The following is a 72,089-nucleotide window of genomic DNA, read 5'->3' on the forward strand; positions in this document are numbered from 1 at the left end:
TTAAACGATTTTCTTTATCTCTTAAATGTTATATGAGTTATCAATGTGTTTTGATAGTGATAGTTGTGATGTTGTGTGAGAAGACATAAGCTACATTATATTTCTTTTACTGCTACGAAGAGTTCTTTAAGAAATGAATTATTATGGCATAAGCTTAAACAATTCAAATAGTGCGTTCATATCTTAGTAGAAATAACAAGTTGATTATCTCCATCAAAACCCAACCTTGGTAATTGGATTGTTAATTTATCATTTTAAGAGGCAACTAAGCAATGAATTAACGAAGACTATGAAGACTCATATGCAATTCTTCCTTAAACCATTAGATACTTACGGTTAACTACAAATCTGAACCAATAACTAAGAAGTGTACTGAAAAGGTTGAAGGGAAAAGATAATAACAAAAAGATTAAAAAAAGTATAAGTAACAATGAAAGATTCAAGCTTTATTATTATTATCATGTACAGTTAGTTGAAATCTATAGAAATAGGTGCTAGTTGACAGATGCAATATGGGATAAAGCAAGAAAGAAACACAAGAAAATAAGTTGTTATTTGTTTGAAACAGATTAGGAATGTTGGTTTCATCTTTGCCTTAGATGTAGTGTTTGCAAAGAAACATGAATCCGATATAATTTTATTCTATAGTTTCATTATAATCTTTTACAACTGTTGTAAGTGAAATAGAGATTGTGGTAAGGAAAAAGAAAAGTTAAACACACTGTTACATTTACTTTTTAGATAAAGAGTGTTTTAAGCTTTTTTGGATTAGTCGGCTTATTTTATGCTAAGTCAGTAATTTATTTCTTAAGAAATTAATATTTAAAAAATTACAATGGCACGTCAATAAAATCAACCTGATTTTAGAATGAAATTTACCGGAATGTTAAAATAGAAAAAATTATCATAGTGTAAGACTAAAAATTTCAAAATTTCAAAAGAATTAAATAAAACTGAAAGAAAGTTTAAGTTCAAAATTAAATAGGTAATTAAGCATATTTTATAGTTAATAAACAATTCATTTTGTGCTATTTCTACATAATTTATTTATATTTATATTTTATATCAAATAATTAAAGTGTTAGTTTATTAAAAATTAACAAAGTCTTGACTATTTCCTTAATGACTCATCTATAATAAAATCATATAAAACTATAGTTATTTATAAAAAAAAAAACATACTTATAAAATAGTACAAATTGAAATATAAATTATAAAAGTACATTCTAAACTGTTTGTGAATTATTTCGTTTAATTTAGACATACACATTATAATTCATGTAAGATTCTTCTTATATAGTATTTAGTAATATATATATATATATATATATATATATATATATATATATATATATATATATATATATTTAAAATTCCATGAGTCACTTTTCTTTATTATTTTTATTATAATATCTTATATTAAAAATAATATATTAATGTTATATCTTTTATAGGGATTTATACAAATTTACTTAAAAAACATCTAGATTCAAGCAATATTTTTCTAGATGCAAATAAAAAAAATTAATAAACATATTTTAATTCTCATCAAAATATAAGAGTTATACAAAGTAAATTTCTCATAAGATAAGTCTCTGTTATTAAGAAAAGATGTTAATAAGTTAAAAACTTAAGTCGAGGGAAATATGCACTGGGAATGGACCAGAAGAGTCCCTATAAATCATTCACTATGAAAATAAAAACTTCTAAGAAATTGAAAAGAATTTTTGAGAGGTTTTTATACACCACACAAAGAAAAATATGAAAAGATAACCACTAAACCTGATTGGCTTATGATGATTATCAAAGTTATTTATTAACTTACTGAACAATAATCAGATTTATGCAATAAAATATAAGTTATATATGCTAAAATTTAAGAAATTGCACATTCAGAGTTTATTTTTATGAATTATATATAGCTTTAGTTGAGATTAATGGTGGATATGAGGATTATTTAGAAATGGTTATCTACGGTTTAGATTTTAGTAGTAACAATAAGGATTTCATTTATGATAAAATAGACTACCTCTATTTCAATGCATAAAATAGAGTAGAAGAATTATTAGGCATTAAGCTTATATTTAATATTGTAATCAAATTTTTATTATTATTACTAACTTTGGGTCTTGAATTCACATTAATCTATATAATATTTAGGTGAATATAAAGTTTTTATTTTTTTATTTTATTATACCTAATTTTACTTTTTTAGTTTTTAATCAATAAAATTTATAATTTTCCTTTTCCAAATTAAAATTTATAATTGATATATTTTCTCAAGTGAATTTTAATAATTAATATATGTGAATTTCAATATTTAAACTCGATATTATTGACATAATGAAAGAAATAATAATTAAACTCAAAATTTTTTAACACTTTACTATTATAAAATATTATAATGTTTAAAATAGAATTAGTTTCCTTACATGTTTTTAGATATGCAAACACGTTTGTAGTTCAAAGCTGATTGAACATAATCTTAATTCAAATTGGAATATAACTCATAAAATGTAATGATGTATATGGTATTTTAGTCAAATTATCCTAATTTAAGTGGAAGTAAAAAATACTCATAAATGAGTTTTAGCCATATAAAACTAATTGAAATACTTATATCATGTAGAAACTTTGATTCAATATCAATCTTATTGAATTACTCAATTATAATGACTTTTATAGATTCTTTTACAAGACTTCTTTTACAATACAAACTTAGGAAGAAAAATAAATATTCTTAAAAGATAAAAACATATATATAAAGAGATAAATATAAGAGATATATAAATATATATATATATATATATATATATATATTTATATTGTTTAGAAGATAAATAAAAGATTAAATTTTCTATACTCCCTCTCAAGTTGGTGCATAGAAATTTTGCATGCGCAACTTGTCTAATACTCGGTGAAATTTTCTAACTAGTATTGCTTTGGTAAAAAATATCGGTGAGTTGATCTTCGATTACCTTGGCTTCTAAATGTTCCTTAACAAAATGTATATCTATCTCCATATATTTTGTTCGATCGTGATGAACTGGATTATGAGCTATATCACATACAACTTTGCCATCACAATATAGTTTTCATGGACTAATATGTGTGACTCAAAGTTCATGCAACAAATTCTTGATTCAAAGTAACTCACAAACACCTTTAACCATCCTTTTTGTATTTGGTTTCTAGACTTGACCGAGCTACAACACTTTACTTCTTATTCCTTCATGTAACAAGATTTCCTCCAACAAAGATTAAGTAAATTGGTGTTGATCGCCTATCACCAATATGACCATCCCAATCTGCATCATTATAGCCTTTAACATATAAAATTGTCTCTATGGTGAACATGGTGCCTTTCTCTGGAGAGAATTTTAAGTACTATAAGACACGAAGAACAACTTTCATATGTTCTTTACTTGGAGAGTGCATGTATTAGCTCACTATACTAAGCGAGTATGCCAAATTTGGTCTATTATGTGCAAGATATATTAATAGACCTACTAATCTCTGATATCTTCCTTTATTTGTTGGAACTTGATAAGGAAACATGCCGAGTTTAGTATGTTCACTAGCAGGGGTATCTACTGATTTGCATGCTAGCGCACCATTTTCCTTTAGCAAGTCCAAAGTATACTTCCATTCAGACAAGAATTTACCTTGCCTAAATTTTAGTACCTTAATCCCTAAGAAATACTTAAGATCACCAAGGTCTTTTATTTCAAACTTTTAGAAATATAATTTTGTAAGACTATCCTCTCATCTATATTATCTCCTGTTACAATCATATCATCCACATTTATTGTAAGAATAGTTATTTTTCCTTGTGCTTTATAAAGAGATATGATCGAAACTACTTTGTTTATAACTAAAGGTCTCCATTGAACTTATAAATCTTCCAAACCAAGCTCTCAAAGATTGTTCTAGTCCATACAAGGACTTCTTTAGCTTACAAACTTTTTGACTTCCTACAACCTAAAGTCTACATCTTGGAGGCAGCTCCATGTATATTTTAGAGATCGCCATGAAGAAAAATATTTCTTACATCAAATTGATCCAGAGACCATTTTAAATTTACAACTAAGGACATGACAATCTTGATAGTGTTTATCTTGGCCACTAGTGCAAACGTCGCTGCATATTCCACCCTATACATTTGACTATATCCTTTTGCAATTAGCTGAGCTTTGTATCTCCCCACACTTTTATCTGCCTTGTATATAATGGTATAGATCCACCTACATCCAACAATAATTTATTCAGTACCAAATATATTTTAAGCCATTAGATTTGTTGGATTTAATCACAACTGTTGAATGAAAATCTCAATAAGATAATAGATTACTTTTTTAATGATTACATGCAATATAAGTGTAAAATTCAGTAATATTTATATTTTGTTCTATCGATTATACAAGTTTTTAAGAAAAAGTTAATAATTTTAATTTTATTAAAGGTAAAATCTTTATGATATCGGTGTCATGTGACACCAAATAATAACCCAACATAGTAAATCTACAACCTTCCAAGTTCCATTTTTTTAAAGAGACTTCATTTCTTCGTCCATTGCTTCTTTCTACCTCAGGCTTTTTTATGGCGTCCTACACACTGTTAGGTAAATATATATAAGATAATTGATTTGAAAATAATTCACATACATTTGACAACCTATAGTAAAACACATAGTTATTTATTGGATATTTAGGTCCAAAGTTCATCATGGGTTCATAACTTGATTTAAAAATTCCTCGGATAGTTTTGTTAGGGAGTATTCTAAGAGAGAGGTTCATGATTTACCTAAGGTTCAGTTCGAGATGAGTCATCAAGTAAATGTTACATTAATTGTGGTGCTTCCAGCTTAGCTTTATTACCTTGACCCTGAATATCAAGCTAATAATGCTCGATTGATTTAAGATCAGGAGAATAATGCTCGGGTTATTCTTGTTGATTTTGTTTGAATAGGTTAGGATTTTCCATTGCAAGGTCAAGTTGTGGTTCAATTGGAAGGTCATGTTGTGTTTGCTCAGGATTAGGATTAGAATAATGGCTAAGGTCGGGATGTGGTTGTGTTTGAAGGTCGAGTTGTAGAGTCTGCAAGTTAATATTTCTCTCCTCCTAACTTGTAGTGGGTATAGTAGGAAAACACATATGATGTTCTTAGAATTGGACATCCATACTGATATACATTTGTTGAGTTAGAGGGTGATAACACTTATATCCTTTCTGATGAAGACCATAACCAATAAAGATACGCTGAATAGCACGAGGTTAAAGTTTATGGCGAGTATGGTAAGGTAGCTAAAAAAAGGCAGTACATCCATAAACTTTGGGAGGTAAGTTTGGTAGTGACGATGAGGTCAGACTTTTATTTAATGTATCGATTGTGGTAGTCTAAAGTACAAGATGAAATATGGTTTATGAGGTAAGAGGCTGAGGATAAAAGTTTTTTCCAATATTTGAGTGGCATATTGGCTTCAAATAGTATAGCTCGGATCATTTTCAAGAGATGACGATTTTTTCTTTCTATAATCCTATTTGTTAAGGAGAATAAGGACTTGTAGTTTGATGGATTATATTATGTAGTTGGAGGAACTATGTAAGTTTATAATTAATGAATTCGCCTCCATAATCTGTCTGAAGTTCTTAAACTGAAGTTTTAAACTGAATTTGCACCATTAAATAAAATTTCTTGAATAATGAGCAAACATTCTACTTACTTTTCATCAAGCATATCCATGTCATACAATTATAATCATCAATAAAAGACATAAATCACTGAGCTTCATTTAAGGTCGGCAACTTTGTAGGTCCCAAACATCATAATATATAATTATAAATGGTGCTGAACTCTTAAGCTTATTGGAAAAGACACGATGGCTTTTTACCAGTTCACAAATTTCATATTTCAAATTCAAAGTAGATATTTTTGAAAAAAAATAATTTAAATATCCAAATGATGTATGTTTAAGGCACTTATTACCATAATCAAATATTATTTTCTATACTCGAAGATATCAAACTACTATTGCCTGACCTTGACTCAATCAAGGCACTTAAGCTAGATGGTGCAAGGCCAAGATAATAGAGCTTCCCTTTTCTAGTACCAAAACCAATCATCCTTTTTATCTTGATGTCCTTAAAAATACAATAGTTAGGCCAATAAGTAACTACATAATTCAAAAAAGAGGTTAGTTGAGATACAAACACTAAATTGAAATTTAGAGGTGGAACAATAAGGATAGATTCTAAATTTAGGTTATTAAGAGAAAATGAACCTTTACCAATAAGACTAGCTTTTGTACTATTGGCCGTAGAGACAACATATTGTTTGGATAGTTTTAGCTCAATAAGATTTTTAAAAGAGTATGATTAGTTGATCTAGAATCAATAATCTATGTTAATGACCTAACAATAGCAGAATTGCAAAAAATCTACCTGGTGGTTTTGAAGATATATGTAAGATAGCAACATCTAGCGAGGAAGTTTGTTCGACTACAACTGTTGATATTGATGCAATTTTAGACTTTCTTTTCAAAGCTTTAAAAGGATCCCACCATTCAGAATATCTAATGCAGTCATAACATCGGTTTTGAGTGTCTTGTTGCACCACAATAGTATGTTGTTTTGTTGAATTGGTTTGTTTATTACGAATATCAAAGCTCTGAGTTATTTCTTTTGGCGAGCAATGCAGTTGCCTCTGAGGAAATTTGTTCGCCAATTAAGAGTTTTTTTTTTCTAATTTGCTTCTTGGCAAACATATGCATATGTTCGTTCAAGATCTAAACTCGGATCCATATGAAAATTTTTCCTTCACACTACTTGTTCAAACTCCGCATCAAGTCCATTAAAAGATATGTGAATTCTCAATTTTCCACAGCTATTTTATACATAGTAACATCATCAGGATCTTTTATTTTTACTTTATCCCAATGATCAAGTTCTTGGAATATTTCAATCAACTCATCATAATAAGTCGAAAGAGATCTGCCAGACTGTCGACTTAGGAAAGCTCAACAAAGATTTGGATTTCATCTCATCCATTATAGAATCCTTTTGCAAGAGCATTCCAGATTTCACAGGCTGTTCGAACATAAAGATATCTTCTCCTGATCTCTAGTGTCATTGATGTAAGCAATTGGCTTTTAACTTTTTAATTTTCAACAATACCATTTAGAATAAGAAGGTTCGGTTGATTCGGTTTGAGGAGAATCTCTAATAATATAATACAATTTTTTATGCCTAATGATATGCATCTCCATAACTTGATATCAGGTGTCATATAATTAGTTTCGATAAAGGTTATTCCAGCTTTAAAGCCATAATCTTCAGAGGAAACATAGATACTTTGTAATGATGGTACAATGTTTGATTTGGTGCAAGTTTTGGATGAAAAAGAAGATATATTTTTACAATGAAAGAATTTATGCAATCCGCTGTGCTACCATGTAAAAAACTTAGTTCAATATTCAATTTTATTGAATTACTCAATTACAAAGACTTATATAGACTCCTTTGTAAGACTCATTTTATAATACAAATTATAAAAAAAAAATTTAAATAGAATTATTGATCCATTTCTATATAATTATATTTTTATATCACTTATATTATTTTCATTACTCATAATTTATTATACTAATTCTTTTTTCCTCTTATTCTCTTTTAAACACACATAAAATCTAAAAAGAATCGTTATATAAAATAAAAATTGTAGAAAAAAAAAACAAAATTCTTTCCAGCTAATACACCGGCACATATCAAGAGCGGATGAATATGAAGGCAGATTTTAAAGATAAGGTGAACGGTCAGTGCAGCGAAGAAGCGGCCATAAAGCTAAGAATATTGGGGGACAGATCAAGTCATATTCCACCGCCTGAACCATTATGAAGCAGAGATGAGAGGCCTCTTCTTCTTAATTACAATTCTGATATTATTTTCTTATTATTAGACTCTCCTGACGTCCTGCGTATATGAAGGCAAGTCTGTTTATTACATAGATCCATAAATCAAGCTGATGCTCTTCCCTTACTTTTTAATTGTTTTGTGGTTTTTCAAATGAAGATACTGCGGTTAGTGGACTTGATCTTTGGCTTCCTTAATTGCTATCTGTTTGTCACCAAGTGCGTAGACCCAATGACTTTTAGTTAATGCTCGTCTGCTTCTTCTGATGCACTACTCAGTTATCCATCCAGGAAAAAGGTAGAAGAATTTTGAAGAAGTGCCCAGTTTACTATCAAGTTGAAACACTTTATTATTATTATTATTATTATTATTCCATGACAAAAAAAAGAGGCACCATTTTAATAAATTTTAATGAGTTAATTGGTTACGATGACTCGTTTACACTACAAAATAAAAAAAAATAAAAATATTATCTGCATAATTTGACCATAAATCGTGGAGATTTCATAAATTAAATACCAAGATTTATTTTGAAACCTTAAGTTATGGTAATTATTAAAATTATGCTAACAAACATAATAAAATATAGACCATCTGGGGGCCTCCTTCGGGATTATTCTGGAAAATGGATCAATGGTGAATGTGCCTTAGCTGGATTGTTATATAATGTAATCGGAAACATAAAAACTATTTAAGATTAAAGTTTAAAGTACGCGTGTATTGTTAGAAATAAAATTTGATAATGTATTTTAATAAATTATGAAATTAGACTTTACTTGGTTATACATCAATTGATATTTTATATTATTAAATGACCAATAAATAAAAAAATAAATAAAAATTAACATTACAAATTTAAATATATTATAAAATAGATAAAGCAATATATTATAAATATTATTTGTCATGTCTTATTTCTTAATTTTATATTATATTATTATTAAAGTAATTTATTATATCTTTTATTTTAATTTTTAAAATTTACTGTATTTTATATTACTATTTTACTATAACTCTAAATTTATTTTTTAAGATTGTATTAATACTTTTATAAGAAAAATATTATATATTAAAATAATAAAAATTTAATGAACGTAATTAAGAGTAAACATGAAAAGAATAATTTTATGTTTCTAAAAGAATAAAAATTATTTACATATTTTTTTCTCAAGACATCAATATTATGATTTATATAAAATGACAGTAGATTCATATATTGTAAGTTATAGATTCATCACATGTATATCCGAGGTTTATAATTACAGCCTAAAAATTATAAATTAAAAATCAGACTCATATGTTAAGAATAAATCTATCAGTAAAAATTAATGAATATTACACTAATAATAGATGAATGTACAATTTATAAGTAATGAATCTAAAACTTGATATTAATAATATATCAATATACAATTTATAAATAATGAACCTAAAGTTTATATTTAATGAATCTGACACTAATAATAAATGAATATACATTTTATAAGTAATAAATAACAGATTCATAAGTAAACGTTAATAAATATATACTTCATATTTAATAAGCTTAATACTAATAATAAATGAATATACACTTTAAAAGTAATAAATATACTGTTTGTGTATAAAAAAATTAATATTCATAGATTAAAAAATTAACAGGTTCATTAAATATACTATACATATTAATATTTATAAAAGAGTCATTTAATCTCAATTAGCTATTTGTTCCCTATAATTAAGCTTATTAAATATTTTCTTAACCTAAATAAAATACTAAAAAGAACATTAATTAGTATAAATATACATTTTATACGCAATGAATCTAAAATTCATATTTATTGAATTTGACATTAATAATAAATGAATATACACTTTATAAGTAATGAATATATATACATAAAACAAATCAATATTCATAAATTAAAAAGTAATAGGTTCATTATCTATAAAATACAAGTTCAACAAATATACACTTAAGATTCATTTAATATAGTATACGTATTAATATATACAGAAGAGTCATTTAGTCTTAATTAGCTATTTATTTCTTATAATTAAACTTATTAAATACTTTCCTAATCTAAATAAAATACTAAAAAAAGTTAATTAAAATGGAATCAAGAGAGTAACTATTAATAATATTTTAAATAAAAAGATATTAAATATGTAATAAGAATAAAATTATTTTTAAAATTTAATACCTAATAAAATTATTAATTTACTAAATATCAAATATAAATATGAATTTTATAATCAATTAATTTGTAACATAACTATGTTATTATCTAAAAAGTTAAAAAGAAAGGAAAAGAAAAGAAATTATATACGGTTAAAGAAATAATCAAATAAAGTCTTTAAAAATAAATATTATGCACTTAAAATGACTCAGATTTACATACTGCGTGAGCTTGGATCCGTGATTCAATTTACAGCCTTAGTTGAGCTTTTGGGGCTTTATCAGAGGTTGATTCTCACTAAGAGAATGGGGTATTGACAGGTGGTTAGTTGAGATTGACCCTCAATTGGTGGATGAGTGGGTCTCAAAGAGTAACAGATGTCGAGGCACTTACGCTAATCTTGATGGTAGTTTGGAGTGTTCAGGTATATGTTACGTGCACTAGAAAAAACCAGAGCTGCAGATATTCTTAGTAACCTGGCCTTGAAGTATGACAGAGGTGTGCATTACTCTAATCATCCTCCTGCTGCTGTGTGTCGTGTTTCCAGGAAGAGTAGTTAGTGGGGATCTCTTGGGTGAGGAGAATTCCTACTTAGTTCCTGGGCGTGGCTCTCCTTGGTACCATAAAAAAACAAAAAGCAAAAAAAAGAAAAGGAAAAACCAAGTTGGAAGTGGAAATAAATTCTAACCTTTTACATCCCTCCTAATTGGAAGTGAAGATAATTCTCAAACCATTTCATCCCTCAACCATTATGGCTACCTTGGATATCATTTTCTACATTCTAAATTTCAGTAAACAACTATTGTTATACAGCTTTATGAAGTGGGGTTCAGTCCCACACCCATGGATAGCTCAAATTGTGCAATCATGACATGCACGAATAACTGTAATGTTTTCTGAGCGGAGGAGAAAGAGCAAATACAAGAGTAAAATACCTGTAACTCTAGCTTCATAATAAAGCATATTGCTACGTATTGCTTATTGACAAAATAAGCAAATATATAGTGCTTTTACAATGACTAAACTAAAGTAACTAACACAAATTAGCCTACTAAACAAAGCAATCTAGCATACTGAACAAGATAGTGTTACACATGCATTGGCTTAACCTAAACCACACATGCTTATCCTAGTCATACTCTTAACCAAAAATAAGTTATTTCATTAGAACAAGTAATCTTCATGCACCGTATGGGACAATGCACATAAGAAACAAGAGTAAACTCTCATTTTTGTGACAGTCCAAGTGCCATTACACACTTAAAAATAACACTAAGCATATAATTAGTACTGTTGATAGCTCAATTTTATTTCTCACAGAAGAATTTTTATGCTTGATACAACAGACTGGTGCTTGCAAATCTATGCATGAACCGTTACAGCATTTGTAGTATCAACTGATGACGTTGAAGGGTTGCTTGAATCGAAAGGGAAGAAAAATGGGTAGAGCTCGTACCGAACGTAACAGTTAGTATATATTGCCCGGCAACCTTTCCTGTTGCTGCAGTATTTTGGGAAATTGCCAACTGCGATGGCTACACACTGAGCACAATCTATTGCAGCAAGATCCCTTGTGCATTGCGCCAAAGCATAAAGTGTAGTAAATGGGGACAGTTTAGTTTCACCTTTGCCAAGTCCTTGATTCTTTGGAACAACAGCTTCTGATCTAATCTTATCTATCAAAGCACCTAGTTTTCTGTTGAAATCTTCAGGACGTGGGTCTGTAACATTCTCAACATTGAAGTAGACAATCGCATAAGAAGTGTCAAGCTTTCCAATGAAATTCTCCTTGTTATACCTTAACAAACAAAAGTCATACCAAATTCTTGCATCAACTTTGGCAGGACAGCGTCGGCGGGTTTCTTTGGCCGCGTTTTCCAGGCAATCGGAGCAGTCTCTGCTGCTCACATCACCCCTGCATTGTGCCAGGCCATACACTTTATCCCTGCCATTGCCGAAGGAGGTAGCACTGTAACCTGAAGTGGAAGCTTCTGAAACTAAGTCTGAGAGTAAGTAATCGATATTGACTGATACAGCTCTGCTGCTGCTAGCTCCTCCATTGCATAGGTTGCCTAAAGGGTCAGCAGCATCGCAAGTGTACAGAAATGATACAAGAAGAAGAATAGTGAAGTAGACTGGTGCCATAGTTTGGTTTCTAATTACAACTCCATTGCTGAAACCTGAAGGTTCTTAATTATTATCCTTGGTGTAGAATTATTCATAGCTGATATTGCTGACTTATTGGCTTAATAAAGAAAATCAAAGGTAGCAAGTGGAAGAAATTAATACTTCATGCTTCTAGAAAGTCTTTGTTTTCTTTCGGTGGTGGAATGTTTATATATTCCAATGTTGAATTACATAATTCTCTTAAAATTAAATTATCCTCATTCAATACTATTAATTTTTAGAATATTATTGTTGTTGTTATTATTATTCAAATCCCATTAGACATAAAGCGTCTTTCTAATGCTAAAACAAAAACAGATAAATTATAAGCGTAATATTTAATTTTTTTATATTATTTCAAAATGAATTATTATTTTTTATTTAATTGAATGTCTGAATTGGTTGATTTATATTTAACATAATATGTTTTATAAATTTTATAAATTAAAGTAAGGATAATTACTATTTGTTGTCTGTAATCTTTTCATATTATACTAGTTATTCAATATTTAATTTTTATACAAAAATTAATTTTAAATATTTCTATAAAAATAATTAACTAGTATTTTTTAATTACTCTAATTTATAACATAATTAAATTATTGTAAAATATAAATATTTTAAAAATTATATTTTTATCTTTCTATTTTATTATTTTATACCAAAAACTCATTACGTCAAATAATTGTTAACTATGTTTAGTTTTATACTATTTTCTTTATAACTTTTAGTGTAATATATAAATTATTTTTTATAGTTTGTCTATTATACTAGAATCTTTTTGTCTAATTCCTTTACAAAACTTAATTTTAGTATATGTACAAAAATAATTAACTAGTATTCTTTAATTATCCTAATTTATAGCACAATTAAATCCCATTAAAATATTATATTTATCAAAAGATTAAAAATTCATATAATTTAATATTAAATTATTTTTTATTATTAATTTTGTTAGGCTAGAATTGTATCTCGATAAGAAGTTTGAGGATTAAATGATATTTTTTTATTAATTTAATTCTTTAATTGTATTGATTTTAAAATTGCAAGAGAATTTTAGTACAATAAATAAATATAAAGGGATAATTTTTATATATTATACAAAAATTCAGAGAGCAAATAGTATAAAACTAAACTTAGCTAACGAGTTTAACCGAAACTTTGATAAAATAAAATTTTCAATATAAAATTATAAAATAGATAAATGAAAAATATAAATTTTAAATGTTAAAGGGTAAATGATGTAATATAAGAAATACACAGGAATTATAGAAATTATCTCTTGAAATAGTAATATAAACTCATTTTATATATTGAAAAGACTTAAATATTATTATTCTTTTTCTATTCATTTTATTATTTATTTTTGTTTTCTAGTACATTTTTAAGGACTAGAAGAAAAATGTTGGATTATTTTTTCATTTTAATTTTTTAATAAAGAAAAATTACTTGATATCTTTGTTAGATTTAAAAAAATCATTATCTTTGAAAAAATATCTTTAAAAAAATAAAAACATTATCTTTAGAAAACAATAACTAACATATCTTTCTCTGTTTCTCTTCTTATTATTTTGAGGTGAAATAGCAAAATCTTTTTATTTCTTCTTTAACGATGAATGCAAGGGTAATGAAAGAATTACATGATATAGTATATTTTAAGTGAAAAAATTTTAGTTTTTGTAATGTCTTAAGAAACAAATAAAAACTAGAAATATAGTAAATAAAAAAGGATAAAAAAGGAAAGAAAAAAAAAGGAAATTTAAGATTATATATAAAAGAAAAGGAAAAGGTGCATTTTTATCCTAAAGTTTGGTGCAAGGTATACATTTCTCCTTAAACTATTATAAGGCACAAATATACTCAAAACAAATGTATTTTACTACTTCTAGCCCTTCTTTCAACCCAACATTTAATAGGTACTAACTCTGTTTATAACTAAACATTAAAACTCTTTGTACCAAAAAAAATATAAAAAAAAATTCTTAAAATGATGATTTGTGTCATTTTGTAATTAAAAATGAAATACTCTCTATTTTAATCTCATCTCATATTTTAAAACCTATAGCTATATATACAACCATTGTCACCGGCTATTACCACAGCACCACCATATTAACGGTGGCACATCTAGTCTGCATCACTGACCTACCTTATAGTCACGTACAGAAATAGTAAAGGCCTTACTCCTTCAATATTAAAGAAAAAAAGGTTTTGAACCCTTCTCTACCATTACATTACATAAATAGTAAAAGATTTAGAATTCTATTACAAGTCATTTTTATTTGTATTCATATTATAAGTATGAACCATTGTATTGGTCATGGTAAGATATTGAGTTAAGAAAACATCGAATGGTAGTTGATGTTGTTCTTCTCTAGATTTTTATTTTATTTTTGTCAAAGAAGGAAGTGAAGAGAAAAAAAAAGAGAGACGTATATGGTGTGAATGGTTGACTTGCAGTTGGTTTAATAGTACTACAAGCTATTGGTATCTCAATGAGAAGTTTTATTCTTGATACTTATAGGGATGGAATAAGGTGATTATATTTTAGTCCTAACTTGTTTCTTTTTCCTTTTTTAAATACTATTAAGGTTGCTCCTAATCTATAAATGTTGATTAACTAACCAATGTAATTTGTATGAGCCATTCAGTTCCTTTTTATTTCTTCTTGTTAATTTACCATCATGAGCAATATGAAGGCATATCAAAATTTCAATTAAAAAAAGTCAAGTAATAATGACCTATTTAAGTTAGTTTTAATAATTATTAATTTTCATTCTTTTTCATACATTTAGAGTAATGTCATATAACTTTTTATTAGTTATAAAATGTGCAAATGTTGTTGTTTATGTTTAAGGAAGAATAGGAAGAAAGGGTAGGAGAGCAAAGAACATGCGAAGGGTGAGAAAAAAGACAATGTTATATTTTCTTTTTCTCCTAACACACGTTATGTTTCTTCTTTTATATATGAATGAAAAAGGCGAAAAGAAAGAATATTATTGTTATATAAACTCATTACTAAAGCCACATCACCAATTTTAAATAGACATTTACTTTATTTAATGAATCAAATATAAATAGGGACTAATTGTAATAAAGTACATTGGTTTTGAGTAGTTTGTGGGGTAAATTGCCCAGCTGGTACCAAACCTTTGAACAGTATATCAAATTGATACCAAGACTTTAATTTAAATCAAATTGGTACCAAAATTATAGGAAAGTATATCAATTTAGGGCATATATCAAATTTCCAGCCAAAGGATGCTGACGTGGCAATCTGATGAGGTATATTTCGTTTGATTCTCTCTTCAGCGTGTGCCACGTCAATAAAAATAGCTTACTCAGGCAGCGGGTCCTATTCCCTAAATTCTCCCAAATTAAATCCTAGTTTCCCCTAATTGAACCTTAAAATCCCCAAATTGAACTTTCCTATTGAAGTTAAAGCATCGTTGCACTTTGTTACCCTTAATCTCTCTTTCTCACCTTGTCTTTTCTTCGAAAAACTGAATATCTGTCCTTGAATTTACTTGTTATCGATCATTACCTATGATTTGAGTTGCACATTGTTGACAAGTTATCACACCATATTTCTTGAATGGAGGCAAAGAGAAGAAAGCGATAGGCAGACATTAGGGGAAAAAATGTAGTTATGGCCGTCTTTAGAAATTTCTGCAAGTTTATCCATTATTTTCTGGTACATTTGCACATAACTAGCCCTAACAGCTCTCTAAACTAACTCTTTTAGACCTAATATATTAAACTTTTTTTTGAAATTATTGTGGACATGTCTAACACAAAATCAGTATTCTGCATTGGGAAATACTCTTCAATTGCAGGAATTAAACCCTAATTAAGCATAAAAAAGAATAAACCACCATGAACAATTCAAACATACAGTAGTTCACATAAATGGTAAACTAAATTAAAAAAAGGATTAGAAGCTTGTATCTTATGTCTGTCACTCACAAAGGTCCAGTAGTGACTGTTGTTGAGTTCCAAGTCAACTCCAAGTAAGTCTAGGAACCATTTCTAGTTATCCTTGTTCTCCTTTTAGACAACTGCCCATGCAACTGGATATATACAGTTGTTGGCATCAATTATCACAGCTGTTAGTAGCTGCCCACCATAAATTCCCTTCAACCAGCAACCATCAATTGAGATTAAAGGTCTGTAATACTTGAACCCATCCTTTAGGGTAGCAAAACATACATATAAACCCTTGAACACCTGTTCCTCCAAATGAAGCACAATTTTGGACCCAGGATTACTCCTTAGTAACTGAAGTTTGTAATTATGCAGTTTACCAAATTGCTCTCTTTCATCACCATCTATGAACTTCAGAGCAATGTTCCTATCTCTCTAAGCCTTTAGCCTAGACATATTAACTGCCATATCCTCCTTAACGGTTTGAATAATACCTTGAATTGTCCAACTTGGGTCTCCACATACTTCATGGCAATGTAGTTAGCATTAAAATATCTGTTATAGTGCTCTTTAATGCAACTGTGATCAAACTTTGCAGACTTGATTTGCACAGTGTTTCTATCATCTGTCTTTAAGTAAGCCCAAATAAAAAATCCGCAACCCTTTTTGCACTTTGCTTTATATTTTATTTTGTATTTGGACCAAAAATGACTTAGTTCTTACTCCTTATTGAGCAGTTCTTCACTGCATTTTTTAAACTGCCTAAAAGTACTAAAGAGTATACCAATCTTCAAATTAGGATTGGCCACATTTGTCTCCTCATTGAAAATTGGCCACTTTCTCTTTCTTGAATCAATATTACTGTTATCGGATGAGGAGCATGATCTAAACTCATCATTTGGTGCATAAACAGTCTCATCTGAACCCTTATCACCAACAAATTCTTCATTAACCCTTGTTCTATCCCTTTCTAACTTCATATCAACAAATTTTTGAAATAATTCATCTTCATCTTCATCATGCAAGTCATAATCAGAATCAACAAATTCATTATCTTCATCATCAGCCTCACTTTTAGACTCCTCACTATCATTATCACCATTACCATCCTGTTCAATCTGTACCTCTTCTAAGTTAGTGTCATCACTATTTAGCATTCTCACTTCTTGAGATGATTCAATAACATTATTAATATTATCATCATATGCACAACATTCTCAGTATTTTCATCTTGTTGCATGTTTATCTTATCCCTAGTATAAATATGATCAGTCTTGACTCATCAACACTTAAAGACATCTCAATACTATCATTGTCCTTATCTAAATTTCTCAAACCATCTGTGTCGCTTTTCTTTGGATGCTTCTAAAACATACAAAATGATGTAGGTACCAGACCCAATTCTCTAGCCATTGCATCCATCTCTAATCTTGACATCATATCAGCAGAACAAAAATCTATGCTTCCAAAATCCCTAAGTTTTGGCCTACCTTAGCATCTATTCCAAAACAATGCCATTCAATACTGAAGTACTCTGTATGAGGCACTGCATATATTAAAATGGATAAAACAAATCAATTTTCTATATATTACAGATTTTATAAAATACTTCTACCAATCACTTAATGCAAACACTAAGTTATATTATATATAGAAAATCATTAAGGAAAAGGGTTTCAAAACACCAAACACCAGAAGAAAACACAGAATAGAAGAATGTCCTTTACAAGTTATCAAAAACCAAACAAAACCATCAATATGCAACATATAGAAAAGAAGAATAAAATGCAAGTTGCCAATATTTTAACCGAAGCTAAACTGCTATATAAAATGCAAGTTATATGACTTACAGTACATGGATTGCCTTTCGCTTTCTTCTTTTCGCCTCCATTCAAGAGACATGGTGTGATACCTTATCAACAATATGCAACTCAAATCATAGGTAACAATCGATAACAAGTAAGTTCAATGATAGATATTCAGTTTTTTGAAGAAAAGATGAGGTGAGAATGAGAGATTGAGGGTAACAGTGGGGGTGGCAGTCGTGCAACGACACTTTAGCTTTAATAGGAAAGTTTAATTTGGGGATTTTAGGGTTCAATTAGGATTCAATTTGGGAGAAGTTAGGGAATGGAACCTGCTGGCTGAGTAAGCTATTTTTATTGATGTGGCACACTCTGAGGGGAGAATCAAACGAAATATACCTCCTCAGATTGCTATATTAGCATCCTTTGGCCCGAAATTGGACATCTGCCCTAAATTGATATACTTTCCTGTAGTTTTGGTACCAATTTGATTTAAATTAAAGTTTTGGTATTAATTTGATATACTGGTTTGGTACCAATTGGGCAATTTACCTGTAGTTTGTGCTTAAAAATAGTTTAAGGGTAAATGTGTACCTCACACTAGACATTAGGGGAAAAATGCACATTCTCCTTAAAAAAGAGGGTATTTAAGTCAATACACTGTAAGAAAATCACATAACATAAGCACTTTAATATGTAAAGCCAATTAGAACATCATATTGTATATTTTTTAAGTTATATTTTTAATAATTATAAAATGTATTTATAACTTCTAAGTTGTCTTTACAATATTTTTTTTAAGATTTTGCGAATAGCTATACAATTTTTAAGTTATATAAAGTTAATCTCAGATATTGACACTAGGTGATATTTCATATGCTATATCTCAAATATATTGCTATACATTATTTTTTTATCTTTTCTAAAATTATATATATAATATCAATTACTATTATAATAATAAAAAAATTTATCTTTTCATATTATTCATTCAGTTATGCATGTTTATAAGAGAAATAATTGAAATTATCAATAAACTATTGGATATTTGCCTTATATCCATATATTCATTGTATAACAGAGTAAAATGGTATAAAATATTTGATAATTAAGGGTAAAATGTATAAATGGTACTATAATTATTTTATTGCATGCATTTGGTACCTCAACTCAATAATAATAAAAAAATAGTACCTCAACTAACTAACAATGAATAAATTTATACTTTTTGGTTATTATATATATGATAGCCAAATTCTCTCATTAATTACTATACACCTCTTATTTGAATACAATTAATCCTAGTGAGATGTTGACATTCTTTTAGTTCATCTATCTTAAACTCATACCTTACACTTGCTTTTAAGGGATTGAGATTTTTGGGTTACTGGAATTAATTAAGTACATGCTGGTGGTAATGTGGAAGCTAGAAAAAGAATCTGGCTACTACATTAATATAACATATCTAGAAAGAATAAAGGTACCATCGCCTAATTCATTAATGATGACTTATGGTACTATTTTTGTGATTATTAAGTTGAGGTACCAAATAGATATAAAAAACATAGTTATGGTATAATTTATGTTTTTTTACCAAATAATTGATATTTTGTGGAAGATATTTGAGCTTCTATTAAAATAATTTTTTTTGTATTCAAAATTAAATTTATTATTATATGTTCTTAAATAAAATTTAAGTTAGGAAGAATAAGATTTAAAGAATTACTATTAATTTGTTTAAATTGATATCTGAACCGACCAATTATTTAAGCTTACTCTTGAAGCTAGTCGAATACATATAATATTCAGTTGATTATTTATAGAAACTTGATCGGCTGGTTAGAACATTTAGTTGAGCAATGTTATATACCACCCAAATTTTTTTATCTATTAACAATTTATTTCTTCTCATTTCTTAATTAAGTTATATGATGAAGTTTTATGACTACCAAGAAGGAGAGGAGATGAGAAAAATGAGCTGGTTATTCACAAAAAAAATAATTTAAACTTAAAATTTTTAAGTTATGTTTGGTATGATGTAATGAAATATAACATAATCAATTATATAACGCAATGAAAATTATAATACAATATAATATAATAATCATTTGATTACCGATGATTGATAAAGGCCATTTTATTAGTTGCCTACGGTTTGCTTGCTTGGTTTTGATCTTGATGATTTGGTGTTTTAGATCCAATATAAGGTTATCCTCTTATTTTATCTATATTATTTTATTTAAATTGATGTTAATTTGAAAATGTCAAGGTGCTACCTCTTGTGATTTTGAGCGAATTTTAAAATTCATTTTGGTTTGTATAAATCCTCTTTGGTGGGATTGGTTAAGACTCAAATTAGTGGTGATGTTGTTAACTGTATATATAGAAGAATTAGCTATGATAATTGAATTCATATAGAACCCTTAGACTTTAATGGTGGTGTATGGTTGTTCTGGAAGGCAAATATAGATGATACTACTATTAAAACTCATTCGTAGTTTATCTTATATCGAATTAATTCTCGGATTGATGGTTCTTCGTTGCTTAGTGCAGTGTATATGAGTCCTAATGTTGCTCTATGCAAGTTCCTTTAGAGTCATTTGTCTTGTAAAAAAGCTCACACTTTATCTTTCTTTGTTGGTAGTTGGTGCTTTAATGCGGTGTTGGAGGTTTCAGAAGTTAATAATGCAACTAGCTTCTCTGGTAACACGAGCGCTAAGTTTACAAAGTGGATGTTCTAGGAAAATTAATTGATTTGGGGTTTGCAGGATCTAAATTTACTTAGTGAGAGGTTCTTTAGGCAACCATTTTCAAAGCGCTCGTGTGGATAAAGTTGTTTGTAACATTGGATGAGAAATTTTATTTAGGCAATGGTCATTTATTTACCTCATAAGAACTTTAATCATAGTTCGATTTTGATTTGCTTAAGGCTAGGGACCAGGCTCCTTCTAATCGTCCTTTTTTAGAATAGAGGTGGCTTATTCACTCAAGTGAATTTTGAGAAAGTTATAGAGGCTAATTGGACAAGTGACAAACCAATTGAGCAAGGTGTTATGGATATGGTAGCTAGGGTTGTCCATGAATTGGGTTTGATTTAGTTAAATTTTATATGAATCTAACCCAACCCAACTTTTGGTTGAAAAATAAATCCAACTCAATTACAATAGACAATATCAAAATTAATTATCAAATCAATCCAACCCATATCCATATAAATAAGACGAGTTAGGTCAATTATTGGATTTGGTTGGTTTTAATTTGAATATTTCTTATTGAGTTTTACATTATTTGGGTTATTAACATTAACTCAATGTTTTTACTTATACTTTTATTCTTTAAATAAAAATAGCACATATATGTATATATCAAATTTATATATACATACTTTTCAATAATTTTCCTTATGAATTTCTTTTTTCCTTTTTAATTTGCAAAATATCTAGATTAAACATTGCAATATATTAATATTATCCATTACTAAGAAAATTATAAATCACCATAATATCCAAATTGATATAAACTGCATATCATCAAATACACTTCCTATCATAGTTTGCATTATTAATTTTTTTCTTTAAATACCAAAAATATCGTATTCAAAATAAAACATAACAAAGTACTAAAATCATTCAAAAAGAAAAAATTAATATTTTCTTTAGAAATTAAAAAATGGTAAGATAATATTGATTTCTAAAGATGATATATATATACACTATACTTTTTGGAAAGAAACTGTAACAAATTCATTCAACTAAGCTAGAACCAAGTAATTCTACTATACAGAAAAATATAATTTTTGTTGTAACAATCGAAGTATCATTCACTACAAATCCCTTAGTCACATAGATCAATCAAAACCATTAAACTTGAATATTTCCAAGAAAAATCTAACTTATTGAACCATTGGCTAACTACACAAAAAAACTCAGTAGAAGTAAAGAACAATATATATATATATATATATATATATATTAAGCCAATTAAGACTTAAGTTATTAGTAAGAGTTTCTCAATGAACTGAACTCATTAATTAGTTCTTACATAAATTACATCAGTTAAATAATTTTAGCAATATATTACTAAATAGAATATAGAGAAACTTATATCAGATATGTTCTGAAATTTGATGTTATTCCCTCGTTGCTAGTAAACATAAGCTTTAGAATTCTGAAAAGAAAAGAATATATAAATAATTACAAATATGTAAAAGTTATAAACAATATTTATAATTAACATTCACTTGAGTCAAGTTCTGCAAATGCTTTTACATGATCCATAGCTTTTCGAAGGTCAATGGGATTGCATATGGATCTTAACCAATTTTAGGAGCAAATAAGAACCTCTACTATCAAAGGTGATAAATAGCTCTTAAATGGACTAAGTATATGTCCACTTATGCCCTATGCTAAATGTTGATTGTGATGCAATATGAAAATAGAAATAACTAACAAAAATTTAACTACTTGAGAAAGAATAGGATACCTAGATGAAATATATTTCCACTAACCTAAAACATCAAATTTACCACCAATTTCTTTATAAGTTTTCTTATAAGTACCTTGTTACCTCTTATTCACTCTTCAATCTTTGGGCCCCTTTCTGATGTAGTGGAAGCTTTAATGAAAAAGATATCATGGAAAATCGAAGTTCAACCTTCTATTAGTTTGTTGATTCACAAATGAATACCAAATAAATAGGCATCAAAATTCATTGATTTAAAAAAATACCAAAAATTAGAAAATAAAGCGAAATATATCTCTTAAACAATTTTTATTAATCTCAATAATAATTTGCTATACTAGTTTTACTTACATATATATTTATAAGACTTGTAAAGTAACTTTACCATTTAAAGGTAATAAATAAAAGTAAAACTTATAAACTAAATAACATTAGGGTTGATTATCTCAATAATCTCCATCGGGCCAATCTTCTTTGCCGACAACTTGTTATAATCTCCAGCTAGGAAGCAACCCTTGGTTAGAAATGCCCACACAAAATCACCCACCTTAAACTTCATATGCCTGCATTTTTTATCTACATGTTGATTATACTCAGAATTAGCTAAGGATAAATTCTCGTACACCGCCTTATGAATACCCTGCAAACTATCCACAAAATCTGCGGCTTTGCCATGAATCTTTGTTTTGCTCAGTAAAGCTATTAACTGAAGTGGTCCTCTAGGCTGCATCAAATAAACCACCTGAAAAGGACTGAAACTTATACTGCGGTTAACAACTTGATTATGAGCAAACTTTGCCTCATATAGTTTTTTTTATCCCAACTCTTGACATGTTCTCCAGCTAAATAACGCAATAAGTTGTTATGAGACTTGTTAACAACCTCAGTCTGCCCATCCGTTTGAGGATGATATGCACTACTGAAATTCAACTGTATATTGACCATTTTTCACAAGCTGCGCCAAAAGTGACTAAGAAACCTGGTGTCTTTATAAAAAATAATAGATGTAGGCAAACCATGTAGACAATGCACCTCACGGAAGAGTAATTATGCTACATTAACAACATCTGTAGTTTTCTTACAAGGAATAAAATGGACCATCTTAGAGAAACGATCAATCATAACAAATATGGAATCATTACCTTACTATGTATGTGGTAATCTCAGCACAAAATCCATATTGACATCTACTCAAGGCTGAGAAGGGACTGGTAAAGGCATGTACGGTCCTGTATTAGTAGTTGCCACTTTAGATACTTAGCAAATTCTACATCTCTACATATATTTTTCTACCTCCTTGCGAATACTAGGCCAAAAGTAAGAAGCTTGAACTAGCTACAAGATTCTGTCTTTCCTAAGATGTCATTCACCATGCACCTCTCTAATTATTTGCAAATGCAATCTACAATTTGGAACACAAAGTTGATTCCCTCTAAAAAGATATCCATCATTGCAATAAGAAAGTTGTTTTCTTCTTAGCTCGTATGTCTTGTAAAACTACAGAGAAAGAAGGGTCAATAGCAATGAAAAGAGTCAAACCTAGGTACTTTAACTCTCATTTTAACCAGTAAGCTGCTTTTGCGACTTAAAACATCTGTAACTCTATTAGTGACCCCTACCTTATGTTTTACCACATAAATAAACCTCTCCAAATAAGCAACCCATCATGCATGCCTAGAAGACACCTTATTTTGCCTATGTAAATGCCTCAAAGAATTATGGTCAATATACAAGATGAACTCCCTATGAAATAGATAATGACATCAATGCTTTACAACCTGCACTATTGCATAAGCTCAACATGATAGGTACTATATTTGAGCTTAGTACATGATAGTTTCTCATTGAAAAAGGCCACGGGTCTACTGCATTAACTTAACACTGTCCCAATTCCCACCTTTGAAGCATCTGTATGCAACTCAATGGCTATGAAAAATTCGACAATGCTAAAATTGGCGCAATGGTTAAGCATTCTTTAATTAACTGAAAAGCTGATTCTGCCTCATCTGTCCACTCAAACTTGCTACCCTTCATACAGATAGTGATAGGTGCCATAATACTGTTGAAATAAGGGATGAATCGTCTATAAAAAGATGAAAGACCATAGAAAATCCTCACCTTAATAAAGGTGTTTGGTTTAAGCCACTGCTTCACTACTTCAATTTTAGTTTCATCAACCTGCAATCCTTCTCTAAAAACCATTTACCCTAAAAACAACACTTTAAGAGTCATGAACACACACTTCATTATTGCTACATAAAATTTCTCCTTACAGAGCACACTTAAAACCTTCCTCATATGCTGAAGATGCTCTTCAGGGTTAGCACTATAGATTAAAAATATCATCAAAGTAAACTAAAACAAAGTTGCCAATGAAAGGCCTTAGTAATTGATTCATCACACACATAAATGCACTAGGGTATTAGGTAACCTAAAAGGCATCAGTAACCATTCATACAACCTTTCACATGTTTTAAAAGTTATTTTCCACTCATCTCTAGGCCTAACATGAATTTGATAATACCCACTCTTAAAATCTAGTTTAGTAAACACAGTTGCTTTACTAATCTGATCAAGTAAATCATCCAAGCGGGGAATAGAAAATCTGTACCTAACAGTAATTTTGCTGACAGCTCTGCTATCTACACACATACGCCAAAAGCCATCTTTTTGGTGTTAAGAGAGCTAGTACAACACATGGGCTCATACTTTCTTTGATATGCCCCTTAGCGAGCAGCTCCTCAACTTTGCTATGCAATTCCTCATGCTCTTTAAGACTCATTCTATAATGTGGCCTGTTAGATAAAGCTGCACCTGGTTTCAAATCTATATGATGTTGTATGTCATGCAGAGCTGGTAAACCATATGGTATCTTATAAGGAAATACATCATTAAATTCTATAATCAAGTGAGCTATTGCATCTGGAACTGTTGTAAACTCTGCAAGCTCTTTTCCAATCAACATATAGATTGTCCCAAACTCCTACAAGTCCTTATCAAACTGAGCTAAAAGTAATAGATTAGTGCTAGTCCTTACAGGTGTAGGCTTTTCTATTGGTTTGCTAGGTATTAACACAATTTTGACACCATCAAACATAAAATTGTAAGTATTGGCTCACCCATCATAAACTACTTTTCTTTTATACTGCCACGGTTTTCCTAACAACAAATGGCATGCATCTATAGCCACCATATCACACCAAACAACATCTTTATATTACATACCAATAGAAAATGAAATGAGAGCACGTTTTGAAATTGTTACATCACCATCCTTCTTAAGCCAAGCTAGCTTGTAAGGCTTAGTATGCTTCTCTATCTTAATGTTTAGTTTTTGCGCTATGTCCTCTAAAACTAAATTCTCATAGTTACCTGCATCAATCATAAAATGATAGACCTTACCCAGGATGGTACATGTAGATTGAAAAATATTACTCCTCAACTAGTCATCTTCATCAGTAACTTTTGGTGTCAAGCAGGATCTTTTATCAACTAATATAGTCCCAATATCTCCCTCTATGACCTCTTCGTCAACTACTTCTTCACCATTAAGAATTGGTTGGCTAATAATTATTACATCCTCCTTATCACCATCATATGTGTCAGCAAATAAAACTCTCTTACCAACCTTCTTACATTCAAATTGCATATGTCTAATCTTACCGCACGTAAAGCCTTTTATGGTGCTACCGCTACTGCTAGCCTTTTTATTCAACTGATTTCCAATTGCTTCACGTGTAACACACATGGATTAAATACTAATATTTTAAAAGTTAAAATTTAAGCTGGAGAGATTTATTTTTCTCTTTATCTTGTTGCTATAGAAAAATAAAAAATTAGGGGTTAGCGCAGTTTAGGAGAATTCAGAAATTTAAAAATCTCTACAACCATACTAAATTCTAAAAATTTTGATCGAATTTATCATACCATAGTATAAAAATTCTAGTACTGAACCATACCAATTTTTTAGGATGGTTTAATATGGAAATTTGAGTCTAATAGACGAGACGGTACGGTAACAATGAAAATTCAAAAATGCTCTATTCTTAAATAATTAAAAATATTCTTTTTAGCTTAAATCAATTGGATTGAAGTTAATCTAATATATATATATATATATATATATATATATATATATATATATATATATAATTACATTATACTTATATTCAACAACTACGTAATAGAGAACTTTGTTTCCAATTCACTAAGTTAATAAAAAAGTTATATATTAAACACATTTATGTATTTAATAATTCCAATCCACCAAGTTGAATATTTGCAATACTTCATTATCCAACTAATAAATACATTTCATTTGACCCTTTTAATGCAACATAGTGTTGTTCTATTAAAAGACACATTAATAGTAAGAATTATTTTATAAACATGACTAATATCATATTAGCACTATATACCAAAATAATTTTTTCATTATTAAGATTTAAAAAGGTTTTAGGTTGTACTATATTTTTTAGTAAAATGAATGATGATGATGTAAACTTAGAATTTTGCTATAAAATCGTGATAAAATTAAAAAATAATTAATATTGTAATAAAATATAAACTGAATATCTATTATAGATTTGAGTCCATGAGTTTATATTTTTTAGATTTGTATTTGGTAAGGCATTTTATATTAAATTTCAAGTTTAAGCTTAAGATTTGAATTTATTTATTATAAAAATAAATTTATATTTTTAAATATGTAAATAAAATTTTAAATTAGTTTTAGTTTCAGTTTAGAGAACTTATAAAATCTAGAACCGAATTAAAAAAGAATTTTATATGGTCCAATTCAAAAAAAGTCAAATAGTAAATAGACATCTTGAGTTTTGAATATTTTCGATTTAATTTTTATTAAAGAATTTCAAATTAAATAATTCTTAATTTTATTTTGAATATGCATTTTAAAAGCAATTTACATATTTTTTAATCGAAAATGATGAATTGTTATTATTTTTTAAAGGACTTAGAGTGTAATAATTCTTAACTAAGTTTTAGTTTATTTCATAAAAATCAGAATATTTGATATTTATTAGTTAAAAACAATTAAGTTTTTTTCTTTTTCCTAAAAGAAAATTTTCTTATCAAAATTGTTATCACATAATTGGTTAGTCTACAGCAGAAATGGTACGCTGTCATTATACAGTAATCACTCCAAAACATTTCCTAATTTTTCTTTTTCTTCTGCAACCTCCAAAAAGAACCCCAAAGCCAACTTGACGAACACAAACATTTCTTTCATTCTTAATTTTTTTTCTGAAAATAAAAATGTCGTGGTTAAGATCCGCCGTGAACAAGGCAGTGGAGGTCGGAAACAAGAACAATCTGACACGCGCCGTCAAGAACTATGCCGACTCCGTCGTTCATCAAGCCGGTCAAGCTGTTGCTGAAGGAGCTAAAATATTGCAAGATCGCATTGTAATTTTCTGTATTATCACGTATTTGTTTTAAAAAATTTCAACTTCAACTTAGTGATTAAATTTCCTTATTTATTGTGTTATTTAATTTATTTAGGTGTTAATAATCTATTGCAGTTTTTGCTTTGCTGCGTGGTCTATTTATAGAAAGAAATGGTCTTCGGTCAAAATTAGGGCTTTTTAATTCTATAGAAACTCAAAAAGAAAGTTGTGTCGTGTTGCATTATTTCGTTAAGTAAGCAATTGTCAGCTCCTAGCAGCTATTTACGGTTATTGCACTCTTCAGAGAATTAGCATTGCCTAGTATGTGTAGTGAAATTTGTTTTGACATTTTGTGAGTTGAATGTTTATTATTTTGTAGGGGAACCGGAACTATAAAAGTGTTAAGCAAACGATTAAGAGACTTGAGGAGGCTGCTGTTACTTGTAGAGGACCTGAGAGGGTTATGTTATTAAAAAGATGGTTGCTTGTGCTTAATGAAGTTGAAAAGTTATCAGTGGCAGCAGCAGCAGCTTCATCTGACTATAAACAAAGGACCCTTGAGCAACACCTTTTTCCTGAAGATGGAAAGGAAAGCCCAAGAAGACAGTCTATGGTGAGCGGATATCTCATTTTTTCGTTTCTTTTGTATGCGAATTTGGGGTTTACTTTATTTGGCTGTCTAAATGTTGAATGCTATGTATTTAATTGTAAAGCATTATGCTAAAATTTGTTTTTTGTGAAAATGTTTTATTTATCTGAGGTAAGTTTTCCAAACAGGTTCTTGTATTTTAAATTCTGGTACCATTTAAGCCATTGCAAGTTAGACTTTGAGGTGCTTGTGTGAAATGATTTGTAATGTGAATTAACTATGTTCAAATTCGTGGTCTGATTTTTCCTATGATTAAATAGGTACTGTATTATGATTCTGATATTGGGGGCGAGCCAATGAATTTCTGTGATGTTTTTCTCCAAAGTCAGGCTTTGGAGGGAATAACATTGTCCATGGTATGTTTATGTTTCAGTCTTCTGTTTTAACTTGCTTAGACATTTCTTTAATATTTAGAATCAGTAGAAGATGAGAATATTTGGCCAACACAAAATGTAATTACTTTTGGGATTATGGATTAAATTTATTTGATAAAAAATGGCAAGCACATGCTTTTTAAATAGGCTCTGCTTTGTTTGATAGAAACCATTTCCTTTGAAATATTTTTTTCATCCTCTTATATCCAGGGTGCATAGCAAAATTGATCAACCAAAATGTTTTCGTGATCAAATGCTTTTTATGAACTTGGAAGCCATATGAAAACCACATTTCCACAGGCCAAGTTTTGTTGTCGCCACCTGTCAGTGAATTACTGTTTGCTGCCACTGATTGTGGGGGACTTGCTAAAATTTATCCCCTTTTTTGTGTCATATAATCTCCTATTGTAGCAAATTAATACCAATTGAAAATAATATGAAAATCCTTTTTAATCCAAATATTCTCTCTAAATGCCAGAAATAATTTGTAATTGACAGAAAATACTTTTTGTAAAAAAAGTTATAGGCAGATGGAGTAATAGAAATTCTTTTCAGGTGTGCATATGCTTGTTGAATGTTTACTTAATCAACATAGGGTAGGGCGCATTGATATATGCTTTATGAATTTAATGTTTTCTTCACAAATAAAACATTATTATATTTTATAATTTTGGATGTGCTAACAACGATTTTATATGTGTTGATCATAGAGGTTAACGGCAGGTTAACTCTTTTCTATGACTCAGATTCTTGAGCCACCTAACGATGAAGAGATTTCTTTGCTCCTGGTGATATTTGGGTGAGTTGACTGGCTATTATAATAATGATTAATGCCCACATGAGGATCTAAAGTGCCATTGTATATTAGGATCCCAATTACATTATTTTCCCCATTTTTTAGATGACATTTTAGAAGAATTTCTAATAGGTAATGCAAATAAACATAATGCTCTTGGTCCCATAGAATTCTAATCTCGCATTTCTAACATTAGTTGGAAATGTTTCTGATTTATCAGAGTTCATTAGTTTCTTCTAGGATATTTAATCTATGGGATAAGCATAGTGCAAGTTTTGAATATTTTGAGCCTAAATTTCTCCTGAAGCCTCTTAAAAATTTGGTTATTTCAGGATCTGTCTAACTGGAGGAAAAGAAGTTCATAATGCAATTGTGAGCAGCATTCAGGATCTGGCTACAGCTTTCCGTAGCTACCAAGATGAAGTGTTGGTAAAGACATGAACAATACTGACCTCACTCAGATTACACAAACTAGTCCAAAAGTATAAGAATCTGATGAAGTTTAACAGCATAATATGGAATCTTGTTTAGCATGTTCAATTGTGTGTGATCATGCAGTGTTTGACCAATGCTTATATGAATTGTTAAATTATGTAAATGCTAAAATGAAACAGCCTATATCCTATCATTTGTTTAACTCTTGTTCTTAATGATTTTTCTTTCCTTTGATGTCAAAGGAATTTCATAGAAGGAAACATGCAGAAGCAAAAAAGGGAATTACTTTTGAAAATCGAAGGAAAAATATAAAAATAATTGTTTTTTTAAGAAAAAATTTATGCGATAAGAAACCTGTTGACCACTTGAAGGGGTATTTTATTTAGCTAAATTTAGGTAAACCAAGTGAAATGTCTTAGAATTTCTTACTTGTTTCAGCTTGATTTTTTTCTCCTTTTTCTGGATTATTTATAGGTGAAGCGGGAGGAATTGCTTCAATTTGCACAGGGTGCTGTTACAGGGTTGAAAATTAGTGCTGATCTTGGCAGGTGCAAATTATTTTTTCAAAAGAAGCTATAATCCTTAGTTTATGCACTTGTTTTTGTTTTTCAAGTATTTGATTGAGCTTTTATGTGCTTGTTTGTGGATGATAGTGAAATTTTCATTTACCCTTTGTTTGGTGCACTAGTTGTGGAAGGGAAAAAAAAGAAATTAAAAGAGGGAAATGAAAAGTAAAGAAATGAAATTTATTTGTTATGATGTTTATTTTGAAGAAGGAAAAGAAAGGAAGTATTAAACATTTTTGTCCTTAAACTGTGGTTCTTATGTTTATAGAATAAAGGGCAGAAAGGGAACTTAAAAAGTTATACGTTTAGGGTGTTTTACTTGTACAAAAAGTTCTTTGTTTTCCATTTTCAGTTTTCTTTAGAAATGGTAATCTTTATTTTCTGTGAAAACTTGGAAAATATGTTCATTTGTTAAGATGAGAGAACTATTTTCTAACTTAGAAAATCAAAAAACATGTTTGCATGAAAATTATTTTCTATAGTTAGAGAATCAAAGTGTGGTCTCTCTGTTATGAATTTAATGTTTAAGATAATCTTTTAATTATATAAAAGACTTAAGAATTTAAAAAAGAACTGTTGTGAAACAGTTATATGAAAGACTTAAGAAGTTAAAAAAGAACTGTTGTAAAACATATGATATGTTTAAACGATATAAAAAGTAATAAATGTTAAAGCATGAATGAATAAATAAAATCAGTAGACAAATAAATTAAGAGAACATAGAGAGAATGACTGGGACTTACTTTAAGAAAATGATAATAGAAAAATGTAAGACAAAAAAAAATAAAAGAACACTGGTATTAGGATCTAGTTCAGAAACCAATACAAATTTGAGGGAATAAGATAATAATAACCAGTGCAATAATGGTTACAAATAATAAATGCGAAAAAATAAACAAAAAAGATGGCTGACGTTAAAGTTGGGATTTTAACCAAGTTTTAGGGCCAAAATTGTGTAACAACTTAAGCTTTAAGGCTTAAATTGGACATTAAATGGAAAATTCTGTGGTTTTCAACCAGAAATAACACATTTTCTATAAAGGAAAAACGCTAGAAAACATATTCAACTTGTGTTTTTCAAAGGTTAGTATAATTTAGAAAACACAGAGAACTAGTTTTCTATTTTCTATTTGGAAAATTAGATCAATTGCACATAAATTCCGTTTTCTAGTATGCTTGGAAAATGTTCCAGAAAACTAGCTTACTTTTCTTTATGTAAACACCCTTTTTTTTAACTTATCTCATCTCCCTCCGTTTCCTTTTTCTTTTTTGGAAGGAAATTTTAAGCGACCGTTTTCCTTTATTTCCACCATTTTTTTTTCTCCTTTTCCATTACTCCTTTGAACACCCAAACAAAGGAAATTAAAAAAAAACCTGTTCTTTTCTTTTCCTTTCTCTTTAGTTCCACCATATCAAATAAAAGTAGTGTTTAAACCCTTTTATTCATTAATTTGTTTATTTTGTATCTTCTTAACATTGTCATCAAAATGGTGATTTACTGGATAAATGCAAGGTTCCGGGTACCCACCTTCAAAAACTTGAATGAGGTGTAATAATGTTCACCTCATCAGGTGTGCCTATTTTGCATATCTGTTGGATAAAAAAAACTGTGGTAGCTAGTATATTTTATGACTACCTGTCCTACAATCAAATGCTGCCCAAGTGATATTCAAAGTCAGTCGATGATCGTAGAATTGTAATGAAGAAAAGAAATATTGTCTTGTGACATTCATGTATATGCATGCAAGGTGTGCCCTCTTTATTCAAATTCATTGACGAATTTTTCTGCTTGGTTCTATTATAGCTCAGCTTGCCCTGCCAGCCCATAATCTTAAAATGTTGTAAAATACTAAAAACCTCTAGGGTCAGATCTTGGTCAAATTGGATTTTGAGACCTGGTCATACGTGTAGAATCCTTTGCTGGGGTTGGATTTCGTGTTGTCACTAGCCAATTACTTTCAGAATTCAGACATATAGTTCACTAATTTGATGCATATGTGGCTTGTTGCATATGATTGATGATTTATTTAGTGTTTTTAAATATGTTTTTGGTATGTCTGGTGGTTGCAGAATAAATGCTGAAGCCACTGATCTGAAGAACAAACTTGAAGCAATAATTAGTTCTAAGAAGCCATCAAGTGAAGTGCCTGATGGAACAGCTAAAGCAAATATAGAGGTGAGTTTGAGTATTGTGATTACCTTGCTATGCTGCAAATTATTTTTGTCTGAATGTAAACAATGTTTATTCATGTGCCTTAATTTATGTGTATTTGATTTTCATTAGGACAAGCTATTTTGATATTGCTGGTCCCGCACATGTTAGCCTTTACACTTCTGTCTGAATTATGAAATGAGATTGAAAATGTTGAAATTAATTATTTTATCCTTTTCTTCTTACTGGCAAGTTTTAAATTGTACATCTGCAATTATTTGTTATGTTTGATGGCTTGTATTCAAGGATTTCAATAAGAATGAGAATGAATATACTGTCTAAGAGTCATGGTTGGTCTTTACTCTTGTCAGAAAAGAGAAGTTATAGTTTCTATTTAATTGTGTGTAAATAATAGAAAAAAGGATCTTAATTAATGTGATAAAATCACATTAGGATGTTGAGGCCACATTAACTAACAACATCGATAGATTTGCATTGGCATTGTTACATAGATCAAGCTTGCAAAAACTTCTCAACTGCTCTTTGAGTGCGATACTAAGACAGGTAGATCTAACCCCTGTACTTGCAGGTTCTGAAAGAAGCTCTGGCTCAGATTCGTATTTGTTCCAGATTGCAAGGGCTTTTATTAAAAAAGAAGAATTTAAGTTTTGGGGACTCTCCGGAGGTTCATGCTCAAAAGGTATGCTATTGCACTGTTATTGGATTGTACTCCTCTTAAATATTGGCTTCATCTTGCAGTTATTTAGCTTTTATCATCTGTTTCTACTGCATGTCTTTCTTGAATTTTGTTCTTCCATGTTGTTTGATCTAACTGTTGGGGATTGTTAAGTCACCAGAGAATATTCCGCTCAGATATGGACTATTCCAGGAGTGATATTAGACTATTTATGTTAATTTATTGATTCTGATTTTGGTCAAATTCTGTTAACTTCCTATCTGTTCGATTGTGTGCGATTTAAGTGGTGACAGATGATGCATGCTCTAATACTTTTGGAGTTTGATATTTATGCTTTTGAATTGAGTTTGATATATTTGGTCTTGAATTTTGTGCGAAGTCATCTCTTTTTCTATTGCTTGTATTAATTGGAAGCTGGTCGATTCCCTTAAAAGCTGTGCCAATAGTATTTTGCTCATGTCTCATGTGACCAGGTTGACAAGTTGAAGGTCTTATCAGAATCCCTTGCTAGCTCCGCATCAAAAGCTGAAAAGCGCATCTTAGATCACAGGTATACGATTTCTTTGAAGAACTATCTGTAAACGCTTTCATCTTTGCATTTTAGCTCAACTTATAGTTCCTCTTAGAGTTTCTTGATTTTAAAACTTTTTAGCATTGATACTTATAGTCCTCTTTTCCTATTATTCAGAAAATGATCATGTCCTTGAGTTGCACCTCATCGAGTATCCTAAAGGATTCTCCTTGCATTAAGGAAAGGCTGTTGCAATGCCTTGATTTTCATTCTTTCCACAAACTAATGAGTAATCATGGCTTCTTTACAAATATGTTTTGGGTATGGGGTATTAACATAATTGAGCTTGTTACCTTAGGTAGGTCTTACTCCTAACAAAAGATTTCTTTTCCGGGCTTGGGGAGTTGTCTGAAAATGAGTATCGGAGATATTGAAACTATAGAGTCAGGGTGTACCCGCCTCAAGGCAAAGAAACAAGATTTCAAGAACTTAAACCACCTTTTAATCCAGTATTACAGAACAAACATTACTGAACCAGCCAAGCTGTCGTTATATTCATAGCTGATTCCTGATTCTGTTTCTGTTTCCTCCCTGCTGTTAATTAGCAGAATTCAAAAAGAAGAAGCTTTGAAAGTTCGTGTTGCTAAAGCTGATGAAGCTAATGAAAAAGAGAAGGTAATGTGCTTCTAAAACAAAGCTTTGTCTCATTAGTTCTTTTTAGACTGTACAGTACAAGGCAAGAGAACTGCATAGGGAAAATTAGCCTGGCATCTTCTCTTTCACTGTATTGGTTGTTCAGAGGTCTGCTATAGATTTAATAAACTTCTTAAAAAAATTTCTTTATGGACTTGCCTTTTCAAGAGTAATGTTTTAGTTAGTTATGCAATATTTGAAACATTTAGAAGTCTGCTATTAATGTCACAAACATGGATCTTTTTCTCAATAGAACCAGTTTTATCTTGAGTAAACTTGTTTAATAATAGTATTGCTAAGATGTGTTCAAAAGAGGCATTCACCCTATTAGTTGAAACTTGGTTTTTCTTGTAAGCACTGGACAGCTCTGCTCAATTGGCTTATGAATAAGCGATGTTAGCTTCAGCTTTCATCCATCAATGATCATTTATCAGTTTGTTTTTGATATTTGAAGGATTACTGCATAAGATGTGTTTTCTTATGGCTCATGATATGAGACTTGTGTCATGTATCTGAGACTCTGAAGATATGTATGCTACAATCAGCCAGTTCTTACTTTACTTGGATTGAATTGGAAATTGTTTTTCTTGTTTTTCCAGGAAATATCAGCTGAGATTGTTGTACTTGAAAAGCAAAGAGATGAACTTGAAGCTCAACTGAAAAAGGTTTCTCTTTCCTCATCCCTCCTCTTCCACTCTCTCGCCCCCTCCTTTCTTTTTGTTTTTAGTAAGTGGTTCTAGACATTATCATTCTCCTTTTTTTTTTTTTGCCCCTTCTTTTCTGTATTCTAAACTACTATGTTAATAGTTTTGCTGCAACATAAGACCTTTAACCAGGGGACTTCTTTGTATGGTTCTGACTAATCTAACATTATACCTATTAACATTGAGCAATAATATCATGGATATTGACATTATGAAATAGATACTCATATGTAGGGTCTATATTGCGTGTCTATAGCCTAAGGGACTGGATATTAATCAGTGCTGCTTAATTAATTTACAGATAGATTGAAATAGTTGTGGTTTTAAATGCACCTTAATTAAGTTCTCATCTAATGTCTGAAAGATGCCACAAATCGGATTCTGTAACCTACTACCCTCGGGTTACTTTCCTTAATCCCGTTCGCTCCTATACTTTCCAGTATAGCTACTTTCGTTCCTTCTAGCCTACCACTGCTTGCTGCGTACGAAAAAGCTTTCAAAGCAAAGAGCTTCTCTTTCTTTGATAAGAATCAATACGATCTTTATAAGGTTCCTCTTCTGAACGAAATTCAATTTTATTAACTTAGTGAACTAAATAATGAACTGAATACAGACTAGCAAAACTAAAATTGTGTCCAGATTCCTCAATCTTATAGTTCTTCAATCCAAATTCAGCAGGGGAGTTTATCCATAACTGTGCGAATGAGATGGCTGAAATGTTCTAGATTTATTTGGATTTATTTTTGAGATCTCATATATCTAGTCAAATTGTCTGAATCATAGATCGGTCAGTATCTTATATTCGAGTTTCATGTTTCTTTTATAGTTGCCCATCTACTCATCCTATGTTGAATGCAAAAAGTTAAAGATTGGTCAATGATGTGTAGGTTAATATCTCCTTGGCTGCTGCAAATGCACGGCTTCACAATGCTAGAGAAGAGAGGGACCAATTTGATGAAGCTAACAATCAGATAATTGAGCATTTGAAGACAAAGGTGCAGTTCCCTTCTTGTTTCCAAGTCTTTTTGAAAATGTTTTTTTATCCCATTAGTCTTTCGACATCCTCATTATTTCAGATGTCTGATATACCCTTCAAATATGCTAATAGGAAGATGAGCTGTCAAAATCTATTGCTGCATGCAAGGTAGAAGCAGATGTTATCAGTACCTGGATTAATTTTCTAGAAGATACTTGGGTTCTCCAGCGTTCATATACAGAAATGAAGGAGAAGCAGGTCAAGTATGTATTTCAATATTTTGAACAAGTATGCCCTTTTGGTTTTGGGTTAGCAAAATTTGTTACGTGTTTGCTTTCTAGTATGGGAGAACATATTCCCTGTTTTCTTCTGCATCTTATACGTCAGTCTGAATATACCTGATTTTATTTTAGAACTTATTACTTATTTTCATTTCTCAAGTGATGAGCTAGAGAGACATGAGGACTATTTCATGAACTTGGCAATTCGTCTCCTCTCTGATTACAAGGTACTGTATGATCATTAGTCAGTATCTTCTCCTTCCTCCCTCCTTACATCATGCATGAATGCATGCACAATCCTGTCTTGACACCAACTGTTTTCTTTGTGCAGAAAGAATTGGGGCCTGCTATCAGCCGCATTGGGAAATTTGTGGAAAATTTAAAGAAATTGAGTGAAGGGTGATGTGCCTTTTTGCATTTTGATGTTCTGAAATCCTTTAGATTGATCCAGTTTTCTGAGTTTCTTACTTGACAACACAGGTCAGAGATGGGATCCAGTGTGGATCATGATGACTCTAAAGCATTAAATCCAAGGAAAAATCTCGAGGAAGAATATTTGGAGTACGAAGTTAAGGTACAAAATGTGGTGGTTTTTTCATGCTCGCTAGCTAAAATATATATACATGATATAGTTGAATGTTTTATTGTGCTTTACCGAAGGGAAAATGCTCCTTGTTAGATTTCCTGCTGAATGATTTTGTTTGAATTTTGAAATATTTACAAGCCTAATAGAGCTATGGTTAATGGTAAAACTGCTAATGTTGAAATGTTTCCCTTTATTTTTCATTTATGTACACTTGGAAAAGAGTTTATCTCAGTTCTAGTTCTCTTCAATTCTTCGATAAATATTTTTGCAGTACAGATTTTGCACCAGGTTGCACTTGTCATGTTGACAACCCCTTCCCACCTTTCTAGTATAAAATTTTTTCACAGATACACTGAAAATAACATCATGCTAATTTTATGTTATCTTTCAAATTGGCCGTGTCCTCATTTGTTTACATGTTCCAGTATACACATGCGCTTATAAAGAAATCATAAAAATAAACTTGTATGTTAATTCTTTTGTGTTTCAGATTATAACTACCTTCAGTGTGGTGGATAACATGAGGGAGCAGCTTTATGGTCAACAGGGGGCCATTTATAGGTGGGATTATGGTTGAGTCTTCGATTGTTTTTTTCTCATTTATTTATTTATTTTTGCAAGATTTGTAGTTTTTAAATATTTAAATGAGGTCTTCTCTTATATTTTCTGTGGCTGGTTAGATTCACGAACAGAGATTAGATTTATGAATGTGGATTGAGATTTGTTTAAATTTGAATTTTATTGTGTAGCATAATTATAGAGTGTCAGATATTTCGAGGTAGATCTGATTGAATTTTTTCTCTCCACAGGTTGAAATCTTTATTCCATACTATTTCTCTACAACAGATGCTCAAATTCTTAATATTCTTGTTTGGGCGCTTTCTGATACAGGAAAGATGAAACGATGACTAAAGAGCTATTTGATGATATTGAGAAGCTGAGAAAGGAATTTGAATCTATTGAGAGACCAATTCTAGAAGTGGAGACTCCACCAACCCCGAAGGCAGAAACTGTGTCTGAGGAGCCACTAGGAAGTCCAACCCATAAATTGATTCCAGAGTCCTCCAGTACACCAAAATCGGAGATAGATGGGCAACCCAAGGCACCTGCAGTTGAGGAGCAGCTGGTGCTTGATCCTGCAGCTGAACTAGCAAAGCTGGAGTCGGAGTTTGGGAAGGATGCTAGAGATTACTCAGGAGAAGAGATTGGTGATTGGGAATTTGACGAGCTCGAAAGGGAGCTGAGATCTGGTGATACAACAATAAGCAAGTGACCAACAGGCCTTCCGAGAAAATGAAAATCCACTGAACAAGCAAGCTATGCACAAATCTGTACTCCTTCCCCAAAGCTGAAATCTTTTTTATATCCTGAGCTTTTTGGTGTAACTTATTTGTAACATCGAATGGAGTTCCAACTTACAATTTGTTCATTCTTCTGTAAATTGTCAAAAGTTGTATGTTGTAAGGTGGAAATTGATGAAACAAAAAGAATAAAAACTATGAATGTAAATGTTTTTAGCTGCAATATTATGGGACAAATGCCTTGGCTATTCCAATGTGCATGAGGTGGCTATGGGCTTGCCACTATCTAGAGACTGGCTTGATGTGCCTTATATTCTATTCGTTCTCTTTTATATATATATATATATTTTTCTTGCTGCCTGTTCCTGGGGAAAGAATAGATATCCTGAGGTATCCGTGCCTCTTTTCTGCTAGCCATAGAGTTGGAGTCTTAAAGCACGCCAGCCTCAGGAGTTCCATTCCATAGTGGTAAGCCTTTAAATTCCATCTCTTGACACTTCTATTTCTATTACATCCATTTTTAGCTCTCTGCCAGCCCGTGCCAGGTGAGAGCACTAACGAAGGCAAGTGAGACGTAAGCTGAGATCAAATGGTGCAAACAGACCTCTTCACTCGTAAGTGGGTGAAACCGTATGATTTTGAATGCGACCCTTCATGCTTCATTACAAAGCAAACTTAGGAGCCAAGATAGAAATTGTTGGGGGATTTTATTGTCTTTATTTATGTAATTTTATTGAGGACTCGGAAAAAGATTTTGGGTGTGTCGTCATCATAAAGTTTCCTTATCTGGAAGTTGGAATTTGTCTTATCTTTTGTACTGCACCATCATTATATAGGTCTGGTTACAAGGGTACATAAGATAGTGGGATTATTAGCCCACCCCACCCCAAGATCTCTTAGAAAGGCAGTCACTAAAAATGACTACCAAAAAGGGTTTGCTGCTGTAAACTGTTTAGAGCTTCTGCAATTTTCTACTTTCGCATGGTGCTGGCAGGATACCCGGCAACTGGAACCCATTTCCAATCGGAACAGAGTGGTTCTACTTGTCTATTATCAAGCACTGAAAGAGACCCTGGCATCCTGATTTTGGGGGGAGTGGTGGGTCATTCGGATAGGCACATTTATGGCTTTCCCTTAGCCGAGGTCGAAGGGCTACATCATAGTTACTTAAGGTGTATTTAGATACTTCTATATATATTGCTTTCTCAAAAAAAAAAAAAAAAAAAGAAAAAAAACATCAATTTACCTGTTTTTCTTTTAAAAGTAATTTTCATAAATTTAATAATAAGATAAAATAAAACTTTGAAAGTTTGAGTGCCAAATCACATACTTTTTGCATTCCAAGTTTCTTCTTTAAACTTACTGATATTCAGATTTCTTTTATTGTTAGGATACAATAAATTAGAAAAATCAAGTTTCTAAATGTAAATTATTTCAATAATTACGAAGAAGTACTTATTACAACCTATCAATTGAAGTTCACCCTACCAAGGATCTAAACTACACAAGAATGAATAATACAAGACAAGTACTGTTCAAGAGAATACTACTGCTTTTTCTAAAATATTTGAAGAATTAGTTCCCTGACAAGTCTAGTACATGTGATTGAGTTGTTTTTATCAACTTTTATGAATGAGACTTTTCAGGAGATTGCATAAAAATAGCATAAACTCTTGGAAATTATTAAATTATTTTGAAAAATCTTTTGACAACTTAAATAATAAAAAAGTCTTTACAAAAGGGACTGAGATCTGCTCATATTCAAATGTTATGTTTTCTTCTTCCTTAGATCCTAATCAAAAGGTTAAGATTTTACTAAAAAGTAAAATTTTAATTTCATCTACTGTATAGTTATTTATTGAATAAAAAAATTATAAGCACTAAATTTGAATTTAATAATAATTTATTATGTTAAATGACGCATGAGAGAATCTCTAATTACAATTTCATCACCGGCTTCTAGAGATTACTATTATTCTAAAAAAAAAGTATAAAACCGTGTAGAAATAAATAATTTGCAATTAGTATATAAATAATTTAATGATAAATATCAATTAAAGCCTTTGAAAATTATTATTATTATAAAAAAATAATATCCATTATTTAAAAATCTTATGTGATGATTTATACAAAATCTATCAGATTTTATATCATGTAAATAGGAAAATATTAATGCAACTTTAATTAAAGTCGCTTCTAAGACTTTAATGTTAAATTCAATCAACATATAAAAAAAAAATTAAAGTCATCAAAAAACTAAATAAAGATATTATCAATTAGATTCTTTAATTAATATTAACTGATGGCAAAGTTTAACAAAAAAATAATTATTTTTTCCTTTTCTAAGTTACAGTTTTAACGTACCATTTTTCAGAGAGGGAACCAACTAAAATTTAACTATAATGTGCTATGTTTGAGGTAACTATGGGTTATAATATATGATGAACTGATGGGTCCAGATTGTATATAAATATTTAAATATATTTTAGAGTTTTAATGATGTATTTCTATATATAATATGGTGAAAATATGTGTTTTTACTTTTCTGCAGAAATTTGTATAGTTCATCATCTTCTACATCTAGTTAGCTTTTGTTGCACAATTCTTCCAAGAATCAAATAAACTTTTTAAAGACGTGGAGAGAGAGGATCAATTTTTTTTCATTTCTTGAAGGGCCTTCGAACTTTGAGAAAGTTTTAATTTTCTGTTTTATGTATCTTATGTCTTTCTATTTAGTTATAATGATAATTGGATTAAGTATGTTAAGTTAAGTTTCATAAGTGTTTAGTTTGGCTTTTATATTTATGTATGAATCTTATAATATTATAAATTTAATGAATGATTTCTTTACCTTCATATATGCATTAGTTTCATCTATTATTATTGATTGACCATCATATCAATTTAATAGTAATATTTGTTATAAAAATATTTAGGTTAAAAGTATTAGAAACATCATCTTTACTTTAATCTATGTTGGTATAAGAAACCTAAGTTGCATCATTAGCTTGAGTGACTTAAGGAAAAAGGCACATCACCATCTCATTTATTAGATTTGAACTTAAGAAAAATAAGGGGATTACTAAGTATAAGTTAGACTAAATACTATTTTATCATACAGTTCATTTTAGTCATTCTAGTTGCATATTTCTTTTCTGGTTATTTAATTTCTTTTATAAACTTCAATATCATTCTCAAGACATTGATTTATAGTGTTTATATTTATTTTCAATTTCTTGTGAGATCGACCTCGTGTTGAACTTGTCTGAATTATCATTCGGTTTGTACACTTGCGAGTATTAGTTTAGATACATTATGAACTCTTAACTACAAAAATATACTTGCATAATTGGATTATTTCATGTGTGCAAAGTGAAGTGTGTTAATTCTGATTAATTGATAAAATTAATTGGCTTTAAGCAAGTATTACCGAAGTCATGAATTTAGGGCTACTTGGTGCCCAATTGGCTTGAAAAGAAAGAAAGAAAAAGTGAAATTGACATATCAACCTTACTTACTCTATGACATTATGATAAAACCTCTCACAAGATATTTTATAGGAATAAGGTTTAATTTGGTCTTTTTTAACCTTTTGGGCCATTTTAGTTCATTTTTTTTTGTTTTAGCTTAAATTAGCCCTTACATGGGAGAGTGACTCTCCCTTATAAAATAAAAAATAATAATTTTCTTGAAATAAAATAAGAATTAATTTACTAATTCTTAAAGAAAACTATTTATAGTCCTAAAGAAATTTAAATACATAATTTTAAAAAATTAAAATTCTTTTACTCAACGTAATAACTAAAATTGATATTAGATAAATAATAAATTTTTTATTTTTTAAAAATTAGTCAAATTGACTAATTTATTATATTTTAACAACTCACTATCTTTTATAGAGAGTGGGTTACACTCTCTCTCAAATGGGGCAATTTAAGCCAAAAAAGTAAACTTTTGGACTAAATTGACCCAAAAACAAAACAAAAAAGCTGAATTGAGCTTCACTGGAAAGTTCAAGGGCCAAATTAAACTTTATTCCCATTTTACATAGTTTGCTCCATAAATATGTTAGGTCGTAATAATACTTACCATGTCTAGCAACATTGCTCAACTCTGGAGTCTGGACAACATATTCTATCTGACAAGGAAAAAGAAAAAAGTTTCTGCCCTTTGCTGAGTACTCCAAATTTAGTTGAGATTCTAAACTAACACAAGAATATTTGTCATTTTACATCAGCTTCGTAGGGCAATTACAATTATGAAAATATTGCATCTTATGAGTACCATTTTTTTGGGTCTTTTGTTGGCATTGTAATGATACACAAATTCTGCAAAGACAAATGATTCAAAGTTCAAATACATTGAAAAGCAATCCGAGATGAAATGATGCCTTCCTTCTTCCAGGAGATCCTAACTCCCTAACAAAAGATGATTCCCATATTGAATATTACCAACCATGTATACAACTGATCCAACTTACAATATTTTAGAAGTGATTTCTATTAGATTTTGAATATGGGTCCATGATATAATAATCAGAATCCTAGATAAAAACAAGATAACTACCAATAGTTACTATGTAATTTTCAAAGGAAAGTTACCAAGTAAATATCTTTACGAAAAAAGAAAAGAAAAGAGAATTAACTAATATAAGATACAACTTGTACGTCTACCTCAAGAAAAGAAAAACAAATACAAAAAAGTATTAAGCTCTCTTTACAATTTCTTTATGAAAGACAAAGGATTTCGATGATGAAAATGTGGGCAGTTTTCAGATTCATGTGGTTTTACTCCTTTAATTCGATTCAATTATTTTTATGATAATTCATATAAATGGTTGGTTTCCATCATTGTCAAATAAACAAAATAATAAGTTCCCCATTATCATAATATATGAGCTGTATATGGTAACAGGCTTAACAGTTTTGGTCATAACAATACACATGATGGTGCCCTAAATATGGCAAGAACAGACTTGCAAAAGAAATAATAGTTAGATGTGCTATTTTTATCCTGGTTTCAAGCATAGAATAGCTATATACCAAACTGTTTTGCATTACCAAAAAGCATTGATGACCCTTTGTTTTTCTTTAATGTTAGAACTTAAAAAATTTCCTATAAAAAAAAAGACCCCAGAGAGAGAGAGAGAGGGGGGTCTGAAATGTAGGGGGTGTTTTAAAAGGCAAGACAGAAACAAAAGTCTCGAGCTTTGCAGGCATTGCATCCACAATTTTATTTCTCTCCACCAAGAAATGTCGGATCATGAGTTGTTTTCTTGGTGAAGTCAACAACTCATTCCTCTCTTAAAAATCTTCTATTCTTCTGTCATTTCATTTCATATATATATATATATATATATATATGTAAGTGAAGACATGACTAAAGAACATAAAGAATACATGTATATCAACAACCATAAGAAGTAAAAAGGAAAAGAAAATGAATTTAAAGGTGCACATATATCGATCAATTGTATAAGAAGATACCATGAAAAAGTCACTTGGGGCAATTTTCTTTAATAAGAAAGCAAAGTAAAAAAACAAAACAAACCCAGGAATCCAGTAAAAGTAGTAAAACCATAAAAAAGAAAATATTAATTACTTAGCAAAAGGCAACCTTTTTTCAAGTTTGTTTAATTAGTTAAAGGGGCAGAGTGAGAGAAGCCTATGAATTATTATATGATAAGAAGGCAGATAAAGACATGGGTTGCTTTTGAATTAGGTTAAAAGAGAGAGAGAGAGATAGGTGACTGTAGCAGAAGATAAGCAGAAATATATAATAATTTCTATGAGCATGCCCTTTATTTATGAGTAAACAATTCATCAACTAAATAGTAAACATTATCAAGATATGGACCACTATCTCATGCATCTCAAATATTTTATTTAGTTGCATCTTAGCCTCAGCATTTGGTTTTTTTTGCCTGCTGACATTTTTTGAAAAGCTTTGCTCACCGAGGTAAAGGTCTAATCTAACATACTTTCCTATCAACATACTAAGTCTTGGAACTTCCCTTCTTACTTTAACTTCTTCAAGTCATATTTTTAAGGACCATTTTATTTGCTGAGGATTTTGACTCTCAAAAGATAGAAATGTAAATTTTGCTTAAGGGTAAAGGTCTAATCTAACATACTTTCCTATCAACATACTAAGTCTTGGAACTTCCCTTCTTACTTTAACTTCTTCAAGTCATATTTTTAAGGACCATTTTATTTGCTGAGGATTTTGACTCTCAAAAGATAGAAATGTAAATTTTGCTTAAGGGTGAAATTATGTCTGAGTCAAACTCTATTTCATTATAAAGTTCAAAACTTATAACTCAACTAAAATTAAATTGAATGATTTAAGTTTTTTAATATATTCGAAAAACTTGAATTGAATATTTAAAATATTTAAAAATTTCAACTTGAACCAATAAACATTATATATATATATATATATATATATATATATAATAATCATAAAGTTTACTTTGAATATGCTCGATTGAGATTGAATGAATTTAATTAATCTCGAATTACAAATATATCTAATATGATAAGTATAATAGATATAATAGTAAAAATTTAATGAGGCCTATGAGCTTCACGAGCTCAAATTTAGTTCGAGCGAGTAGTTCGAGTTTAAGCTCGAGTAGATTAAAAATAAGTCGATTTCAAAAATTTCCGAATCAATTTAGAATGGCACCCGAGTTTGCTCAGCTCATTCACAGCCCTTATTTTACTTGTGCAACTTAAACAACTTTCCCTTTTACCACTAGACTAAGTTGCCAACTCACTCTCTAAATTTCTGCTAATGCACACACCTTCAATGCACAATTCACAATTAGAAAATTAATTCCTTATATAAAAAAAAAAAGAAAAAAAAAACTATTAACACTTCCTAAAACTTACTATAGAGTATGATAAATAAAAGCAAAATGAGAAACTAGCCACCGATTATAAGTTCATGGGAAAAAGAAAATACAAAAATATAAATAGGTCAGTGCTGGACGACCATTAGTAGTGCTTCTTCCATAATGTTTTTGAATTTAATATTTAGAAGCATTCAGAAAATTCCAAAATTCAGAAATTTGTCTACTACAGTTCATCACTTTACAAGACTTAGCGTCCGTCATCTTCCACACTTTTAAATGCTGCCCTTCTCTTCACTTCTCCCCCTCATCAAGCTTATAGCTCTTCATTTGCTGCTACTCCACGCACAAACAAAAACACAAAAATAACCACAAAGAAAAGACTGAAAGAGAGAGAAATCCATACCTTGATCAGATCATTCAGTTGGTAGAGATGGCAATGAACTTCTTGTCATATGAACATGCAGATGATGACTACATTGACATGGAAGTCAGCTCATATTCCAACTTTCTCTGCCATTCCAAAACCTCTCCTCCACAACCAAGAGAGTTCGAGTTCCAAATGTCTACAATTTCTCTAGAAAAAGAGACCACAACTTCCCCTGCTGATGAGCTTTTCTACAAAGGGAAACTCCTTCCGCTTCACCTTCCTCCTCGTTTGCAAATGGTGGAAAAGCTCCTACAACACTCTAATTCTGTCTACGACACCAGAAAAGATACCTTTGAAGAATTCTATAGCACCCCTTTAATGACAACTGCAAACACACCGACTACAACTAGTACCCCATTTGAATCCTGCAACATTTCTCCTTCCGAGTCTTGCCAGGTTAGCAGGGAGCTAAATCCAGAAGAGTACTTCTTTGAGTACTCGAATGAAGCAAGTGGTTTTATTGGCGAAAATTCGAAGAAGTCCTGGACCAAAAAGCTTAAGCTAATCAAGCAGTCCTCAATTGGTTCAAGGCTGAAAGCTTCCAGGGTTTATCTCAAGTCTTTGTTTGGTAAGTCTGGCTGCTCAGATGATTCTTGTACTGCAGCAGCAAAAGTTGCAGATGAAGGAACTATTTCAAGAGCCAAAGAGTCTTTAAACAAATGTGAGAAGGCAACAAAGAAACTCCCTTTTGGACAAATTCAGAAGGAAAGAAACCAAATGCCAACAACTTCCCTCCGCAATGTTAACAGACCAAAGATCAATGAGGATGGCAATAGTCGCCTTCACAGAAGATCATTCTCAATGGCTATCAAGCGTCATTCAACAACAACCAAGTCATCATCATCTTCATCATTATCATCTGGTTCTTCTTCATCTAGCTCAGCTAATACAAACGGATTCTACGGGCTGCCATTTCTAAAGAGAAGCAATAGTGTAACTTCAGAAGTTGAGAATCCAATTCAAGGAGCAATAGCACATTGCAAGCAGTCTCAGCAGCTGTTCTGCCCCAGAAAGACAGCAACTGAAGTTGGGTTTTACTCATTGTCAGCTGCCAAAGTAGCAATTCGTGAAGAGCAAGAAAGACCTGAACTTTGCAGAGGCTGAACCTTGCTGAAAATTTCAAAAAGAAAAGAAAAGAAAAAAGAGCATATATTTAGTTTAATTCCTGATTATGTTTCTTTCCTCTTCTTTCATTAATTCGATTTTGTGCATCATTTTGCTCAGGTCAAAAATTATTACTGCTAATGCCTTTCTTTTAACTGTTAGATCAAAAGTATCCTGTGGAAGTTTCTTAGAATGCCCTATAACTATTTCTCTTTGTTAAATTAAATGAGGTATACCAAGTACTAAACTATCAGTGAGTATGCTACTGTTTGAAAAGAAATTCTAAGAGTTCAAATTAGCTTAGTGTGCCTTGTCATTTCATCTGCTTATTTGATTAGTAAACTAGCAGTCATTTCCTAAGACAACTAATGGTAGGTCCATTTATTCCAGAGACCCTTTGGGGATTTACACTTGAAAATCTCTTTAAGCTATGTTTTCTTCTGCTTTTCCATAGCTTAATATATTCAAAACAGTAAAGACACTAAAAGCAGATCTCCACCTTCAGTTTTGAGGTGAATGCCTCAAGATGAAAGGAGCAAGCAAATCATAAGGAAAACAAAAAAGAGTAATATTTGTATAACTTATAAAGCTTAAGTTCCTTCTGTATAATGCCAGGTATTTCCAAAAATATTTTTGCAAAAAATATTAAATTTGAGGTGTACCATAAAGCTTAAGAATCTGATACCAAAATAGCATCTTCTATCACTGTTTCGACTGTAATAAGTACTATCCGAGTGTAGGCCCTCTATAGATAAATTATAACCTACAAAATTGTGGGTCAGATTCTAACTACTTAATCATGAAAAGGATAACTATTCCATACAGAGAAATCATTCACATAGATCTTCTACAAGCTGATAAATTCCATTCAATACAGAGGGAAAGAAAACAAAAAATAATTTTGCAATCACATGGCATCAGTGCATAATTATGATGTGTCATAATGTAACAGATTATCCACATGAATTGCACATAATTATTAGTTCTAATTACCCATAAGAGGACTAATAATTTCACTTTTGTTTCAGTGATAAGATGATCATGAAAATTAATCTTCTCACAATCATTAACTTTAGCAAATAATTCGACATAGTTGTAAAGTCTGGATGTACCTTAATTGTCAACAATTCACTAATTTTATTTTTCTGGGATCTGGTTGTATTAAAATGCAAAGTAAGGTAATTAGGCAAAGATAAACATCAGTATGTTGGAGCCAATGATAGGACAACAAATGAAATCATGACTTGGGTGAAAAAGAAAACTAAAAACCCACCTGTCTGCCTCTCAAGAGTAGCTAAGAGGCATATGTCTGCATTAAATATGTAAACAAGGAAAAGTGATTCCTGCATTGATAAAATATTTGGCTTCTTCCAATGATTATTAAAGATGCAGGAAAAAGATTTAGTAATCAGTTACTGTACATGGCCAGGGTACTCTACTGAGACCACTCTAAGTCGAGTAAAGAAAGACAACTAACAATATAAAATAAGAGGAAATCTTCAAGTGAAAAACAGCCTTTTTCAGGAGGCTTATTTCCCTTTCTTTTAATTTTCTTAGTGGGTGTACTAAGCCTTAAACTAAGTGAGCATGTCAGCCAGAATTTTGACAAGATTAGAGCCAAAGAAAGGATTCAAAGGGCTAATTGATGTTGTTGAGCACTAAGGGGTACCTCTAAGCACAATACAAGAAACCTTTTCCCCTACCCAACTTCCACAGATTGCTCCCAAGAAAAGAAAAAGGGTAGGCCTCACTCATCCGCTGGAATACATAATTATATCAGTTCATCCTTCTTTCACAAAAAACTTTTCAGAGTATACAATAAGCTAATATGTAGCAGTTCATATACCTAACTGTAGTAGGAGATTATACAACTATGATATATGATCTGCTCCGTACTTGCAATCAGTCTATCTCATAATTAGGTATCTCACTTTTCCAGGGTAGCAGTTGCTTATTTCTCAATAATATACTGGTGAAGAATATGTGCATAAGAAATGGGACTAGGGAGCTACAGAAAACTACAAATTCCAAGTTTTGCAAATATGATGCAAAACATCAGATCTCTGAAAATTCTGTATTACAAAGATTTAAGGAAGCTATGCTACAGTAGCCTTTTTGTGATTGCAAACTAATGAGATAGGATGACAACGGCAATAATGAAAAAATAAATCAGACATAAGATGACTGCTGTTTTACTACAAAAATGTTTGTACTAAGATTCTAACAAACATTTGAGCTAGTCTGACACATTCAAATTCTTCTATTGGACATCCACCTGTTAATATGATTCATATTTTGAAATTGAAAAAGATTCCAAGTAACTATGCTTCATGTAACCAAGTGAATAATATCAGAGCGTGATTCTGTTCAAGATTGACACATGAAATATTTTCTTAGAAGTTCCTATATGAACAGCGGGAAAGAGAATAATTCTAGCAGTAACAACACATTGACAATGCTATTCATCTATACTATTTTAACAATGGCATTTACATTTTACGAGACACACTCTTGCATTTGATGCTTCAAATCAAAAGATTTACGAACTTTGCTCAATGGCACCTGCCAACCTTTCCCCTCTCTTCTCACTTACCATATATTTTCCTTGCTCACTAGCAACAACATGTCCATCTGGCATATCTTAACAAGAGCATGAACCTCGTGACAAGGTTTTCATACCTCTGACAAAATTTACTTGGACAACTATCTAAAATTCCCACAAATTTGAAGCCATTTTGACGTCAGATTAAATTATTGATGTGGATCAGCATATAATAATTGATTAGCAATCTCTTTCTTGATAGATTTCCTACAAGTAAAGAACCTCAATCAAGGAGCTTGGGTTACTGGACACCAGCCATTTAAGGTGGCAAAGAAAAATTTGCAGTCTCTTTAGCCCCCTGCTCTTAACATCCTGGTCAATAATCCTGCTTCATCCCTCAAGCACTTGAAGAAAAAGGGCAGTACAATATAAATTTCTCTTTAGAATTTGGCACTCAAGGCCAAAAATCCCTAGCCTATTACTAACCTTAACAAAGATCAGAATAAAAGAAACATATAACTATTCAATAGCAGTGATGTACAAGAATCTTGATCAACTCAATAAATAAGAAAGGAGAAGAAACTACTCCATTTTTAACTTTTTAATGAACACTTGACTTCAATGTTGAATCTTTTCTAATACATTATCTCAATTATTGGTACAATGTTCACACCTGCTCTAGCATTCATAAGCATACAATCTGGTAAAATCTTAGGTTAGCAGCTTCACTTGTCTGGCATTCTTCACGCCTATAAGCCTCATAAAAGAAGGATGCTAGTTGTGCTCAATGCTTCAAGTTTTTTCTCGTTCTCACTCACAGCAGAAAACACGAGCGAAACATGTGCAGAAGAACTTATATTTTAATTTATTTAAATGCATCACCTCTCAGTAGCTTGTTTACCTTTATCTATTGACTCATCACGGCCTTTTTGAGTCATTTGAATCATCCCCTAATCAATAGTGCAGGAAAAGCATGCATTATAGTTTGAATAGAAGAGATTGGCAACTAGACTCATTAAAAAAGAAATGGTCCTTCATATAGAAAAAGACATCAACATCAAGCACTAAAGTAAAGATCCACTACTTACTGGAAATTAAGCAGGATTTGGGTTATGTGGCTGCAGCCTAAGAACAAACTGTAGCAGTAAACAAAAGAAACAATGATAGTATAAATTCTCAAACAGTAGGACAGTAAAATCTCTGATTCAATGGCTTATAATACCTTAGTTTTTTCATTCATTCCAATATAATCACATAATCGTTTATCCCTCACGAGTTCTTTCCCTGCCCAATGAAGCTCGGTTGATTGTGCCTGAAGCACTTCCACATCTGATACATTTCAATAGCATGAGCTAAAAAAATTAATCATACATTACCACTGTTTTTTTCCCTCTTTCTAATGCTTCTCAACTATTATTAAATGGATAAAATAAACATAAAGACACCAAGTTAAAAATAATTTGCATGATCATCAACTATATACACAATATAAATAAAGCGATAACTAATTTTTTTAAAAAGAAAATCGGTTTCCTTTGCAGAACTTGCTAGAAAGTTTGTGATTGACAATTGAAATACCTGCTAAAAGTTGTTGAACTTGATTAGCGTCCTCAAAACCTAATAACTGATAATTTTGCATGACTTGTCTCTCTATTGCTTGTACATAATCTCTCATTACATAAAATGATATGGCTTTATTATACAGAACCTGGTCCTGCTAACATATAAAACAAGTGAACACTGTTTGGATTCCTGGAAAACACATAAGAAACGAAACCGAAAAAAGAACTAATTACAAAAGTAACCCAAGGATTTACCTTAACATACAATTTAGTCCTACTGTTTCAAATTTTTTATTAATTTCAGTCCTTGACATTTGAAATCTGACTAAAGTTAAACCTTTAAGGTTTAGTCTTTCACTTTAATCCTTAACTTGTTATATTGTAAAAAAGGCTTTAGTCTCTCAATATCAAGCACTTTACATCGATAATAGAAGAGGACAGAAAAATGCGTATCTAAAAGAGCAGGGACCAAATTGGATATTAATCAAGCCCTCAGGGGTGTCCTGATAATTAACAGGAAATACAAAATTTCTCTAATCGGTGAGAGAGAGACCTTAGATGCATATGATTGGGCTTCTGATAAGGCTCTTATAAGAGGAATAACTGCAAATTGATAATAAAAAAAAAAAGTATTAGTTTAACGAATTGAACATGAAATTAACAACATTTTAGAGAATTAAAGCCAAACAGGAATTGAGAAAAGAGAAACCTTTAGGGTTTTTAAGGAAAGGTGATAAAAGAGGCTCGAGTCTTAACAGTAAGTGATCTATTTTGTATTGGAGATTGGAAATTTGAATGAGTTCAGGAGCAATTTCGTCAATTTGACAAGTGTTTTGACACTCGTAGAGAAATTCCCGATCTCCATGCTTTACCTGGATTCTCACCATTGCTGAACACCACAGCGGGGAGCTACAGATCACCAAAACGTACCGTTTTAGGTCATTTGTTGCGGGTTGGATCACTGTGGACAAGTGTTTGATTAATTTTGGGCTAAACTATGAGTATATGACATTCGGCCCAAACCCTTAACTATAATTAAACAAAGATTTAAAAAAAACAATTACCTCGTCATAATTACGGTGTATGGCCTACAAATTTTTATTTTTATAGTATAAATTGAGAAATTTTATTTATACGGAAAATCAGCTGAAAGAATTTTCTCTATATAGTGGTCTAATTATTTGAAAATACCCAATTTTTAACATTTTAATAATTTTATCGCGTATTATCATATTTTGCTGACAAATGCTTAATATTTATATTTTTTAACTAAAATACAATCTGACTACTGTGAGAACCAAAAAAATAGTTTTTTTTTTTTTGGCTGATGCGTGATTTAACTATATAAAAAAGTCACTATAAGTATGCTGACTCATCCCATATTTAAAACGCACAGTTTTGATAATTTACCAAACTTAATAATAAAACAATTCCACCACCACTATTTTTCTCTCTACCAAGACTCAACATCGATCAACACCAATGGTACCACCACCTCTAGCACTACCAATACTAAACCATCAACCCAATTAATAATTTCTCTCATATAATGTGACCTATTATCAAAATCTCTTATCATCCTTTCATAAATAATCATTCATAGAAACTAGCCTTGCCACCAAAATGGCTACTGTTGCAATTCTTGGCAATTTAGAGGGTGTGTTACTGAAATATCTTATGGCAACCAAAAAAAGCGGGGAGGGAAAGTGAATTAGTTGTTTAAAAAAATTAATTTTAATTAAAATTTTTGCTTTAAAAAATTTGAGTATTAAAATCAATATTAGCGGAAATAATTAATCAAAGTAATTAATCAATTTCAAATATAAAATATAAGAATAAATCATTACATGTAGCAAGCATAAATATAATAAATATAAGAGTGTAGGGAAGAGAGATTCATGATGAATAAATTGATTCTCTTAATCATATGTTTCTAATCCTTAAAATAATAAGTATGATAATAGTTTCAACAAGAAACACATCAAAAAGGAAATTAAATTAATTCTTAAAATTATCCTACAATGATTTAAGAGTGAAAGAATATATAGCAGAAGCGTACTGTTGAGTTCAAAGAGTTCTTGATTAGTGGATGATAATCTCAACTAATGGGAGATGAATTTAATGGATTATATTTTCAATCTTTTTAAATATCTCTTCTGATGGGATGAATGAGAATTTATGAATTTTCTACAATTGGAAACTATAATACTTTGCAAAACCATTACTATTGATTATAATCTTTGTAAAGTTATGACTCTTGATTGTAACCCTTTTTAAAGTTATGACTTTTAATCATAATCCTTTACAAAGTTATGACTCTTGATCATAATTTTTTATATTTTAGTATTTATAATTTAGCCCCTCATCAAATTAAAAATATTGCTTATGGTATTTACACAGTGCTTTTCATGATAAATTATGCCATTATTAATAAAACTCTATACCAAATAAATCACTTTAATTTTAGCTTAAATAAATAATGGCTTAACATATTTAATTACTACATGTGTGGAGATTTTCTAACAATTCAAACACAAGATTTATAATCATTCAGTCAACTCTCTACCTATATCCACTCCTCAAACTTTTCTTGACATTTCGACTATCAATGATCCTTTTGCGAGTGCAAGATCAAACCAAAGTATTTTCAAGCTCACCTTAAACTTCGTACAAGTGTTTTGATGGCTAATACTTAAATCTAATTATTTTTCTATAACTAACACTTAAACCTTCAAGCCCGAGTATTTTTCTATAGTTAACACTCAAATCCAAGTATTTTTCTGTGGCTAACGCTCGAATCTTCAAATCCAAGTGTTTTATGACTCACACTCAAACCCTTACAATAGAGTAATTCCGAGAAGAAAGAAACTAAATTTACTGTTATAAGTATAGCTCAATAGTAAAAGATAGAGTAAACTTACAATCCTTACATAAAAGTATTTCAACTGTACAAGTGAAGAAAAAGAGGGTTTGATGATGAATTATATACTAAAAGATGTATGAAGATGTCTCCTACTTGTATTTGATCTTTAGAGAGCTTAAGAACCTTCAATTTCATGTTTCAAGTGAGTTCTTTTAGTGTCTTTCCTCCATATTGCCGTTTTATAAGTTGGTTATATCAAATCTTTTCTAACACTATAAAATCATCATTAAATGCAATGTCAGTGTAAACTTTGCAGTCAAGAAATCCCTATCACAATCGTATAAAATATGACCGTTAGAGAGTTGCAGTCGCGATCTCTACTGAACTGCTTTTGCTATTTTTCACGGTCATGATTTTTATGTCGCAAGCACAATTACTTTCAAATATAATATCTTAAGCTCTATAACTCCAAATGATAAACTGTTTTTTTGTTCGAGACTTTCACCAATCTATTACAACTTTGTTGTTTTGAGCAATGCCAAAAACAGTCATCTTCATATTCTAAAAAAATCAAAATATTTTATTGCTCATCTTGGCGTGATAGTTTGGACATCCTTCAGTATTTTGGTTGTTGCATCTTCTATACACCTCGGATTGATGTAAAAACTTTTGCATATGAAACTAGACTTCCAGGGTTATATATCTAGAGAAGGGCATGATAAAAATCCTCTTGTAACAATAATGCTACTATTTCTAATTGACATCGTCTATTGTAATCCAATCTAACAGCTAAAACATAATTTACTCAAAAATTCAAAACTCCATTTTTCTACCTCCAAAAATTATTCCAATTCTTGTTCTTAAAACTAGACTGATTTAGCTAACTATCCATATATGGTTTTCTCTCATAAACTCTTCCAAGTATTATAATTTATTCTTCAAAATTCAGCTAATTGATTTTATTCCATAGCGATCATCTTTCTCCACATGAGTTTCTGAATTCCACATGCTCTTTGTATTGCCTTATATGTTCTATCACTTTTCCCACTTTTATTACTTCATGATTTTATCTTGATGTTCATATTAACTTAAGTATTCAAGTTCTTGACTCTTGAATTCATCTTCATTTCTATGTGTCAATGTCAATTAAAGATTGCCTACTAAGAACAAAAATACTAAATAAGATTGTTAGTAGTAATAATGTTTTGCATCATCAAAAGTACTCATAAAATCTTGGAGTCAACAATTACCTAGGTCTCTTAGTCAAGAACAAGAACAAGAACAAGAATGATCTACGAAAAAAGATAATATTTATTAATTAGTGACATGGTAAAATTAAATCCACTCACTCAGCATCATAAAAAACCAATATATATATAAAAGAATTTGGTTCAGGTTCGGAGGGGAGTATCAAACCTTACTATTAGTCTAGGAGGATGAGGAAGCATCAGTTTTGATAGTTCAAACTCGAAATCGGTGGAATCACATGAGTTGGGTGACTCGATGACTCAACTAAGTAATAAGGTTTAAAGCTTGGCAAGTTTCGGTAGGAAAAGAAAGATAAAGACAAAGAGAGAGGAGATTGCAGCAAGAGCTAATGGAACCAAAGACACAAGAAGAAAGATTGGTAGGAAGACTAATCAAGATTATATAAATCAACTTTATTAATGTCTATTATAGACGATAGTGGCCCCTCGTACATTGGTGTTGGAGGCGGGAATGATGGAGATAGTAGTGGCTTGTATATGTTGGTTGTGACGGTAATAATAAAGATGGGGAATATTCCACGCATGGTGGCAACGGTAGAGATGGTTCTATATAAGGAGGTGGAAAGGACGATGATATTGGATAAACTTGTGGAGGAAATGGAGAGTAAATAGGTGGAGGCAAGTAAACAAAGGTGGTGGAAATTGTGTTATGGAAAAGAAAGGTTCTAACATTAAAACAATGTGTTTTTGGTGAAAAGAGATATATGTGTTTTGATGATGTGATATATCAATAATTTTTTTGGTGAATCATTTATTTTTTATAAATAAAATAACACATCAGTAACCAACCACTATGGGTTTGAAGCTGTGGTGGCCGCATTGTAATTTTGAGAAAAAAAAAAGAATAGGTATTTGTGTGAGAGAATTTATAGAACAAGATAGAATAGTTAAAAAGTGAATAGTGTGGAAATTTTTAGCTAATTAGGTCTTATATGATTCTCAAAGTATCATCTTCTTTCCTACCAAAAACAATTGTTTCATTTCAAAACTAGAACTCATATAAAACAAGAAACAAAATCACTAAATCTGTCATAAGAATAATAAATCTGTAACTTCATTCCAACATCCAAAGTGAGAAAAAGAGCAAAAAATTAAAGAAAGAATATATTAATTAAACGAACAAATCATTACAATAGGCAAACAAAATAATAAAGAAATCATGTTTGTATTGCAGCTAAAAGTTAGTTTTCACTATTCAAAGCAAGCTACAACTCACAACTCGATAACAATGCATGTATTTTTTGAACTAAAAGAAGTAGATCGAAAATAAATTATATCAAAATATATAAAAATCGAGGTAAACACAAAAAAGCTTCAATTAAAGTTCATTATATTTGAAAAAAAAAAAGAAATATATGCTTTTTAATTCTCAAAAAATAACAAAAAAGAGCTATTGTATGTGTAATATTATAACAAAATAATGAAGAAATTCTATAGAATAACTATTTATTTTGACTTTTAATTCAATTTTCAAAAATTGATGCACTGGTGTATTTTCAAAATTTTATAAGATTATAAGATATATAATCGATATTATTCTAGTACTTTATAAGAGTTACAATAATAAAAATAGAGTATATCAAAAATATTTCTTTTATACAAAATATTTATTAATTTATGATTATACACATATTACTTTATAGGGTAAAGTTTAAAAAACTACATTGTAGTTTGACGTTTTTCCACTTAAAGAATATGAATTTTTTCTTATATCAAAGAAGTATCACATGTTTTATTTATTTAGCATTTTTAAGTAAATATTTATATTTTTTTTACTTTTTATATAGTTTTGCATGTATTTAACTTGAACTATCATTGGATTATAAATGCTATAGTAAAGTTGGAGGGTTAAACAACAATTTTACAAGGAGAAATTGTTAGTAATTAAAAAGAATGAGGGACTAAATGGTTAATAAGCAAAAGTCGAGGAACCTATTGGCATTAAAGAAAAGAAGATCGAGGAAGAAAAGGAGGGAGAGAAGGAGCTTCGTCAGCCATCAATGGAAGACGGCGAAGGAGGCCCCGTCTGAGTGTGGTGGCGACGACTAGGGATGCAACTATCATCGGCGAGCTCTTTGGTCCCAGTGGCGGCAGCGGGAGGCGATGGCAGGCGTGGGAGCGAGAAAGGCAGCCACAAACTTCTTATCACCGTTCTTGGCATTTTCGACGTCCAATGGTAGCAGTTTTGGTCTTAAAATGACCGATGACTTGAGGGCTTTATTTTGGAGGCAGCAACGTCGACAATAGTGACCGGAGGAGAGAGTTCTGACGAAGTGAAGGCAGTTTGGTTCACTTTTCTATCTGGTGCCGTTGAGCTTTTGATGATCGGAGGATATATTCAGACTCCCCTTAGCTCAAGCTTTCCAATGGCACTAGTTTTGCGGTGATCGGACTCAGTTTAAAAATCAACGGTCGAAACTGTCTGTGATTTTCTCTGGAAGATCGGTGGCCCTGATCGAATAATCAAATGCTAGAATCATTGTTTGCTTGTTATTTCGAGTCCGTAGGTATGCTCGAATCGTCGATCGGACTCCGGCAGCTTAAGGTGAGTCGGCTGATTGATCAAGCATCTCGGTAATTCTCTAGCCTATTGATTTTAGAGATTGTTGATAAAAAATTATTTTATTAATTATTGTGTTGAACACCAGAAAAATTATATGAGGATTGATTGTCAAAATAATATATCGAACTGTCTACCAATAATTGTGATATGTGATGTGCTGCGGAGTTGAAGAAAAAATGTAATTTTGGTGGCTCGATTCTCATTAATTAATTATTGAAAATTAGAAGTGTTTCTGGCAGGTCTTGGACCAATTATATGGGGGGTAAATGTCCGTAATTTAGGAGAGGTTCTGCCAAATTTTCAATAGAATTTCCGAATCGAAATTCTTGGACAATCAATTCTAGGAGTCTAAGCCTAGAGTTATTTATTAAATATTTTACTTTTGTTGATTGAATTATTCTCATGAATAGATAATCCATCATTTCAACTCGCTCCACCCAAGGCTTAGGAGTAGAGCAAGGAGGTCGTTAGAACTGTGAGTTAAAGTCATATTTCTACTATACATGTGTCTTACAAAGATCTTAAATAGTAATTCTGATTAGTTGATTTATAGATTTGAATTATTCATTTATTTACTATTCATATATCAATTTCTACATCATTGATATTATGTTTGCATGTTGACTCGGGATGAGGCGGCTGTAGAACTTGTCACCTGATGGGTTGCATTAGGACTGCGTGCGCACCGGTATGAATCTGAGACAGGTAGTAAAAGAATAATTTATGACTTGCCCTGGTCGAGTTCAACTCTCTGGGTTGTGTAGAGTGTGTTTGCCGGAATAAAGTTCCTTGGTCGAGCATTACTCTCTAGGTGCCAGCTTTATTAGAAATCAAGTGATCAGACTAGATTTTAGGACCCTAGTCGAGCTCTGTTCTCTGGGCGCCAGTCTTGTTGGAGTGAGAGAACCGAAAGGCTAAGGCTGTTAGTGTTAGGATTAGGATTCTGCTGAGGTACTTGTTCCGTAGCATGTAAAATATATTTTATTGAATCATGGCATGACACAGATTTTGACATGACCTAATATTTTATTGATAAAACAAATATTTTATTGAAGTAGTTGTATTCATTTTTGGATATATGATTTTAACTCATTCTCGAGATTGACACTCTCAAATTTAATTATTTTTCAGGTGTTTATTAATTTTTCATAGTTCTTTCCCTCTAGCAGCCCGACTCCTTCATCTTCGAGTTTAATATAACTGATTTTATTAGTATGTTTAATTTTTAAAATCCTAGATTCTCTGCAATAGTAATTTCAAAGCTTATCATTTTGTAATGGCATGTTAATTCTGGTATTGCCTATTTATGCTGGCAGACCAAATTAAATATATAGTATCTGATAGTTAAAAATTTGTTAGGGAATATTGCTGATGGATAGAATCTGGATTATATTTTGATTGAGTTAGTGAATTGTCAGGCTTACTACGGGATTTGGTGGCCTTAAGCCTACCCTTTCTCTAGTGCCGGTCACAGGCCCACGGATCGGGTCGTGACATATGTATATAATGAAATAAGGCTTTTGATATGTATTACTATTTTGGGCTTATTTAGTTTTAGACAAAGGTTTAAGGCTTAATGTAGCCTATTTATAATTTATTTAGATCATTATTTTATATGGCTTAGAGTAATTAAATGTTATTTTCAATTCTAAACTGTTATATGTTTCTATTATCTATCTATATCAAGTTACTCTTAAGTGCTCATACTTACTATATTTAGATGTCTGCACTTTGTATCTTCCATCGAGTTTAAAGTTATGCTATCATTGCATTGACTTTTCATACATACATACTATTAAACATGCAGTAACATACATCATTTCATTGTATGGGTTTATGCTTGTATGGTATCATATCTTGACGCATAATCTGTAGTGCTTATTATTTATAAATATATATATTTACTTTTTATTTATACTGATCTATTTAGTCATTTGTTAAGTCTATAATATCTTAGCATATCTTCAGACTCCGCTCTAAGCAATAAATGCTTACTTAGCTTATACATGGATAACTTTGCTTACACTTTGTCGTTTTTCTTCCTATTATATTGTTTTCTAAATGAAGCTTGCCTATATATTAGGTGTTAATTTTGGGTAATGACAACTTATGCTTTATTAACTCTCTTTGGATGAGTCTTGTAACTCACCATTAATTCTTTATGCTTTTAGATATTATATATGTTTCTGCTTATCTTTATTCATGCCTTTGTTCTTATGCCATTAATGGTGCTTTACCGCTGTCAATATTTACTGTCTAGTAATACTATTTAATCCATCTGGCTTCTATGATCTTTAGTTAAAAGTTACTTTCTTTTATGACCATATTGATCCATGTGATTTACAACAATGTTTATTGTTGTAAACTTCTGTAAAAATAGTATGTGAATTGAAAAGAAATAAAAGAATGGACGCCGTATGTTGAACTAAGTACATTATATATTCCTTGATAAAAGATTTGTTCTTGTATTGCCATACAATAAATTTTTATTCAATTTCATAAGCTGCACTTGTTTATTGGACTTAAAAAAAAGATCAAGCATGTTTATATTATATACAACATGATTAGTTCTTTTGTGGTCTTAAGAAGAAATTGTTATATTAATATATATGGCCTTCTTTTATTTTGATATGGATATATATGGAGTTCTATTTATTTAGTATGTTTTATTTTGTAATCTTAATATTTTTATATTAGTTGTTGAGAACTTTACATATTTTTTAGATATATTTTCTTTAAATCTTAAAAAATAAACTTAATTCTCAATAATATAAGTTTGTGATTTATGTTTTGCATGCTATTATAATCTAATAATTTTAATGCACATTCTTTATTAAGTGTAATTAGTCCATATTAGACTAATTTATTTACTTTTTATTCTCATGATATGAAAGGTATTTGTTGAGATAGTTAGAAGTATTGTGCAAAATAAAACTGCTGTGCTTGATGCTTTCATTACTGTAAATTTTTAGATTCTTGTGTTTCTTTTTTTATCAATTATTGAGCAAGGTATACATTTTACTTTTGATATTTGATATACATTATTTTTTAAAAAAGAAAGATCAATTTTTCTTGAGATTTGTATAAAATTGAAAGATCTCTCAAATGGCATATAATCATGTATTGTATCTTGATCAAAGGATAAATTTTATATCCCAAGAGAAACCGCATATTGCAGATAAATTAAATCCATTATTGTGTCTTCTATTTAATTATTTGATTCACATATAAGAATATTACTTTATTATTTTTAAATACATATGCTTTTCAGGGGGCACTTCTTTTTTTTTCTCCTTTTTTTTCTTCTAGTACTATGTAACATGTAATGAATGGATATTTTTGTTAAGATTTTTCAATATTAAAATATTATCTATGTTTAATATTTATAAATATTGATATTGCACCATAATAAATTTGCTGCAGCAAATAGGTAATTAACATAGTTCAATAATAAAACTGACAAAAAAACTCTGACTTTTCCAATTTCAATGTGAATCGAAAATAATGCTTTTGAATCCAAAGTTCATCTTTTTCTTCTGTACCTATATGAAAGGATATGAAAGACTAAGATAAGCTTGAACAATTGTCAGTACAAATCTCAATGAAGCTAATGCTTATAATTGAATTAACAACACTTACTCTTTTTCTCTTCCAGTGATATCTACCTCATTTTGAAGATGATTTTGATTTGTTTATAAACACAAATAATTAAATCTTCAAATCTCGATAAATACAACCTTTATAATATTGTGCATGGCATGGCATGATACTTTTTAATATCTCATCCTTCACTAGCTTTGAAATTCTTAAGTATAAATTAGGATTATAAGTGAATGTTAGCCTAAGTGCCTTATCACATGGTCCATTCTCTTATATTTCGATCTTAACAAACAAATTGATACTGGACTAATGTGTTTTTTGAGTTTCATTAGTGTAGTATAACTAGTGTGGAAATAGCGACCGCACCACAAGAGATCACCCGCGCAAATCAATAATTTAATTACAATAATTTATAGTTTACAATTAATCAAAATTGCGACCGCACTATGTAGGCCGCGATTGTGAAAAATAAAAATTTGGAGGTAGAAGACTCTAGCCTTGAAAGTTTGAAATCGTAATCGCACCTCAAGAGGGCACGACCATGAATATTAAAGACAGAAGTATCCATTAGAAACCACCAACGATCATATCTAAAAGCTACCAATACCACGACGCCACGTCAGATAGCGGTTGGAGAATTTCAAGATTCGCGACCGCAAATCTCATCTTGACAAGTGCATTTAATGCACTATCTTAAAATAAAAATTGGTTGCTTTCTTGGTATATGAGAGTAACGACTCTCTCGATTTTTAAGACTATAAATGTCACGACCCTATCTGTGGGCCCGTGACCGGCACTAGGGAATGGGTAAGCGTAAGGCCACCGAATCCCGTAGTAAGCATGACACTTACTGACTTAAATAAATCTCATCTCATTTTTCTGATGCCATAATTTATCTTAACTGTTAAATCTTACATAGTTAATTCGGTCTGCCAGAAGAATTAGGCTAGACCCGAAACTACAAAGCATTACCATTGATACATCTACTATTTCAACTGCGGAGAATCTAAGATTTTACAAATTAACATACCAAATCAAATTACGTCACCGATGAGGAAGGAGTCGGGTTACTAGATAAGAGTCGCGGGAAGACTAACAGTCACAGATCTGAAAAACAGTAAAATTAAGACTGTCAGTCTCGAGAGTGAGTTAAAATCATATATCCAAAAATATTTGCATATAATTCGATTATACATTTATTTAATTTGAAATAAACATAAGTCATGTAAAAATATATGCGTCATGCCATGCTTAAATTAAATAAAATAATTTTCACACGCTACGGGACGGAGTACTCCAGTAGAACTCTAATCCCAACACAAACATCTCGATCAATCTCCATATTGACATCTCGACTAATCTCAACTCTAACATCCTAACTAATCTCATTCCAATAGGACTGGTGCCTAGAGAGCGAAGCTCGATCAGGGACCTTACCTCCAGTCTGGTCACTTGTCTTAGCCTTTCGGCTCTCTTAATCCAACAGGTCTGGCGCCCAGAGAGCAAGCTCGATCAAGGACCTTACCTCCAGCAAACACACTCTACTAAGCCCAGAGAGCGATGCTTGACCAGGGCAAGTCCTAAACTTTCCTTTTAAATTTACCATTTTACCCCTTTTCCATCACTCACGGTTTTATACCGGTAAACTTATCAAACTAATATGTTCTATTGCCGTCCTATCCCGTGTCATCATGCAATAACAAAATCAATATAAAGAAAATGATATATAAATGAATAGCAATCAAAAGCATGATACAAATGAATAATAATTAAATGAATAATTGCAAATCAAAAACTTATGCATGACACGTGCATAATCGATATATGACTTTAACTCACAGCTTTGGCGACCTCCTAGCTCTGCTTTGGTGCCCCGGTTGGAGCGAGCCGAACAGACGGATTATCTAATCACGAAAAATAATTTACCAATAATGCTGAACAATTGACAATTAACCCTAGGTCTAGATTCCTAAGACTGACTGCCTAAAATCTCGACTCGGGTAAAGTCTACCAAAAATTTGGCAGAACCTCCCATAAAACACGTACGTTTACCCCTCGTAAAATGGGTCTAGGACCTGCCAGAAAAACACTATAAATATCCAACAATTCATACAACAGGAGTCGGGTCCCCAAGACTTCGCTATTTTCCCGACTCCGCCACACAACACAAAAATCACGACTACGGCAGGCAGTCCGACAAACTATTTATTTTTTACTCACAAATATCATCTAATACTCGACACAAAACAATAAGCATAAATTAAATCAAAGAATTCTTAAATCAACGGCCAAAGAAAATTATCGAGACGCTTGATCGCTCGGTCGACTCGCCTCCAACCGCCGGAGTCCGATCGACGATCCGAATACACCATCATACGCGAAACGACACGCTGATGACGATCCCCACTTCTGATTTTCTGATCTGACCCCCGATCATCAGGAGCAATTTGCGGACGATCTCGGCCGTCGATTTGCAAATGAAGTCCGATACGATCGGTGCCATTGCGAAGCTTGAGCTGAGAAGAGTCGGGATACATCCTCCGATCGTCCATCCACTGCCAAAACTCGCCGAAAAATGCCGCTGCCATCACCTCGCTGGAACTCCTTCCTCCAACCACCAAAGCCAACGCCGCCGCCACCAAAAGGAAGCCCTCAACTCACCGGTCAAAACAAGACCAACCTCGTCCCCAAAGGACGTCAGAATCGGCTGGAACGGCACCGACATCCATAATGCTTCCCCTTTTTTTTCATTGCTGCCATTGGGCTCATAAACCGGCCCCTTCCTCCACCCATCACCACCGCCCTGAGCCGACGACCAAGACACCCCTCTCTCCTCCTTCCTTTCTCTTTCTTTTCTTCTTTCTTTCCTTCCAATATCGACATTAGGTCCCTACATTTTTCTTTCTTACCTTTTGGTCCCTCAACTTTTTTAATTACTATAATTTCGTCTTGAAAAAATTCCAATTAACCCCTATACTTTTCTTTATCCTTTCAATTAAGCCCCTATCTATTTAATTTGGGTCAAATTAGAATTATTAAAAATACATAATTACACATATACCCCTGTCGACATATTTATTTACAAAAATACCAAACTTACAAATTTTCATTAAACCCCCATAATAATAAAATTATTCTTTTAATCCTCATCCCAAAATAAATTTCCAATTTAGTCCTAACACACAATTAATTTAATTAATCAATTTGCTAACTATTTTCCAACTTAAAATTAAATACCACTAGCTAATTAAAATACCAATTTCCCTAAAAATTCTTTTATAAAAACATCATTTACAAATTCCTCCAAAATTTTTCAATATATAATTTTATTTATATAAATATATACATTTGGGGAAAATTTCGAATGACCAAAAATATAATTTATTTCTCAAGTAATTAACTTAATTAACTCCTTAAAAATTAAACTAATTGGGTATAGAAATAACTCCTTTATTTGTCTAATATTAAATCATTCCAATTAAACCGTATAAAAATATAATTAAATTAATTTAAATAAAACTCATTTATTAATCATTATTAATATTATCTTTATTAAAGAAAAATTACGGGTATTATAATAAAAATCACATAAAATGATTATTTAAAGTTGACCAACAACCTCCAAAAGCTCCAGCTATTGGGCATTGATTTTCTTTTTCTTGCAATCAATATTTCCCTTATTTATATTGTTAAAAGAGTTTGAATGCTCCTGTAAGGGTTGTTGTATGAGCCTAGGTATTAAAAATTATAAGAAATTGGTTCTTGAATAATCATTAATACTCAAGGGCTAAGGGACTTAATGAGGGATTAGTTCGCTAAAGGAATAGGTTTAGTGTTAGCCTTGGAAAACACCAAGTTATTGGATGAACTTGTAAAACCCAAGGTTGTAATCTTAAAGATTATAGTTGAATACTCAAGTGTAATATTAAGGAGTTGATGTAGGGAGGATTGTTTTCGAACCATTATAAAACTTTATGTCAATTTCTATAATCCTAACTCTCTTCAAATTCTCTTTACTCTTTCTTAAGTCCTTGTGTATCACCTAAAGTTATTCAATTCTACAATTTGAGATCACCAATTCAACCCACCCCCTTTTAGGTTCCAAGGGACAACAATTGGTCAATCAAGCTTCATTGCGAGTGAAAAGATCATGGCAACTAATGAAGGAGCCCAACACCTTAAGCCATTCTTTGATGGATCCGACTATGCCTTTTGAAAATTTTGTATGGAAATCTACTTGGATTCCTATGGCATTGAAGTATGGGACTATGTGGTAAATGAATGAAAGGCTCCCATCGAAGTTAAAAATGGTGAAAAAAGGATTCTCCCTAGAGAAAAATGGGTGGATGCTCACAAGAAGCACAATCACAAGAATAAGCAAGCAATGGCCATTCTTGGGAGTTTCCTTTCTAAAAAAGAATGTAGGAGAGTGCAACATTGCACAACAGCTCATCAAATCTAGACTACCATGGAGAACTGTCACGAAGGCACCAAGCAAGTTAAATCAAGGAAGATCCAAATGTACGTCACCGAGTATGAGATGTTCAAGATGAAGCCAAACAAGTTCATCACCGACATGACAAATAGGCTTCTCACCATCATCAATAACATGAGAAAACTTGGAAAGCATTATGAGCTAGTGGATATCAATAATAAGAACCTTAGGAGTCTTTCTTTGGATAAGTATGGTGCTAGAGCGACTAGTATTGAAGAAGCAAATGAGGACCTTAAGAAGATACCTACGAATATTCTCATAGGCAAACTTTTAACCCATGAGATGTCCCTTGTCAAGGATGAATTTGATAGAGATGGTGGGAAAAAGAAAGCACTAACACTTAAGGCTAGCACAAAAGCTCAATAAGCAAATGATGTCCCAAGTGATGATGAAGATCAAAAGAAAGCACAAAGTGAGAGTGATGATGTGGCCCTCATCACTAAACATGTCAAAAGAATTCTTAAGGCCAAAAGGAGAAGAAGCAACAAATCTTTCATAAACAATAAACCTTTCTTCAAATCAAGATCAAGCAAGGACAAAAAAGATGAAGTCACTTGCTATGAGTATGGGAAGCACGGACATATCAAGCCGGATTGTCCCAAATATTTGAAGAGAAAGAAGGAAAAAAAAGAAAAGAAAAAGAGCTTGAAAGCTACTTGGACCGATGCTTCCTCATCCTCTAATAATGAAAGAGAAAGAGAAGAAGAGGCCAATCTTTGCTTCATGGCCAACATGAAGGACTCTTATGAGGTATGTTCTACTTCTCATTCATATAATTCTTCTTCTTCTTGTTCATCTTCTCATTCTTTTGGTGATAATGTGTTGGATGATGAGGATGAATTTTTACAAAATATGCTTTCAAAACTAAGTTCTTATAAAAACAAGTGCTTAAACTTGCAAGAAGACCTTGAGAGATCAAAGAAAGAAATTGCTTCTTTAAAAACCTCCAATGACAACCTAAAGAAATCATTGAATGAGATTTCAAATGAAATACTCTTTAAAGAAAACAATTCATTGAAAAATGAAGTTGATGAGCTTAGGAACTCAATCTCAAGATTTCACAAAGGGAAAAAGTCTCTTGATACACTAGTTGTATCTCAAAGACCTCCCCTTATGAGGCATGGACTTGGATTCAATAGAGCTTCAGCTTTCACACCTCAAATATTCAACACCGCAATTTTTGTTAAGGCTATTCAATCCCCAATCATTCAGAAAAACTCTAATAGAATCTCAAAGAAACAAGTACATACTAAACCTTCCATTCAAAAGAAAAGAGAAAGATATATATGCTCCAAAGGCTAAGCCAAAAGGAGCAAGACATGTATTCATGTATAGGACATCAATATTTAATAAGTCTTGCTCATGCATGTATGATGATGTGAGTCGTGTGAGGTCCAAACCTCAAGCAAAAGCCGCAAAGAAGACCAAATCTAATTCTAAGATCACTTGCCACTATTGCATGAGAGTTGGACATATCAATATTAAATATCAAATAAGGAACATGCATCTCTTCATAGATGGATCTTCTAAAGCTAACTTCAAAAGGCCCGACCTTGTTTGGATACCTAAAATCAAATGATTTAATTATTTTTATAGATGTGTCTTAAATCCACAAGCACAAATCTTTGACATGTTGATAATGAATGTTCAAGGCCCATATTCGCGACAAAAGCCTCTTTGTAAATATTAAGAATTATGATGCAAGTAAAGTCGCATTCGAAAATAATGCTAAGGGTAAGGTAATTGGTATTCGCTCCATCGGTAAGGTGGGAAAAACTTTCATTGACGATGTTTTATTAGTTGATAAATTAAAGCATAATTTGTTAAGTGTAAGTCAATTGTATGACAAAGGCAATAAAGTTACTTTTGACTTCAATGGATATCTTGTCAATGCCCTAGTGGATGACAATGCGATATTCAAAGGAGAAAGAAGCGGCAACACCTACACAATTTACCTACACAAAGTTACTAATCAATCTTTCAAGTGTCTTGTCTCTGTTAGTGATGAATCTTGGCTATAGCATAGAAGACTTAGTCATGCAAGTATGGAGCTTCTACATGAATTAGCCAAAAAGGAACTAGTAAATGGACTCCCCAAAGTGAAGTTCATTAAGGACAAGCCTTGTGAACCATGTCAAATGGAAAAATAACATCTATCATCTTTCAAATCTAAAGCCATTGTAAGTCCTTCTAGACCACGTCAACTACTATATATGAATTTGTTTGGACCTACAAGAGTAGATAGTTTGGGTGGATAACACATTTGTGATTGTAGATTTACTTGGGTTAATTTTCTTGCTCATAAGAATGAAATTTTAATATTCTTAAATCATTAGCAAAACGTGTTCAAAATGAAAAGGAATATTTAATTTTTTCCATAAAAAGCGATCATGAAAAAGAATCTAAAATTGATCTTTTTGAAAATCTTTGCAAAGAATTTGGTATTTTACACAACTTTTCATCTCCTAAGACACCACAACAAAATGGAGTTGTGGAAACAAAAAATAAAACATTAGTGGAAATGGCTAGAACTATGCTCAATGAGTATAAACTCCCTTAGCCCAATGAGTATAAACTCCCTTCATAGTTTTGGATGGAAGCCGTTAACGCTAATTGTTATGTTCAAATAGAATTTTCAAATGACTTTTGTTAAGTAAAATTTCTTATAAGCTTTGAAATGGAAGAAAGCCCAAGGTTTCATATTTTAGAGTGTTTGAATGCAAATGCTACATTTGAATACTAAGGATAATCTTAGGAAAGTTGACTCTAAAACCGATATTGGAATCTTCCTAGGATACTCCACCTCAAGTAAAGCTTATAGAGTTTTTAACAAATGTACTTTAGTAGTTGAAGAGTCTATAAATGTTGTTTTTTATGAATCTAGCAAGCTTGACCTTGGTAAAGATACTTGTGTGAATGATCTTGTAGGTGCATTTAAGGAGCTAGATGTGAAACTTGATAACCCATCAAAAGAAGTTGACAAACCCATAGAAGGGAATCAAGAAGATTAATAAAATCATGATGCAACTCAAGATCCTCAAGCATTGGAAAATTCACAATTTCTTCCCAAGGAGTGGAGCTTCAAAAAGGATCATCCTCCCACTCAAATTATTGGAGACTTATCAAAGGGTGTAAGTACTCATTCCAAACTTATTGGTTTAAATAATCTAGCTTTTGTTTCTCAATTTGAGCCAAGGACTATTAATGAGGCTCTAAATGATGAGAGTTGGGTGATTACTATACAAGATGAACTTACCAATTTGAGAGAAATAAAGTATAGAAACTTGTTCTTGGACCTAAGGATCACCAAATTATAAAGTGTAAATGGATGTTTAGAAACAAGTTGGATGAGCAAGGCTCTATCACAAGAAATAAAGCTAGATTGGTTGCAAAAGGATACAATTAAGAAGAAGGCATTGATTATGATGAGACCTTGGCTCTAGTTGCTAGATTAGAAGTTATTAGATACTCTTAGCCTACGCTTGTCACATGAATTTTAAATTTTTTCAAATGGATGTCAAAAGTGCATTTCCAAATGGTTTTATAGAAGAAGAAGTGTATGTTAAACAATCTCCCAGTTTTGAACATCTTGAATTTTCAAACTATGTCTTTAAACTAGCTAAGGCCTTGTATGGTCTAAAACAAGCCCCTAGAGCTTGGTATGAAAGACTTAGCTTATTTTTATTGCAAAATAGATTTTCAAAAAGAAAGGTTGACATAATAATTTTTGTAAAAACTCATAAACATGATACTTTAGTTGTTCAAATTTATGTTGATGACATAGTATTTAGTGCTACTAACGAATCCTTGTGTGAGGAATTTTTTAAGTGCATGAATAAAGATTCAAAATGAGCATATGATGGGTGAACTCAAGTTCTTCCTATGATTGCAAACCAAGCAATGTAAGGATGGCATCTTCATCAATCAATCTAAGTACACAAAGAAACTTCTTAAAAAGTTTAAAATAGAAGGATGCAAGATTGCCAAGACACCAATGAGCACATCAACAAAGCTAGACAAGGATGAGAAGGGTAAGCCCATTAATGAGAAGAAATATAAAGGTATGATCAGATCTTTACTCTATCTCACGGCTTCTAGACCTGATATTATGTTTAGTGTATGCTTGTGTGCTTATTTTTAATATTGTCCTAGAGAGTCACTTACACGCCATTAAAAAATCTTAAAATATCTTTAAGGAGCCATGCATCTAGGTCTTTGGCATCCAAAGTATACATCTTTTGACATAATTGACTTCTCCAATGCCGATTATGCAGGTAGCCTCTTAGATAAAAAGAGCACTTCTGAAACTTGTCATTTCCTAGGAGAATGTCTAGTATCTTGGTTTAGTAAGAAGCAAGTAATGGTTGCCTCATCCTCCACCGAAGCGGAATACGTTGAGGTCGGATGTTGTTGTACCCAAATTTTATGAATAAAATAATAATTTAAGGATTAAGGCCAAGTGCTCAGTCACATTCCAAACAAATGTGACAATACTAGTGCTAACCTATCTAAGAATCCCATTCAACCTTCTAGGAGCAAGCACATAAACATTAGACACTATTTCTTAAGTGATCATGTTCAAAATGGAGATGTAGTACTAGAATTTATTGATACAAACAATCAACTTGCTAACATCTTCACCAAATAGTAGGAAGAGGAAGGGACCCTATAGAACTAGTCTAAATTTAAGATGGATTAGCCGACCTGGTCTACGAATCTATTCTAACCCTCAGTGAGGATAGATTAGACTTTATTAGGAGAGAATTTGGGTATGTTTGATGGAAGTTGTTTAAATTGATTGCTTATTGATTGTTTTAATTATGTATGGAATCAAACTTAGATCAGTGAGACAATTTTATTGGTTGAATCATCCATTCATATATCAAATGTGAATTGCATATAATGTGGGATAAAAGAATACATCACTTGTACTTTATCTTCAACCATTCTATGCGAAATTTCAAAATTTGCAATCGCAAGTCTGGGTAGCAGTCATGAAATTTGGTAAAAAATCGAAGCATTACTTCCGTGGTAAAACTACCTATTTTCGCGATCGCAACACTTATCATCGTGGTCGCGAAGCTAGTCAACCTAGTCATTCTAATAGGAATTTAAAATTTACACTCGCACTCCATGATTGCGGTTGTGAATTGCATAGTTTTTGAAAAACTTTTGACCATTATTTTGAACAATTTACGAGGAGTTATACCTCTTAAATACAATTTTACTATTTTTTGACTCCTTTTTATGTATAAATACCCCCCACGTCACATTACATGCATTTTAACTCTATCAGACCTTTCTTAAGTAATTTCTCTCTTTTTTCTAAAGCTTTTCTTCAATTTACACTTCATTCATCTTCATATCATCTCGCTCTTTAAAATGGCTCCTAAGAACACCACATATCAAAGGCAAAAGGCAAAGGTAAGACCTAAGATAAAGATCTTCTTGCCTTATCATTAGATATTCCCACAAGACTCTTGCTAAGAAGAAATTTGAGGCATCAAAAGCCTCTCTCAATGCTGATTTCTAAAAGATTGGGATATATGAAGATATTATCAAGCACCTTAACAATATCCAAATGAAAAAGTTGGTGTATTCTAGTTTGGATGGGCACAAGGAACTAACCTTAGAGTTCCTAAGTTCTCTTGAAGTAAGCAAGAGGCAAGGAGAAGATATTAGATATTTTGGGATCTCATTCAATCTTTTTGGGCAAAGATGGCAATTAACTAAGAAGTGAACTTGAAGGGATCTTTAACTTTTAAGAACATGTCATTATGGAACTTGGCGATTTACAAGTAAGTTTGGTTTCTTTCTAGAAGGAAATCTCTATTGAAACTAAACTTGACAACAACTCAAATGCCAAACACTTTAAGTCCCTTCTTCATTGGACTCTTCAAAGGATTATCACACTAACCATTCATGGAAGCTGTGATAGAAATAAGATTATCCAAAATTATCTTTGCATTCTTTATTACATAGTCCATAATAAGTCCATCCAATTAACCAATTTCTTAATTAATCACACTTTCCACCTCTCAAAATCTTCTCGTGGTTGTGTCATGGTTTCACCTTATGTCTCTATGATTGTAAACTATTTTAAGCTTCTAACCCCTTTAAACCTTGCCTTTCTTAAAACCCCTTTACCCTTGAGCACCAACTATATAACCATTCAATATTTTCTTCGCTTCAAGGTTCTAAAGAAAAAGAATGATAAATTCTTAGAAGTTATTTTGGGTGCTAGTGTTGTATCATCCATG

General features: G+C 31.1%; 5 protein-coding genes across 6 annotated transcripts; 3 read left to right on the forward strand and 2 right to left on the reverse strand.

Moving 5' to 3' along the window:
• Positions 1-11,208: 11,208 nt before the first annotated feature.
• On the reverse strand, positions 11,209-12,271 carry LOC8262694 (cysteine-rich repeat secretory protein 55). The gene has a single exon (XM_002526751.4). It carries the CDS (start codon positions 12,210-12,212, stop codon positions 11,430-11,432), a length of 783 nt encoding a protein of 260 aa, XP_002526797.1. The 5' UTR covers positions 12,213-12,271; the 3' UTR covers positions 11,209-11,429.
• A 15,287-nt stretch (positions 12,272-27,558) lies between these two features.
• LOC8262692 (shootin-1) lies at positions 27,559-38,797 on the forward strand. Of its 2 annotated transcripts, none has more exons than XM_015723933.3 (18): positions 27,559-27,847; positions 28,208-28,441; positions 28,738-28,833; positions 29,598-29,650; positions 29,980-30,076; positions 30,557-30,630; positions 32,719-32,824; positions 33,390-33,500; positions 33,971-34,047; positions 34,614-34,683; positions 35,301-35,366; positions 36,293-36,400; positions 36,514-36,644; positions 36,823-36,889; positions 36,994-37,061; positions 37,143-37,236; positions 37,739-37,809; positions 38,140-38,797. In XM_015723933.3, exons 1-18 carry the CDS (start codon positions 27,698-27,700, stop codon positions 38,519-38,521), a joined length of 2,055 nt encoding a protein of 684 aa, XP_015579419.1. In that variant the 5' UTR covers positions 27,559-27,697; the 3' UTR covers positions 38,522-38,797. The 2 variants fall into 2 exon arrangements, with proteins under 2 accessions (XP_015579419.1, XP_002526795.1); XM_002526749.4 differs by having other exon boundaries at positions 34,617-34,683.
• A 6,200-nt stretch (positions 38,798-44,997) lies between these two features.
• LOC8262691 (probable membrane-associated kinase regulator 4) lies at positions 44,998-47,234 on the forward strand. The gene has a single exon (XM_002526748.4). The coding sequence runs from the start codon at positions 45,836-45,838 to the stop codon at positions 46,934-46,936; it is 1,101 nt and encodes a 366-aa protein (XP_002526794.1). The 5' UTR covers positions 44,998-45,835; the 3' UTR covers positions 46,937-47,234.
• Positions 47,235-50,043: 2,809 nt separating this feature from the next.
• LOC8262690 (cilia- and flagella-associated protein 298-B) lies at positions 50,044-52,027 on the reverse strand. Its single transcript, XM_002526747.4, has 6 exons — positions 51,750-52,027; positions 51,594-51,643; positions 51,057-51,192; positions 50,701-50,807; positions 50,567-50,614; positions 50,044-50,428 (listed from the first exon to the last, which is right to left on the reverse strand). Exons 1-5 carry the CDS (start codon positions 51,925-51,927, stop codon positions 50,573-50,575), a joined length of 513 nt encoding a protein of 170 aa, XP_002526793.1. The 5' UTR covers positions 51,928-52,027; the 3' UTR covers positions 50,044-50,428; positions 50,567-50,572.
• Positions 52,028-65,802: 13,775 nt separating this feature from the next.
• Positions 65,803-67,850, forward strand: LOC125370335. The gene is made up of 3 exons (XM_048375368.1): positions 65,803-66,145; positions 66,224-67,071; positions 67,482-67,850. The coding sequence occupies exons 1-3, from the start codon at positions 65,803-65,805 to the stop codon at positions 67,848-67,850; spliced, it is 1,560 nt and encodes a 519-aa protein (XP_048231325.1).
• Positions 67,851-72,089: the final 4,239 nt, after the last annotated feature.

Source organism: Ricinus communis, chromosome 6, assembly GCF_019578655.1.
Source record: "Ricinus communis isolate WT05 ecotype wild-type chromosome 6, ASM1957865v1, whole genome shotgun sequence".
Classification (NCBI taxonomy): Eukaryota; Viridiplantae; Streptophyta; class Magnoliopsida; order Malpighiales; family Euphorbiaceae; genus Ricinus; species Ricinus communis.

Excerpts from the sequence above, each read along its gene's own strand:
- LOC8262694 (XM_002526751.4), bottom strand. The coding sequence starts at position 12,212 with ATGGCACCAGTCTACTTCACTATTCTTCTTCTTGTATCATTTCTGTAC.
- LOC8262692 (XM_015723933.3), top strand. The coding sequence starts at position 27,698 with ATGTCGTGGTTAAGATCCGCCGTGAACAAGGCAGTGGAGGTCGGAAAC. Across the intron at positions 35,367-36,292 it reads TTGAAGCTCAACTGAAAAAG|GTTAATATCTCCTTGGCTGC; the intron begins GTTTCTCTTTCC and ends AATGATGTGTAG. Across the intron at positions 37,062-37,142 it reads TTAAAGAAATTGAGTGAAGG|GTCAGAGATGGGATCCAGTG; the intron begins GTGATGTGCCTT and ends TTGACAACACAG.
- LOC8262691 (XM_002526748.4), top strand. The coding sequence starts at position 45,836 with ATGGCAATGAACTTCTTGTCATATGAACATGCAGATGATGACTACATT.
- LOC8262690 (XM_002526747.4), bottom strand. The coding sequence starts at position 51,927 with ATGGTGAGAATCCAGGTAAAGCATGGAGATCGGGAATTTCTCTACGAG. Across the intron at positions 51,193-51,593 it reads CCCAATCATATGCATCTAAG|GACCAGGTTCTGTATAATAA; the intron begins GTCTCTCTCTCA and ends ATATGTTAGCAG. Across the intron at positions 50,808-51,056 it reads AGTTCAACAACTTTTAGCAG|ATGTGGAAGTGCTTCAGGCA; the intron begins GTATTTCAATTG and ends GAAATGTATCAG.
- LOC125370335 (XM_048375368.1), top strand. The coding sequence starts at position 65,803 with ATGGAGAACTGTCACGAAGGCACCAAGCAAGTTAAATCAAGGAAGATC. Across the intron at positions 66,146-66,223 it reads GGATGAATTTGATAGAGATG|ATCAAAAGAAAGCACAAAGT; the intron begins GTGGGAAAAAGA and ends GTGATGATGAAG. Across the intron at positions 67,072-67,481 it reads ATAGAATCTCAAAGAAACAA|GCCCATATTCGCGACAAAAG; the intron begins GTACATACTAAA and ends TGAATGTTCAAG.